This window comes from Papio anubis, chromosome 7 (assembly GCF_008728515.1).
Source record: "Papio anubis isolate 15944 chromosome 7, Panubis1.0, whole genome shotgun sequence".
Lineage (NCBI taxonomy): Eukaryota > Metazoa > Chordata > Mammalia > Primates > Cercopithecidae > Papio > Papio anubis.
Window position 1 is genome coordinate 111,933,413 of NC_044982.1, and position 60,948 is coordinate 111,994,360.

Sequence of the window (60,948 nt, forward strand, 5' to 3'; positions counted from 1 at the left end):
GCTCACACTGAGCCGCTTCCTTAGGCCAGATACCATTACACGTGATGCGTGAACTTTATCTTCAGGACAACCCTGCAAGGGGGCTTCTTTTCCTACTCCATTTCACCAGTGAGGAACCCTGGGCATGGAGATGGTTAATGCCCAAGATCACTACGCTGAGGAAGTAGCAGAGTGGTAGCTCTCCCAGGCTAGCCAGGGTCTCTCTGATCTACCCCAAATTTATGTGTGCTCCACATTCAAATAGGGCTTGCTTGACTCTTTACCCCAAATTATCCATTGTAACAGGTAACGAGAGTCTAGGTTTTCTTTTGAAAAATCAGAAGGCTTTCCAGCACCAAACGTCATTCCCCAGGAGCACAGGGGCCTTGGTCCTTGGTAGCTTATCCCGTCCTCATTCATGCCCAGGTCCCCTGCTGTCTGGTGGGAGGAGGCAAGGAGTCCAGGCTGGGCTGCTTTTTTGCAGACCCCACAGTATAGCAAGAAGGGCCTGGTTCCAACTCACTGACTCCCCGTGTGATCCTGGGCAAGTCCCTTCCCTCTCCAGGCCTCAGGAACTGACCAGGTCTGCATCAGCCCCTGCCAGGGCTGCCATGGAGTCTCCAGGGAGCCACATGTGTAGGACTTCAGGCACATGGTAGTTGATGGCTATTGTGATTAAGGCTGCCTGGGCCTTGATCCTGGTTCTCTCGAGGCCAAGGGGATTTGAGGACACAGGACACAGAAAAGTGTCTTCACAGGGGCAGCCACTAATCCCAGAAATTGACCCCCAGGCCCTGCCACCCAGGAATCAAGCTCACTGCTTGTAGAGCCTCTTTCTTCAGTAGGCCCCCTTTCTCTGCAAACCCCTAGTTTGCTGGGAACCCCAGAGGCACATCCTTTCCCATCCACATGCCTCCACTATCTCTGCCTGGCAGGACTATAGTCACCCTTCAAGGCCTCAGTCTAGCCCACCTCCTCCCCAACCCCATCAGACTTCTCCCCACCCCCTGCCCTTTGGGTGCTTCCTATGGGTATCTGGCCCCACTCTGCCCTTCTCTGCCACTGGGCACTTTTCTGATGCTGGAGAGCTCCCAGAGCAGGCTCATGCCTCTGACTCACCCAGAGCCTGCCAGAGCTCTCCCCTGGGTAGCTCCAGCTGAAGACTGTGGATGGCTAGAGAAGGGAAGAAATTCACCCTCCCCACCGCATGTGCGTGCGCGCGCACACACACACACACATCTTGTCCCTCTCCCATTTTGTGACCACAACTGGCCTTCTCTCTAGCTCTGCCCTGTCTGGCTCTGGGAACTGTCCCCTACTCTGCCCTACCCTTCATCAGGCTGTTCCGGATGCTCCTCCAGCCCCCGGGACATTCTCTCCCCACCCTTCTCACCGGAACATACCCTGACTTTGGGGCAGAGGCTGGCACTAGGCAAGCTGTCACTACACACCACAGTGGCCCTGTCTCTGGGAAAATAAATGGAACATGGTTTGGGAGCTTGTCATGTGCCGGCTCCAGGAGACTCCCACAAAAAAAAAAAAAAAAAAAAAAAAACGTGGAGGAAGCAAACCAAGATCCTTCTCAAGGAGGCCAGGAAAGTAGCCCTGAAAGCAGGATTAAGAAGCTTTTCCCTCTTCTCCCTGCTGCTAGAAGGCAAACAGCAGTGGGGTTAACTGGTTCCCAATTGATAGGCTTCCTGTCACCCTTTCCCCTCCTTCTCCTGCGGGACAGACCAGCTGTTGGGGCCAGATTAATGGCCACAATTAAAAGCAAAATGCGCTTGCTGTGGTCCACTGTCCTCCCACACCTGTGAGCCTGGAGGCTGCGCTCTAAGCCCCGGGAATGGGAGATTTGTAATGAAATCAGACAGGCCTCTTAACCGCTGATGGTATCAGGGCCCAGGGGAGATGCAGACTTATTTCCTAATCTCCCGTGGAGCATCTGTCAGCCCCACTACACAGCAATGTCATTCCTGTGTGCAGCAAGGACCTTTCATGGGGCAGAGTGTCAACTGCCTGCCTGGCTGCCCACCCGCCCCCCGAAGCTCCCCAAAGCCACTTCCCCTTTCCTGGACTCAGGCTGCACAGGCATTCACAAATGCTCACACCCCGCACACTCATATCCTCTCATCCATACACAATCATTCTGATTCATTCATAAATTGCCTGCTGTGCCCCAATTGCATTGACAGACAAAAGAGAAAAATAAGAACATCTCTTTAGCAGTGTTGGAAAACAGAAAAGGGTATCATTGCTAAAGCAGTCATTTTGGGGGATTCCTAGAAGCAGAGAAGCGGATGAGAACAAGCAAAATGAGAGGCCCATTGATGCTGCACAGCTAGACAAGTCGGGGGGCTGCTTTCCCTGCCTGAGCCCAGGGAGCTCCCCAACTCCGGGCAGCAGAGCTAAGCAAAGGGGCTGCAGGAGGCCTCAGGAGCTGTTTCCATCCCGGCCTTTGTCCCAGGCTTTACTGGATTAGAACCGTGTGCTGAGTCTGCGAGGGGTTTGGGCAGTCTGCATGGGACAAAGGGTATAGGACTCCACAATCCCCATAGAGGGAAAGCAGGGGAGGGTCTTGACCCAGTAGTGGCAGCTTTTACCATAGCCTGCTGCTACTGCTGTCACAGCCTGGTCCCTACGAAGACACCCTGAGGTACCATCAGCAGTGGCAGGTGAAGGGAAGCAGGTGGCATGGCCGGGACTCTGCTGAAGCAGTGCGTGGAGACCTGGCACTCCCCCACCCCACCCCTCAGCCCCAGCCTCAGCGCCAACCACACTCCCTGACATCTCAGACTTGAGGCACAAGGGATCCTAAGGCTCCTGTCCTCACCCCGGCCATTCGCCCCCAGTTCATGCACTTAGAAAGCGAACACTTCCTGCCCACATCCCTTCAAGAAGGGTTCAATTACATCAGGAAGCCCTGTGTGCTACAGCCCCCTTCTTGACATTCGTAATATGTCTTAGCTTGTTAAGGGCTCTGAGAAGTCTTGCAGCATCTTTTATTGTGTAATTTACATTCCATGCCATTACAGATCTTAAGCATTCAGTAGAATGAATTTTGACAAAAGATTACACCCGTATAACCCACACCCACATCAATATGTAGAACATTTCATCACTCCAGAAATTCCCCATGTCCACCCCACAGTCAATCATGATATCTATAATGATAGATTCATGTTGCCTGTTCTGAAGCTTCACAGAAATGGATTCTCACAAAACATGTGCCCCTTCGGGTCTGGCTTCTTTCACTCACCATAGTGTCTGTGCAATGCCTCCATGTTGCTATGTGTCAGTAGTTACTTTTCATTGTTGAGCATATTTTCTGGTAAGATTATACTTATTGCAATTTGTGTATCTATTTTCCTGCTGGTAAATATTTAATTTTTTCGAGTTTTTACTGTGAGCAAAGCTGCTGTGAACACTTGTGTGCTAGTCTTGTTGTAAACAGATGTTTCATATTTTTCCTAGACAGGTGTACCTAGAAATGGAATTTGCAAGTGTGTGCACACTGCTGAACTGTTTTCCAAAGCAATGTATGGGAGTTACTGTTGCTCCACATCCTCGCCATTATTTCATATTGCTTCTTTAGGAACTTTAAAAAAAAATTGGTTTAACTTAGCATTTCCCACACTAATTGAGCCACTGAACTTCTAAATCTTTTTATTTAGTATTTCCTTATTTATTTAGAGATGGAGCTTCACTGTGTTGCCCAGGCTGGCCTCAAACTCCTGGGCTGACGACACTGTGCCTCCAGAGTTGCTGGGACTACAGGTGCACACCAGCACGCCCAGCTGTACTTTTAAAACATAATCCCTTTTAACATATAATGGAACAAGTATTTTGTAAAATTTATTTTGGAGAATGAAGATCTAGATCTTCATTTGTAAGTAGGAGAAAAAAAAACATTAGCTATTACAATGAATCACCAGATCAATGAGAAGGGGAAGCTCAAAAGAGAGGGCAAGGCTGAGAAAGCTGAAGAAATGGCCTCCCATGAAAAGGAATGAGTACAATCAATTAGACTAACTGTGAGGTTCGAGAGGATGTCACACAGATAAAACCTGACGGAGCAGGCTGCCATGAAACAGAAAGAGAATTTGGAAATGACCAACATGGCTGTCAAAGTGAAAAACTTGAGATTTAATGAACTACAGAATAAGCTCTGCCCCAAAGTAGTGATACTTGTGATTAAAGACAGTGGAGTGAAGGCGTCTCCACCCCTTTTTTCTCTATGAAACCAAGTAAAACCTTAACAAGAATGAGAAATAGGAGAGAAATTCTCTTTTGCATGAAACTTGGACACTCATAACACCAAAACATAATGTATCGATACTATAACAATTGGTTACTATCCGAGTCTTTCCAGATAGTATAGTATCTGGAGAGGATTCTGAAAGACCATACACCCCTAGAGACCAGGAAGGATAAAACCAAAGACCCCTCTGTTGGAACAGCAAAGGTAGAGTGTTTGGATGGGCTTCTGCACTTTCCTGAATGCTGCTTGGCCGTGTGGCATGGCTGTGGAGGGAGCGCTGAAAACAGGAAGGCGTAAGTTGCCATCCTTGCAGGAAGCTGGATGACCATCTGGTGGGTGACTGGCAGCCCTGCCACTGCTGGTCTTGATGGCTAAAGAGAAGCAAAGGCTGAACCACCACACACAAACCTGGGACATTGTAGGGGCTTGACCTTGGACGCCCTGGTAGTCTGGGGTGAAGTCACACCCTGGGGAAATTGTGGATTAGAAAGTATATTAGTTCCTGTGACTGCTGAAACGAATTACCACAAACACCAGCTATTTATTCTCTCACAGTTCTAAAGAGCAGAAGTCCCAAATCTGTGTTACTGGGTCAAAATCAAGGTGTTGGCAGTGAGGCTCCCTCCAGAGGCTTAGGGGAGAATCTGCTCCTTCCCTCTTGCAACTTCCAAGGGCTGCCAACACTCCTTAGCCTGTGTCCGCACCACTCCAATCTCTGCCTCAGTGGTCATATTGCCCTCCTCTCTCCTGTGTGTGTGTCAAATCTGCTTCCGCCTCTTTCTCATTAGAACACTCAGGATTGCATTTAGGGCTCAACCAGATAATCCAGAATAATTTCTCCATCTCAAGATCCTTAATTTAAGCACATATGCAAAAATCTTTGCCATTTAAGGTAACATTCACAGGTTCCAGGGATTAGGGCTTGATATCTTGGGGCCGTTATTCAGTCTACCACAGAAAGTATCACAAGACAAAGCTCAAATGTAAGTTGCACGCTAGCTCAACTCACTGCTTTGGCCTCTGGCTCCTCCTCCATATAATCTTTCATTATCTTTTTTCCTTCCTTCCTTCCTTCCTTCCTTCCTTCCTTCCTTCCTTCCTTCCTTCCTTCTTTCCTCCCTCCCTCCCTCCCTCCCTCCCTCCTTCCTTCCTTCCCTCCCTCCCTCTCTTCCTCCCTCCCTCTTTTTTCCCTCCCTCCGTCCTTTCTCTTCTTTCTTGCCTTCTTTCTTTCTTTCTTGCCTTCTTTCTTTCTTTCTTCCTTTCCTTTCCTTTCTTTCTTTCTTTCTCTCTTTCTTTCTTTCTGTCTCCCTCTCTCTCTCTCTCTCTCTCTCTCTCTCTCTCTCTTTCTTTCTTTCTTTCTTGCCTTCTTTCTTTCTATCTTAGATGGAGCCTTACTCTGTGGCCCAGGCTGGAGTGCACTGGCACGATCTCGACTCACTGCAGCCTCCACATCCAGGGTTCAAGAAATTCTTTTGCCTCAGCCTCCCAAGTAGCTAGGATTACAGGCGCACACGCCCAGCTAATTTTTGTGTTTTTAGTAGAGATGGGGTTTCCCCATGTTGGCCAGGCTGGTCTGAAACTCCTGGGCTCCAGTGATCCTCCCACCTTGGCCTCTGAAAGTGCTGGGATTACAGGTGTGAGCCATCACACCTCCATACAATCTTCCTATAGAAAACTAGTCCAAAAAGACTAGAAAAAGTCAGTCAAAAATGAATGATAACAAACAACGTATAAAATGGCAGGAAGGCCAAACATGTCCTTGTTGCAGGATAGCTATGACTTAGCTAAGTACCTCTATTTAATGAGAAAGACCCTAATACTGGGCAGGCACCCACATATTATTGTATGCACTCATACGCAGACTTACAAAACTCCAGCTACATACCAATTACAAAATACTCCCTCAAAACAACAAGAGTCACATGGAAGGCCTAGCTAAGATATCTCAGGCAAATGCTGACATAAAGAAAGCAAGATAGGATATGCTTGTATCAGACAAAGTAGAATTCAAGGCAAGATGCATTAAACAAGATAAAGAACTTTTTTTTTTTTCAAATAAAATACAGTGTGCCAAGAAGATGTGAAATGAAGAGGTCTTTTACCCAGCGATTGTCTCAGTGGCAGGATTTATCATAACTTTCTCAGACTCAAATTGAGTAAAGAGAAGGTTTGAATATCAAATGTAATAAGCTTTGTGTGTACTCTCAAAGCAGACTACTTGTTTTCTTTTCAAATTCTCATGGAACAATGACAAAAACTGACTACATACCAGGTCCACAAAAAACTCAGTAACCAAAAAGTAGAAATCATATTAAATGAACCACATTTCCTGATCACAATGTAATCAATCTAGAAATTAACAACAGACAGATAATACCTTCACCCCAGGTCTAACCACTTATAAATTTTCAAACATTTCTCCACAGTTCAAGTTAAATTAAAAGTTAAAAATTGAGGCCAGGCATGGTGGCTCACACTTGTAATCCCAGCACTTCAGGCCAAGGCTGGAGAATCACTTGAGGCTAGGAGTTTGAGACCAGCCTGGGCAACATGGTGACACCCCATCTCTACAAAAAAAAAAAAAAAAAAAAATCACAGATTGTCGGAAATTATTATTAACAATGAGAATATCATTGTTAGTAACTGAAATATTAAAAACTAGACAATAAGACTAAAGATTTTCTCAGAGCAGTGGTCATAGTCTTAAACTCTTATGTGTAAAGTCATTCATTCCACAAATATTTTCTGAGTGCCTATTATAGGCCAGCACTGCTCTAGATGCTGGGGATTGAACAGAAAGAAAGAGAGATTCTTTTTGTAGAGCTTACATTCAAATTGACAATGGTAAGAATTTGGGGGAGCGGTGGGGGAGTGGAATGCCCTGAATATTCAATTCAAGAAGCTGGAAAGGTACGATAAACTACTCTCAGAAAAGAAAAGGAAATTTCAAAAGAAAATATATAAATTAAGCCAGGCGCAGTGGCTCATGCCTGTAATCCCAGCACTTTGGGAGGCCAAGGCAGGTGGATCACGAGATCAGGAGTTCAAGACCAGCCTGGCCAAGATGGTGAAACCCTATCGCTACTAAAAATAAAAAAATTAGCCAGGTGTGGTGGCGGGCGCCTATAATCCTAGCTACTTGGGAGACTGAGGCAGGAGAATCGCTTGAACCTGGAAGGTGGAGGTTGCAGGGAACCCAGGTCGCATCACGGCACTCCAGCCTGGGCAACACAGTGAGGCTCTGTCTCAAAACAAAACAAAACAAAACAAAACAAAACAAAAACACGAAAATACATAAATTAATGATTTAGAAAAATAAAGTAGAACTGATCAAATTAAGCTTTGGTTAGACTCTATTACATCTAAGAAAAAAGAGAAAACACAAATATTTATCATTAGTAAAGGCAAGAGGGATTACACAACCGCAAAGACAGAGGCAATTGTGTAGATTATAAGCAAATAATATGTGTAAATTCCAAAATTTGAAAACGTAGATAAAGCAGATATTATGGATAAAAATGGATATATTTCTAGAAATATGTAAATTACGAAATAGGCTCAATAAGAGATTAAAAACCTGAGTGGTGGACGGGCGCGGTGTCTCATGCCTGTAATTCCAGCACTTTGGGAGGCCAAGATGGGTGGATCACCTGAGGTGAGGAGTTCGCAACCAACCTGGCCAACATGGTGAAACCCTGTCTCTACTAAAAATACAAAAATTTGCCAGGTGTGATGGTGCGCTCCTGTAATCCCTCCTGTAATCCCAGCTACATGGGAGGCTGAGGCAGGAGAATCACTTGAACATGGGAGGCAGACGTTGCAGTGAGCCGAGATTGTGCCGCTGCACTCCAGCCTGGGCGACAGAGCAAGACTCCGTCTCAAAAAACAGCAGCAATAACAACAACAACAAAACCTGAGTGGCGCAGTTACTAGAAAAGAAATTGAAAAGATCATTCAGGGTCTATCGACCAAAACACGTAAATACCTAGATGACTGAAGGCAAAATCTGACAAACTTTCAACACACTGATTATCTTATTAAACTATATGGAACATAAAGATGGAAAAACCCTCTTTCACAAGTCTGGCATACCAAAATCTGATACACAAAACACACACATGGGAATTACAGTTCCAAGCAGGAAGGCTGGGGCACACACTGCCATTGTTGCCGCTGGAAGCACCAAGCAGTGTTCACTTGGGCACATGGGTGGCCTGTCACCCAAACACAGCGGTGGGGTATTTCACCTACTGTTGTCCTGTCCTCCTCTCACTCAAACTATGCTCCACATCTGTGGCTTCAGGGGTGTTCCTTGTGGCCAGTTGACAGAAGAAGATAATTGAGTAGAGTTTACCCCAACTGGTCCGGTAAAAGTGCACAGCTGCAGTGTTACTCTCCCACTCAGAAGTGGTCACAAAAGACAGTGTGGAGAACAAATCCTCTCAGGAGTGGAATTTAGAGTGTTATACCTTGAACACTTTCCCCAAAGGCCAGATGGCCTGAGATATAGATCTACACTGGCTCATGGGCAGTAGGTCGTGGTTTTGCTGGGCAAACAAGGACTCCAGAACAAGATGGAAGATTGGAAACTGGCTGGTTTGGGGAAGAGAATGTGCATGGATCGCTCAGAACTGACCCAGAGGCAATGAGTATTTGTGTGTCACATGGATTGTCTCCAAAATGTCCTCACTGTGGAGCAAGTTCTGAATCATTAGGTGGGCAAGATGACCCACCCAGTGGATGAGTAAATGTCTCTAAGTCTCTTTCCTCAGTCACCCTTGTGTCCACTCAGGAATAAAGTAGTTTTGGAGGCGGCAGCCACCTATCCAAGTAAGGACCTAATGGCCTCTCCAAAACTGAAGCAACCACTGGCACCAATGAGGGTCTAACAGCAGTAGAGACCAGTTCTGCAAATCTGATATTGTACCACAGTGAGGAGGACCAGTTAGCTACTTGATGGCAAGTTAGTTTTACTGGGGCTCCTTCCATCATGGAGGGGCACGAACTTGACATCACTGGATTAACTACTCATATTGGAGTTGAATATGCATCCTCTCTTTATTGTGTTTCCATCAACACCACCATCAGTGGACTGAATAATGTCCTCCACTCCACCATAGCAACCCATACAACACTGTTTCTGCCCAAGGATCAGGTGTACAGTCAAAGAAGTGGAGCTGTTGATAGTCATGGGATTCACTGGTCTTTTCATACATGTAGAAGCAGCTGGCCCTATAGAAGAGTAGAATGGACTGTTAAAGGATCAGTCTCAGCTGGGTGCAGTGGCTCACACCTGTAATGCTAACACTTTGGGAGGCTGAGGTGGGCAGATTGTCTGAGTTCAGGAGTTTGAAACCAACCTGGGCAACATGGCGAAACCCTGTCTCTACTAAAAACACAAACAATTAGCCAGGCATGGTGGTACACGCCTGTACACCCAGCTACTCGGGAGGCTGGGGCAGGAGAATGACTTGAACCCAGGAGGCAGAGGTTGCAGTGAGCTGAGATCGTGCCACTGCACTCCAGCCTAGGCGACAGAGCAAGACTCTGTCGCAAAAAAAAAAAAAAAAAAAAAAGGATCAGTCCCAGCACCCTGGTAGACAACATTTTTGTGAGTTTGGAACACTGTCCTCCAGCATTTGGTATGTGAGCACAACCAGCATCCAATTTATAGTGATCACAGCAATCTTGGCACCAAAGCATGGATGTGGGAATAGTGCCCTTCACTATTAAGCCAAATAACCCCTTTTCAATAAATGCACTTGTTCCCACAGCTCTGCACTTGCTGGTTTAGAGGTTTTGATATCCAAAGGAGTAAAGCTTTAATGTGAGTGAAACATAATGGCTGCCTAAACAGGAAGTTAATACTGGCAGTCCACCACTACGGGCTCTCCACGGTACTGAACGAACAGGCCCAAAGACAGGTCAAGGCTTTGGCTTCAATGACTGATTTAGATCCGTGCTGCCCAATACTGTGGCCACTAGCCACACATGGCTATTATATGTAAATCAGCTTGAATTAAACAAAATTAGAAGTTCAGTTCCTTAGACACACTAGCCACCTTTCAAGTGATCTGTATCTGCATGTGGCTCCTGGCTACCATATTAGCCAGAGCAGCTATGGAACATTTCCGTCCCTGCAGAAGGTTCTACTGGACAGCATTGATTTAGACTCTCAAAGGTAATGGGGAGGTCACTGCAATGGGGGCATGAAGAAGTGAGTTTGACCTCCAGGAACCCTCTGTCCTGTCTGCTCATCCTGCTGTATACAGTGGTCAACATGGAAGAAGGTACAACAAATCTATTTAGGCAAGGGCACCAGGGCTTAGCCCCCTCAGGAATAATGGTCTAGGTCACCCTACCAGTAAAGAATGCCTGTCACCCGAGGTGTGGGCAGAGGGCAAAGGAAACATGGAATAAATGAGGAGGGAGATCACACATCCTAACCACAACCATATAGAGCCTATATGTTCTTCCTTGCAGTGCCATGGGTATATTTATATATTTTAATAAATTTATTTTGTCTTTCCCTTTAATCCACTATTGTATACATTGTTTGCAGAATATTGAGACAGGAGTGGGACAGAATTAGAGAAGGAATGGATCTCACCCAGAAATACTGGACTTGGAGCTGTATGGAGTAACCGTATTAGGCTGTTCTTGCACTGCTACAAAATACCTGTGAGTGGGAAATTTATAAAGAAAAAAGTTTTAATTGACGAATGGTTCTGCAGGCTGTACAGGAAGCATAACACTGACATCTGCTTCTGGGGAGGCCTCAGGGAACTTTTGCTCATGGTGGAAGGCAAAGAGGGAACAAATATCTCACATGGCAAGAACCAACAACCAGATCTCCCTGGAACTCACTGTCTCGAGGACAGCACCAAGCCATGGCGGATCTGCCCCTTGATCCAAACATCTCCCACCAGGCCCCACCTCCAGCACTGGAAATTACATCTTGACATGAGATTTGGAGGCAACATGCAAGCCATATCTGTAACTGAGAAAAGAAGTGAAGATATTTTCAGATGTTAGGCTGCACCTTCAGAGGGAGGAGTGCTAAGTCACAGAAAGAAGGCGGAACTAATAAAACCTTGGTTATTTTGCCTTCCCAGAGTTGGATTCTCCCAATAGCCTTCCCATGTTAGTTTAAGTAGAGTTGATTTCTGCTGTTTACGAACAAAACCTCTGACTGATACAGAAGTCTAAATGTTGGTAAAGAATAGACCATGTGGCTATTTGCAAATAACATGTTTGTCTTCCCAATCAACTGAAAAGAAAATAGAAATCATTAAGAGATTTACTATGGTGCAAAAAATAATAAATGTTGGAGGTAATGGATATGCTAACTACCCTGATTTGGTCATCACACAATGTGTGCGTGTATGGAAACATCACACTGTACTCCACAAATATGTACAATTACTATGTGTCAATATTTTTTTTTTTTTTTTTGCGGAGTCTTGCTCTGTCGCCCAGGCTGGAGTGCAGTGGCCGGATCTCGGCTCACTGCAAGCTCCGCCTCCCGGGTTCACGCCATTCTCCTGCCTCAGCCTCCCGAGTAGCTGGGACTACAGGCGCCCGCCACCTCGCCCGGCTAGTTTTTTGTATTTTTTAGTAGAGACGGGGTTTCACTGTGTTAGCCAGGATGGTCTCGATCTCCTGACCTCGTGATCCGCCCGTCTCGGCCTCCCAAAGTGCTGGGATTACAGGCTTGAGCCACCGCGCCCGGCCATGTGTCAATATTTTTAAAAGTCAAGAATTTACTGTGGTGGCCAGACACCAGATTGCTCTCTTGTTTATCAGCTTTATTCTGAAAGAAAATCTAATTTTTAAAACCTATCTTCAGTCAGTCGCGGTGACTCACACCCGTAATCCCAGCACTTTGGGAGGCTGAGGCAGGTAGCTCACTTGAGGTCAGGAGTTCGAGACCAGACTGGTCAACATGATGAAACCCCATCTCTACTGAAAATACAAAAATTAGCCGGGCATGGTGGCACGCGCCTGTAATCCCAGCTACTGAAAAGGCTGAGGCAGGAGAATCGCTGGAACCAGGGAGGCAGAGGTTGCAGTGAGCTGAAATCACACCATTGCACTCCAGCCTAGGCGACAAGAGCAAAACTGTGTCTCAAAAAATAAAAACAAAAAAACTTATTATCAATGTAAAATAAAACCAGACCCAGAAGGGCCTTAAATGCCCAGCCATTTTTGTCCTGGAGGAGTTGAGCAGCCAGAGAAGGTGTGAGAGCAGCAAGGCCAGTGTTAGGAAGCCTGGTTGCAAGAGTGTGTGGGAGGGCGGGATCTCCCAAGGCCCGGCTCATTCCTCCAGGGAGGTGACTGCTGCTGTCCCCTGCACAGGGGCCTAGGGCTGGGCATGGCTCAGATCCATGGCAGTGCCAGCTGCAGTGCACTCTGTTGAGAGATGGGGGTGTCTCACCCACAGGAGCCAAGGGAGAGAGCAAGAGGGCCTGGGGTATTGGAAGGGTCTTTTGTGGAGTGTGAATCACTGAAGCCCCTCAGGCCACAGCAGATGCAAGTTTTGTGGGCCCTAACTTTGTACAGGTCCTGAAGGTCTTCCTTAAGGAAAATAATAAAAATCATAAAGACAAAATTAACAGCTGGGCGTGGTGGCTCACGCCTCTAATCCCGGCATTTTGGTAGGTCGAGGTAGGTGGATCGCTTGAGGCCAGGAGTTTGAGACCAGCCTGAACAACATGGTGAAACCCTGTCTCTACTAAAAATACAAAAATTAGCTGGATGTGGTGGTGCATGCCTGTAATCCCAGCTACTCGGGAGTCTGAGGCACGAGAATCGCGCTTGAACCTGGGAGACCGATGTTGCAGTGAGCTGAGATCACATCACTGCACTCCAGCCTGGGTGACAAAGCAAGACCCCGTCTAAAAAAATAAAAAATTAATAAAAAATTTTAAAAAGACCATATTAGGTACAAACATGAATAGTTACTTGGAATGAGACAAAAAAAAAAAAAAAAAACCCTACAAATCAGAAAAGTTGACACTACAAATATTATTAAATCCCCCCCATAGCAGTATATTTTTTATTCAGTGCTTAATAAACATTTGTAGTACCTTTTTTCCCCTTCATTTTTGCTACATATCTTTTGGCTGCTTTTTCATATGACAGTACTTTTGTGCTGCCATTTTCTATAGAGAGAATAGAAAGATAATTCACTGCTTGCTGTGGTATGGTTAACTAATTTGTTACTTGATTAGTGATAGTTTACAAAAATCTATTTTGGCTTCATGACTTACTGGTAAAGTCGTGTACATTTTTAGGATTGTTGTCAAGTTGAGGGAAACCTTTATCAAATTTCTTTTATAAATGAGTTGTAAGATTTCAGGGTTTTCAAGTTTTCTTGCGTTGAGGACCAACCTTAAATACTCTGAATTGATGGTGCTCGTTAAGGAGAGCAATTCAGATGCATTCTTAAATTGCTGCTACATTGCTTTGAGCTACATAATTGTGTAATAAAATTACTCTTAAGTTACATACACTGTACTTATTGATGAGCATGTGTAGGAGTTTTGTTGCAGGAACACTTCTTTCTTCAGGCTGTCTTGCTGTGTCGGTGGCAATTTCATGTGCCATTTCATCCGGAACTGCCAGACCTTATCAGGACAAGACGCATCAGTTACACCAAGATGTGATTCCATATATTGGGGTGCATAAAACATCTAACTTCACACACAGAAGTACTTGCTGCTTGTAGAACTGCTGTAACACTCAAGCACTCACTATAAGCAGTGAATTTTCTTTTTCTTCCTTTATTTCTTTTTTTTTATTTTCTTTTTTCTTTTTTTTTTTTTTTTTTTTTTTTTTTTGAGACAGGCTCTCTCTCTGTTGTCCAGGCTGGAGTGCAGTGGTGCTATCATGGCTCACCACAGCCTTGACTTTCAGGCTCAAGCGATCCTCCTACCTCAGCTTCCCAGATAGCTGGGACCACAGGCACACACCACCACACCTGGCTAATTTTTGTATTTTTTGTAGAGAGAGGGTCTCACCATGTTGCCCAAGCTGGTCTCAAACTCCTGGGCTCAAGTGATCCTCCCACCTTGGCCTCCCAAAGTGCTAGGATTACAGGCATGAGCCACTGTGCCTGGCCTAACAATGGAATTCGGATCAATTTTATTTTGCATGAATCTCATTAAAGAGAAACTAATGTGTGGCACACGTGCCATGGTGTATGCTACATTATTGCATATATTCCTGACAAGAGAGAACTTTCATTTTGACTGGCTTGCATGAGAAATGAGTCCCATGTTCTGATAGTATAAGAATTTTCTACAGACTAACTTCTGGATTTGTACATTTCAAACTTTGTTTCTCTTCCACAAACTGGGAAGAAATATGAATGTCACTCCCACAGAAGTGGGAGTGACATTCTGTGGGAGTGACATTCATATTTCAATATGGCGTCTGGCCATGCATCATGTCACAATAACGGGTGAGTCAGCATGGTGAGTATTGGTGGATAAGAGGAGTATTCCTGGAAACCATTCCTAAACCAGAATGGCTAGTAATAACTATACACTGTAAGCCACATAAATAGATCCCACTAAGCCAAATAAATATGTCTTTGACTCAACTTCCCTTTAGCCAGATCCCCAAAATGCCCATGGCCGTTCCAAACCATCCAACATGTGTGGAAATATGACACCAAAGTTGGAGTGGAAGAGACAGTGATCTTCACTGATTGCAGTCGAAACGTTTTACTCCTATACGTTTTACAGAAACATTAGAACCATGTAAATACATTGCTAGTACTCCTCCCAGGGCTTTGGAGGGGGATGTCACTGAACTTAATTAACATCACACTTTATCCTCCTTTGGCTTGGGCTGCCAGAGTGGGAACTGGGGAACCAGGGTACAGTCCCATTCATCATTCCTGTCACCACAAAGCACTCCACAGTTCACACAACAACCCTCACGCTCACCTTCTCATCTTCTCGCTACAACCCTGTCAGGCAGGCCTTGTCATTCTCACTCCACAGAGAAAAAGTGCAGGCCCAGAGAGGAAGAACCCTAGGCCAGGGTCACACAGTTGGCAAATGACAGAGCCCAGCTCTCTGGTGTCCCAGTCCGGTGCTCAATCCCTCTACTAGAGTAATACTGCCTCACCTGAGCCCATAGTCATCCTGCCAGGGGGCAGGGAAGGGGGTCACATCCCCATTTCATAGGGGTGATGGCCTTTATATTCACCATTCTACACCCACAGGACAGTCGACAGGACGCTTGGTGCACGGGAGTTTATTTAACTCTCATAGTAGTGTGCAGGGAGTGTTATCCCCATGCTCTGGTGGAGGAAACTGAGGCTTATGGAGGTCACGTGGTCTAATTAGGAGTCGGGGAAGAGGCACCTGAAGTCAGGTCTCAGGACTCCTAGTTCAATGCTTTTTTGCTGAACTTTGCTTCTCCCACTTTAGAGATGGACGCGACTTCGGAGTATCATCCAGCCCAATCCCCTTTCCACAAATGAGAAACGGAGGCCAAGAGGAGAAGCCAGGTCATACAGCAATTTGGGATGGATGCCTGACTCAGCCGTCTGGTTTGCCTTTCTCCTTCAGGCACCCAAGAACCTTCCATCTGCTCCCTCATGTCTAGGGGTCCCCATTGCAGGCTGGATCTTTACTCCGACCTTTGAGTGAGGCATCCAGCAACAGCCTGGATCAAGCAAGTCTATGATTGTCTTCCTGTCCAAACTCCTCTACTTTGAAACTGTCTCCACCCACAGCCTAGGAAGCTGGAGACGGGTGCCAGAGTCTCCCAGAGCCCAGAGTAACCACGTCCCCATGGCCGCAGCTGATTGGGTCACACCCGATCCAGGAGAGCCAATCCAGTCTGAGCAAAGCCGACTGAGTAGGTGGCAAGCCTGAGTGATCGGAGAGAAGCCGGGACGGATGCAAATGCAGAGCCCGCTGGCAGAGGCGCAGAGGCACCGACCAGAGCAAGGAGGTCCCCAGAGGCAGCCGCCGCCCTGTAAGTTTCCCATTCCCATGAGCCTTAGCAGTCCCTGTGTCTGTGCATTAACACACTTCCCCCACGGAGTCCCATGAGAGGGTTTTTGTGACCTTCAATTTAGATATTATAGAATTAATTTATTTTTATTTTAAAATGATGGGTTATGCTTATATGGTTCACAAATCAAAGCCAAATGAAAAGGAATACCTTAGGAGGTCTCATTCCCACTCCAGTTCCCAGACACCCTATTCTTTAGCCCCCGTGGGTAACCACGTTTATTCATTTCTGGTCTGTCTTTTCCAGCATTTCTTGATGCAGATATAAGCAAATACCAATATATTTTTTCTCTCTCTCTCTCTCTCTTTTTTTGAGACAGAGTCTCGCTCTGTCACCCAGGCTGGAGTGCAGTGGCGCGATCTCAGCTCACTGCAGCCTCCACCTCCCGGGTTCGATTTTGTTGGGGAATTTCAGCGATTCTCCTGCCTCAGCCTCCCGAGTAGCTGTGATTAAAGGCGTATGCAACCACGCCCGGCTAAAACCACGCCCAGCTAATTTTTGTATTTTTAGTAGAGATGGGGTTTCACCATGTTGGCCAGGCTGGTCTTGAATTTCTGACCTCAAGTGATCCTCCTGCCTCGGCCTCCCAAAGTGGTGGGATTATACGTGTGAGCCACCGTGCCCGGCCCCAACGTATTTTCTTACTCTACCCTCCTTGCCCAAAGGGAGCATTTATTTGTGTTCCTTGAAAAAGAAGCATCCATTGTGCCTTGCATCTTTTCACTTAACAATCCTAGAGACCTTTCCATATCATGAAATGATGTATTTTTGTTTTGTTTTGTAGAGATAGGGTACAGTCTTGAACTTCTGCCCTCAAGCAATCCTCTCACCTGCACCTCCCAAAGTGCTGGGAATTGGAGGTGTGAGCCACCATGCCTGGCTCTGAAATGATGCATTTTAAATTCCACTGAAATTATTATGTCCTGGGCTCCTTGCACTAGAGATACCATAGGCTGAAGAGAAATTTTGTTAGGGAATTTCAGTATTTCCAAAATTCCAAAAGTCTTCTTTTCCTCTCCACACCAATGCTTGGAGATGTACAGTCTAGTCTACTGTAAGTCACATGTGGGAGGGAGGGAGTGGGTGCTCTCCGGGAGCTGGGAGATGAAAGAGAGACATACAGGAGTGACAGGAGAATGGGTCTGTGCTCTGACAAGGGTGAAGAGCAGCTGCTAGGGGACTTCCCCCGCCTGGGGGTTGAAATTCTGGAGAAAGAGAAGATCCTACATTGTATAAACCCTACCTAAGCAAAGTGGGAACCCAAAGCAGGAGACTGTCTCTCTGGGAACCCTTGAGGCAAAAGGTCAATTCATTGGAAGCCAGCTGACCCCCCAAAGGGTGAGATGAGCCCCAGAGACTTCATGTAAGACAAAAGTGCAGCAGTGTCCAGAGCTGCTTCTGGTCTGTCTGCTGTTGGGGAGAACTGAGTAGAGGAAGCTTCAACTGGTGTCTGCAGGAGTCAGGAGGCGCCTGGCCTAGGGCTTGGTCATGGCAGGGATAAAAGTCCATCATTATCTTCTACAAGGCCTGCTGGCCTGGGCAACTCCTCAGCTTCCCCCTACTCCTCCCTGTGAGGTTCAGAAACAAGTTTCTTAACCAGCTCAGGTTGCTCAGCTTATTTTTCTCTCACCCAGCAATTGCTCCCCCACCCCGAGTTGGCAGCTGTGAAAACATAAACATTGTCAGAACCTCCCTTGCACCTCCCCCTTCTCTACCTGTCCCCAGTACTGCTGGGCTCACCTCTGTTCCCTGCTCCTGAGGATCCTCCCTCACCCATGGCCTCCATTCGGGCAGCACCCAGGGATGTGGGCCCAGGACAGGCAATTTCCCTTTCCCTAAGCACATCCGGGGCCATGTGGGAGGCACAGTTCAGCTCTCTCCCTGGGCTCTGGTGGACACACAATGTCTCAAATAGCCGTATCTGGATTCCTAGACCCTAGTACAGTCACTGGCAACTGGTGACGTGGGAAAAGGGTCTCTAGCCCCTGCCTCTGTCTCCAACCCAAGCTTCAGGCTTCCCTGGCCCCTGGGCAGTGCCCTTCACTCCCCTGCCTCTACTTGATCCCCAGTGCCCAGTGGATTTGTGCCCCACCTTGGCCATTAGGGCTCCCTGGGCCTCCCTCTTTCCCTGGGCCTTCCTCTTGGAATAACACTTCCCATCTATTCTTTTCTCCTTCTTCCACATTTCTTTTTCTTTTTCAAGATGGAGTCTCACTCTGTTGCCCAGGCTGGAGCACAGTGGCACAATCTCAGCTCACTGGAACCTCTGTGTCCCAGGTTCAAGCGATTCTCCTGCCTCAGCCTCCCAAGCAGCTAGGATTACAGGCACTCATCATCATGCCCAGATATATATATATATTTTTTTGTATTTTTAGTAGAGACTGGGTTTCACCATGTTGGCCAGGCTGGTCTCGAACTCCTGACCTCAAGTGATCAACCCACCTTGGCCTCAAGGTGTTGGGATTACAGGCGTGAGCCAACATGCTTGGCCGGTCACCTCCTCTTTTAAGGGACCCCAAAGTGCCTTTCTTTCCTCTCCCTTCTCCCCTCAGGTTACAGGGCCATTCATTAAAGTCAGGTAGTCTTTCTACAGAAGAATTTTTGCTTTAGTAGGCAGTTCAGCTGAGATGCTGTTGAACGTGTCTATATCCCTGCAAGGAGGGATTTTTGTTTGTTTGTTTTTTTTCTTTTGTGACAGAGTCTCACTCTGCAGAAGAAGTATTTGATAGAATTCAATACTCATTCATGGTTTAAAAATAAAAAAACTTCTTAGCAAACAAAGTAATTTTTAAAAATAATCTTATAAAGGCATTGCAAAAGCCCTATAGCAAACATCACATTGAGTGGTGAAATATTGAATGTTTTCTTCTGATATTAGAAATAAATCAAGAAGACATGCTATTTCTACTTACATTCAACATTGTGCTTGGATTTTACCAGTGCAATAGGGCTGGAAAAAAATAAAAATATTATGTCTTATGTATTGGAAAAAAAGAAATAAAGTTGCTGTTATGCATAGGCAGCATGATTATATACATAGGAATTTTTTTTTTTAATCTACAGATAAAGCCTGGCACAGTGGCATGTGCCTGTAGTCCCAATGCTTGGGAGCTGAGGCAGGAGGATCGTTTGAGCCCAGGAGCTCAAGGTTACAGTGTACTACAATCATGCCTGTGAATAGTGTCCTCCAGCCTGGGCAACATAGTGAGACTCCATCTCTAAAGAATTTTTTTTTTTTAATCTACATACAAACCCTTAGAATCAATAAAATTTAGCAAGGTTTCTGGATATCCTCTCTATATACAAAAAAGCAGTAGTATATCTTTATTTTAATTTTTTTTTTTTTTTTTTTTTGAGACAGTCTTCCTCTGTCACCCAAGCTGGAGTGCAATGGCACGATCTCGGCTCACTGCAACCTCCTCCTCCTGGATTCAAGAGATTCTCCTGCCTCAGCCTCCTGAGTAGTTGGGATTACAGGCGCCTACCACCATACCCAGCTAATTTTTGTATTTTTAGTGAGACAGGGTTTTGCCATGTTGGTCAGGCTCGTCTCGAACTCCTGTCCTCAGGTGATCCGCCCACCTCGGCCTCCCAAAATGCTGGGATTACAGGCGTGAGCCACCGCGCCCAGCCAAAAACAGTAGTATTTCTACTAATAGCTACAAACAATTAGAAAGTGAAATTCTAAAAATGAGGCCATTTACAATAACATCAAAGCAAGACATATCTAGAAATAAATCTAATAAAAGATACATAAAACTACATACTACATTACTGAGAGAAATTAAAGAAGACCTAAATAAAGGGTGAGAGGGTATATCACATTCATGTATTAGAGGACTCAAGAATATTCGTAGCAGCACTACTCTAAATAGCCTTAAAAAACTGCAAACAACTGCCTGGCCATGGTGGCTCACGCCTGTAATCCCAGCACTTTGGGAGGCTGGGGGGCGGGGTAGATCACCTGAGATTGGGAGTTCGAGACCAGCCTGGCCAACATGGTGAAACCCCGTCTCTACTAAAAATACAAAATTAGCTGGGCATAGTGGCACATGCCTATAATCCCAGCTACTCGGGAGGCTGAGGCAGGAGAATCACTAGAACCCGGGAGATGGAGGTTGAGGTGAACCGAGATTGCACCATTGCACTCCAGCCTGGGCAACAAGAGCGAAAGTCTGCCTCAAAAAACAAATAAAAACAAACACACACTGCAAATAATCCAACTGTCCCTCAACTATAGAATAAATAAGTTCATTGTGCTATAATTATACAATTGAATACGAATATTCACAAGAAATGAATACACTTCTACTTCATGCAACAACATACATGAATCCCGTAAATATGATGTGGAGTGAAAGATGCTAAACACAGAAAGAAGATCATGACTCTTCGTGATTCATTCATATGTAAGATTTTATTCATAAAAGTTCAAAAGCAGATAAAACTGATCTGGTGTTAGGAGTCAGGATAGTGGTGGCTCTTGCTGGGAAGTAACTACGGCAAGGGCCCAGGAGAGAAGGTGGTGGTTTCACAATTGCTCTCACTGTGTAACAGTGAATCCATGCATTTATGGTTTGTGTACTTTTCTGAGTGTATGTTTTCATCCAGTAAGAATTTTAATTTAAAAAAGTAGGAGCTGAGTGAGGTGCCTCACGCCTGTAATCCCAGCACTTTGGGAGGCCGAGGTCAGGAGATAGAGACTATCCTGGCTAACACAGTGAAACCCCGTCTCTACTAAAAATACAAAAAATTATCAGGGCATGGTGGCGCATGCCTGTAGTCCCAGCTACTCGGGAGGCTGAGGCAGAAGGATCGCTTGAACCCGGGAGCCGGAGGTTGCAGTGAGCCAAGATCACGCCATTGCACTCCAGCCTGGGTGACAGAGCAAGATTCTGTCTCAAAAAAAAAAAAAGAAAAAAAAACAGTAGGAAGTGGCAAATTGTGACATAAAGGACTTCTAAGGCTTCTCAAACTCAGTGACCTGGCTGCCCTCTGTGTCATGTGCTGCTGAGCAGTAGACCTGACTACTTTGTATTTGTTTTCTCATGTAATCCTCTCGGATTAAATGCACTCTGTGAAATCGGTATTATTCTTTTTTTTTTTTTTTTTTCTTTTGAGATAGAGTCTCGCTCTGTCACCCAGGCTGGAGTGCAGTGGTGCAATCTCGGCTCACTGCAAGCTCTGCCTCCCAGGTTCAGGCCATTCTCCTGCCTCAGTCTCCCGAGTAGCTGGGACTAGAGGCGCCCACCACCATTAGCCCTGCTATTTTCTTTTTTTTTTCCTGTATTCTCAGTAGAGATGGGGTTTCACTATATTAGCCAGGATGGTCTTGATCTCATGACCTTGTCATCCGCCCGCCTCGGTCTCCCAAAGTGCTGGTATTACAGGCGTGGGACGCTGCGCCCGGTGGAAATCGGTAGTATTCTTATCACCACTCCCATTTTGAAGAAAATACAGCAGTCTTCTCTTATCCGCAGTTGTACTTTCCATGGTTTCAGAAACCCACGGTAAACCACGGGTTGAAAATGTTAAAATGGAAAATTCCAAAAGTAAACAATACGTTTTAAATTTTGCACCATTCAGAGCAGCATGATTATATCTCTCACCCTCCTGCCCAGGATGTGAATCCTCCCTTTGTCCAGTGTACCCTCGCTGTATACATCACCCACCCGTTGGTCACTCAGTAGCCCTCTTGGTAATTAGATGAAAAACACAATAGACATAGAGCTCCATACTGTCCTTGGCTTCAGGCACCCACTGGGGGGCTTGCAACTTACCCCTGAGGATAAGAAGGACCGCCATACTAACAAATATATATATGTATGTGTGTGTGTGTGTCTGTATATATATGTGTATATATGTAAATGTGTATTATATACACACGTATACCTATATACACACATTATATATGTGCATATGTGTGTATATATGTATATATGTGTAAATGTGTGTATATAGGTATATGTGTGTATGTGTATATACATACGTGTATATGTATATATGTGTATATATACACATGTTTACATATGTGTATATATGTGTGTGTATATGTATATATACACACATATATATATTTTTTTGAGACAGAGTTTCACTTTTGTCACCCAGGCTGGAGTGCAGTGGCACCCTCTTGGCTCACTGCAACCTCCGCCTCCCAGGATCAAGTGATTCTCCTACCTCAGCCTCCTGAGTAGCTGGGATTATAGGCATGCACCACCATGCCTGGCTAATTTTTTTGTATTTTTAGTAGAGATGGGGTTTCACCATATTAGTCAGGCTGGTCTTGAACTTCTGACTTCAGATGATCCACCCGCCTTGGCCTCCCAAAGTACTAGGATTATACGGGTGAGCCACTGTGCTCATTCTATACCAGCAAATATTATTCCTCATTTTACAGATGAGGAAACTGAGGCCCGGAGAGTCTAAAGGAACTTGGCTAAGATCACCTGAGGAGTAAGAACCAAGAGTGAAATCTCAGCAGTTGGTCCCAGGACCCATGCTCTTTGCCACGCCACTGACTCAGCCTGTCAGCTGTGTGTCTGTTCCACTCCTTTCCCAGTTCCTGGAAAAGTGTTTCCCAAGCTACATAATTCATCCCACAATTCATGCGACATCTTTGCCATGTTTGATGACACGAAAAACAATAATGACTCCTATTGTGTTCCAGCACTTGCCGATAAGAGACAGACTTTTAAAGAGCTTGGGACACGGTGCCAGGAAAATAGCTGAACAAAAGGTCTTCTGTATTTTGTCAGTGGAAGTGGAGTTGTGAGGGGCAGCACGATATACATTTTCACTGCCAAGAAACTTGCATAATGATTTTCTGCCTCTTTAAAGGCCAGAATCTATTAAGGCTTTTTAATTGGTAAAGAGTAATACACGATGCAAATGGAAGGTATTACCCATCCCCATCACCCCTTTGTGTCATCTTTTATCTAGGAACTGTTAAAATGTCTCAGTTAACTACGCATAAAAATTCAGAGTAATCAGTGTGTTCTCTAAAAACGCAGAGAAAAGTTTTAAGGAAATACACCAGATTATTAATAATAGTTATCTCTGGGTTGTTCTCGTTGTAGACTCAAATTTTCTATAATGGATATATGTAAACTCTGAATGCAGACAACACTTTTTCAATCAGGTTAGAGTATATAAAGTTTTATAAAATCATATAACTACAATTATATTGAAATGTGTACATAGTAAAAGACTGGGAGAAATTGTTCATAGTTTTTTTTTTTTTCTGGATGTAGAGAAATGAACATTTTTCTTTCTTCTACTTTTTGGAATTTTCTGATTTTTCTATAACAATCATTGTATTCGTCAGGATTCTTGACGATAAATTACAGAAATAGACTCCAGCTACCTTGAGCAGGAAAGGATTTATTGTAAGAACATTAGGTAGTTCCAGCATCCTTTGGAATGCTGAAAGCTGAGGAAGGTTTAGCAGGAGGGATCTCAGCCAAGGTCAAACCACAGGGATGGTGTGGTTAGGAGGCTGCTGCCGGCACTGCCACCCCGGCACACACAGCCGGCGCTGCTGCCAGACTCAATGCCTGCATTGCTACTGTAAACACTCTCTTTTACTGTCCCTGTGTCTTTGCGTCACTCTCTGAAGGTCCAGATTTCTGGGCAGGATCATCTGACTTGCCAACGTCCATCACATGGCCATGTTCTAGCTGCCTGAGTGCAGGGAGAAAGACTGTCAGGCTCCAGTCTGGGTGCCCCCACAATTCATACAATGGGGATCTTCCCAAACAGGTAGGGCAATCCAACGCAGGATAATGCAAAAAAAGACAAATGGCCACGAGCAGGCATTGTTATTATGATTATTATTTGCAATGGCCCAAATCATACTGCAGAGCTGATCTAAGAAAGGCACAAACCAGGCTGGGCGCGGTGGCTCATGCCTGTAATCCCAGCACTTTGGGAGGCCAAGGTGGGCAGATCACGAGGTCAGGAGATCAAGACCATTTTGGCTAACACGGTGAAACCCCGTCTCTACTAAAAATGCAAAAATTAGCTGGGCGTGGTGGCAGATGCCTGTAGTCCCAGCTAATCGGGAGGTTGAGGCAGGAGAATGGTGTGAACCTGGGAAGTGGAGCTTGCAGTGAGCCGAGATCGTGCCACTGCACTCCAGCCTGGGCGACAGAGCGAGACTCTGTCTCAAAAAAAAAAAAAAAAAAAAAAAAGAAAGGCACAAACCACCACAAGCAGACATTGCTTTTACAATGGAAAGAAAATGAATAAACCTTATCTTTTTTGGTAAAAGATAGACTCTTTGTATCATACAACATGGATCAGAGTGAATTTTACTTCACACAGTACAGGCTGAAGAACAGAGTTTATTAGGGCAAGTTATAGGCCAGGGGTCAGTAAGCGAAGTCACAAGTGCTCCATCCTCCCATCATCCCCAGACAGGTGTGCCACTGTCAGATGCAGTGAGACAGAGTGGGTCTGTGTTTCCTTAGGAGGGACTTCATGCCTTCAGTTGCTCTCTTTCTTAGCAACTTTGTCAGTGGAGGTAAAATCAGACTTTCTGAGCGCTGGTCAGTAGGAATTTGGAGTTCCAAGAGTTACCCAGAAAGGCTAATTTTCCAGTAAGAAGGATCCTCTTGGTGGGTAGAAGGGGTCAGTGAGGTAGACTGTGGGTCATAATATCCAAGTCTTGGCCCAGGTTAAAGGATAGGTGGACTATTCATGAAGCTAAGGAACACAGGTAGAGGAGAGGCAGGTTGAGGGAAAATGAGGAGTTCAGTTTGGGACCTGCCGGGTCTGGCACACATATAAGTTAACCCCATGCGAGGTTATGGTATGGTCCCTGTTATAAACTCGCACAGCAACCTGAGGGTCTCCTTTGTATTGTTTATCCCAGTTGCAATTAGATCAATAATTTCATAATTAGTGTTGAATCTCTGCTCTGGATTGCAAGCTCCCTGGGGCCATCGCACACCCAAGTCTAACCACTATGTTGCTAGAACCACCCCCCAGCACCTGGCATAGGGTCAGGCACAGAGTAGGTAACCAATAAATGTGTTGAATCAATCAATGAATCCACCTGGAGCAACGCAGCAGGCAGTCGGATACACGGGTAGAGAGAAAGTCCTGGGCTGAAGCTGTAGGTTCGGGAAAGTCCTGCACGTGGATAGCAACGGAATCCAGTGCCCTGGGTTAGCTGGCCCAGGTTGGTTAAGAAAATCAAAAGACCTGAGCCAGAACTCTGGGAGACACCAACATCCAACGGGTGCAAGGAACAGGTGCTGCTGCAAAGGCAGACAGTGAACTAAGAGACGATGGTGTTATGGAAGCTAAGGAAAGGGAGAGTTCTGAGTATGAAGAAGTCAATGGAGCCAAATACTGCTAGGTCTTGCAAATAGTAAACTCCAGTGATTACGAAGCACCTGTGTGCCGGGCACTTTTCTGACAGCTCTATGTGTATGAATGCACTTAATTCTCACAGCAACCACATGATAATTACGGAAGTAATGTCATCATCACTTTCTCCCTATGATGGGGACACTGAGGCACAGGGCGAGGACCCAGCTAGGCTACCTGGTCCCCGAACCTGTGCTCTTAACCACGATGTATGCCACCTCAGAGAAGGGGTAGCAGATAAGTCACTGGTAACATTGACAAGAGCAATATCGGTGGCACTGTAGGGGTGTTACATGGCAGTGAGTCAAAAAGTGAGGCCGGGCGCTATGGCTCACGCCTGTAATCCCAGCACTTTGGGAGGCCGAGGCGGGCGGATCACGAGGTCAGGAGTTCAAGACCAGCCTGACCAACAAGGTGAAACCCCGTCTCTCCTAAAAATACAAAAATTAGCCAGGCATGGTGGTGGACACCTGTAATTCCAGCTACTCAGGAGGCTGAGGCAGGAGAATTGCTTGAACCTGGGAGGTGGAGATTGCAGAGAGTGGAGATTGCACCACTGCACTCCAGCCTGGGCAACAGAGTGAGACTCCATCTCAACAACAACAAAACGTGAGTGGGAAGCAAGAGTCAAGGGCAGAAGTCCAGCCCCTGGCTACAAAGAGGGGCCCAGCTGCACCCCCACCACCTGGACTCTGCATCCTCGGGTAATCTGTGTGCAAGGCAAAGTCTGAGAAGCACTGGATGAGATTATTCCTTTAGGAACTTTTTAAGTGAGAGGTTTTTCTTTTTAGGATAAGAGAGGCATGACCATTCTTGTAAACTCAGAACTGTGGTTTGCAGCCCCAACAGCATATTCGAATCACCTGGGTTGTTTTTGAAAAACAACTGATTCCCTGAGGCTCACCCCCAGAGAATCTGATGGAGTTTGTCTGTGTGGCCCAGATGATTCTAATGTGGAGGGGGTGGTCTGAGATCCACTCAAGAAGGCACAAGGACAGGATGAGACCTCCGCAGGGAAATGAGAAGGGACACGATGAAGGGACAGGATGAAGAAATGCAAAGGAGATATTTTGGAAAAGGGGGAAAAGCAGTCAGAGCAAAGCGGAGAGAGAAATTTACAGAGGGTAGGGGTGTCAAGAAAACAGATGTTCAAAGGGAATCATATTTGAGAGCCCATCATTTTTCTTTCTTTTTAACAATTTTAATTAGGACCTACATGGTATTGCAAGAATGGCACTTGAAACACTTAGATGGTGTTACTGGTCTGCTCAAAGCCTTGCGCCTGGCGTAGTAGGCTGTTGGTGGTCTGGCCTTGCTGACCTCCAGCACACTAGGCTCTCTGTGTTCCCCTTCCTACAGCACAGTGATTATGTTCCTGCCTCAGGGCCTCTGTCCTTGCTGTTCTCATCTCTGGGCTGTTCCCCTCACCTCCCTTGGGTCCCCTCCAGTGTTCTCTCCTCAGGGAGGACTCCTCTCATCACTCTATTCCTTTCCTCTGAATTGTTTCCTAACACTACCTCATGTCATATACCCACTTGCTGTTTGTTTATGGTCTGCCTCCTCTGCCCGAACGAACGTAAGCCATGGAAGGAAGGATGTGTCTTGCTCACAGTGGAATATCCACCACCGACAACAGTGAGGCACAGAGGTGACACTTGCAGCAAGTTTGATGAGTGAATAAATGGCTGTTGCTGCTGCTTGGTGTAAATGCACAGGATGCTGAGATGAACAGGTACTTCTGAGAGTGCCTGGGAAAAGTGATGAGTGGGGGGATTGCATGAGAGTGAGCTGATTAAAGACAAGTAAATGGATATCCTTAAGGGCGCAGTCAAGGAGGGAGTGCAGGATTATAATGGCAGGAAAGAAGCAAACAGGCAGTTTATTGTGTGACTGATGATGTGGTTTTTGCACAAGACCACTTACTATGTGTGGCTCTGGGCGAGCTTCTTAACCTTTCTAAGCCTCAATTACCTGATCAGTAAAATGAGGCTGATAACCATAGTGCCTTCCATCCAGGCTTGTGGTGGGAGTTAAATGAACTAATGGAGCCTGGTACCGGGTAAGCACGCAATAATTAACTGCTATGACGGATTCGAGATTGGGGGAAGAGTGTGAAATGTTGCACTGCAAAGAGATGTTTCTGTAATCGTTGCGAATCTTGGTCCAAAACTTACTACCCTGGAATAGACCTTGTTCCCAACCACTCACCCACACAAACATGTCTGCCTTGCCAACGCCATCACCAGCCTTTTCTCCTCTCTGACTCTTCTGAGAAATAGCCCAGCGCCTGGCACAATAAGTTTCTCCATAAGTATTTGTTGTTGTTCTTTGCACTTCTCACCAACAGTGCTGCCAAGATTTTAACCCCATCAGGAGAATCTCTGGTCAGGGAGAGATGTCTCCAACCTTCCTAGGGGAGAATGGGCTAGGTAGAAAGATAGCACTCAGAGGGCTCTGAATCACTCTGAGTCATCTGTAAGGGTGGCATAGTAAACGTAAGTCATAGGAGGAGAGTGGGTTTGGTCCACCAGAACCTCCCCACGGAGCATCTGCATCCAAGGGCGGCCAGAGGCCAATAAAAGGGGCTGAGGCCTTGGCTCCTTTAAGAGGCGTGGCCTCACTGCAGCCTCCGCAGAGGTGATTGGCTGAAGCGGCCGGCTGTGGGGGGCGGGACTCGGTTGCCAGGGAGCGGCGCGGGAGCCGTGAGGGGACTGCGGCGGCTGCGCGGAGGAGCGAGGCGCTAGTTGGGGTCGGCGCTGCGCGACGGCGCAGGGGCTGCGGGGAGCGCCGCGCAGGCCGTGCAGTTCCGAGCGAGGAGGCGCTGCCGCCATTGCCGCTCTCTCGGTGAGCGCAGCCCCGCTCTCCGGGCCGGGCCTTCGCGGGCCACTGGCGCCATGGGCCAGTGCGGCATCACCTCCTCCAAGACCGTGCTGGTCTTTCTCAACCTCATCTTCTGGGTGAGCGGGGCCGGGCAGGGCGAGGGTCCGGCGGCGGGGCCGGGCGAGGCCGCAACGAAGGCGCCCGTGGGGGCCGAGCCGGGCCTGGGCCTGGGCCTGGGCGGGCGCGCGGGGGCCTCACTCGAGCCCTCAGGCGGCTGAGGCGAGGGGAGGGCCGGGTTTGAGGCCGCTTCGCGAGGTCCCTGCCGGACCAAGCCGGGAGCCCGGGCGCGGAGGACGGCGAGGGGAGGCCCTCGGGGACTCCACGGCCTCCAGCCCGCGCCTTCGCGCTCGGCCCACGCGGGCTGGCTCGGTGCCAGGAGCCCCCGTCTCCCCCTAGAGTCGCCGGCTGGACTGAGAGCGTTCATTGCAGACTCTTAACAGGACGTCAGGCTCGAAATAGGATCTTCCCCAGAGGCTCAGGTTCCGCGCTCTTTGTCGGGGCCCCGCAGACGAGTGGCCGTCCGGGGGCGGGCAGATCCGCGGGGACGCCGCGGAGTCGGGGCGAGGGTTCCACTTAACGCCTTTTGTGTGTGGGGAACCGGCTGGCTGTCACCAGCCCAGAAAATGAAGGGTTTCAACTTGAGGAGCTAAATAATCCATTGACCAAGAACATAGGTCTATTTGTTTTGGTCATGGGGGTGACCCAACCGTGAGATTATAAGCCTTGGTTAAATATATGATGGAGATGTCACAAGGTTTTGAAAGTGATTAGTTTACTTTCAATAAAAGGTGGCTTATGAATTTTTAGGGGGTGCGCCCTCGGAGAAAGGAATGTTTATAACGATGTCATCTTAGTTTGGGTCCTTCACCAGGGACTTTTATAGTAACCTATGTTGTTCCTATCCGTCTTTCCACCCTCCAGCCCATCTGGACTTTGCACCCGGATAAATCTTTTAAAACGTTTCTGCTATCACATCACTTGATCTAAAAATAAGGAAAACAAGCTTCAGCGGTAGAATAAGGTTCAGCTCCTTCCCCCGGTCTTGCAGCTGAAGTCCTCAGTCTGATCCCAAATCACCTTGCCCCTCTAAACTCGTCATTTCCTTAAACACTTGAGTGCCCTGGACAGATTGCTCTGTCCAGAGTCGCCAAAGCACTCCTTGAACATTCCGGTTAACCATACTCTGTGCCTCTTCCTCCTCCCCATCATCACTGGTCCCCATTCAGCTCCTCCCTCCCACGCATATGCACACCTGTTCTGGAAAGAATCTTTCCTCCTCCCCCGACCCCCCAACAAGGGATAAAACAGCTGTCTCATAAAAGGATGGTTATATATTTAAAAGCACTTACTACACACTTGTATTGCCAGAGTCCTTCAGGGCATTTGTGTGTGAAGAGAAGAGTCCTAACTGAGAGGTAGTACCTGTTCGCAACCACCCAGGCGACACTGGGATTTTCGTGATTTCTTCTTTTCCAATTAGAGCAGTGTTTCATATACTTTAATTTGAGTTACAGGCTTATTTATTTATTTATTTTGTTTCATTTTTTCAGTTTCTTGAGTTTATTGTGCAGAATGAAATGCACGTGTAGAACCAGTTCCATTAGCAAAAGTCGTATCAGTCTCCTCCTTGAAGATGTGGCATGATTTGTGAATCTGACCATTATAAGGGCATCTTTTGCTAATTTAATACGTATCTATATACCTACTGCTACTTATGCATCCATAACATTTTTTATTCCATAAAGAGAAATATTTTCTACAATGCTTAAGTCATTAACTCTCATAGCATCTCGTTGTAAACCAGGAGTCAGCAGTCTCTGGTCCAAGAGCACAAAACGGTTAGCTACCTGTTTTTCTACAACCTGAGAGCCAAGAATAGTATTTACATTTCTAAATGACTGGAAAACAAATGAAAAGAAGAATACTATTTCTTGGCATGTAGAAATTATATGACGTTCTCCTACCATTTGACCTAGCAGTCCCACTACTGGGTACATACCCAAGGGAATGTAAATCATTCTGTTATAAAGACACATGCACACATATATTCACTGCAGCACCATTCACAACAGCAAAAACATGGAGCCAACCCAAATGGCCATCAGTGGTAGACTGGACAAAGAAAATGTGGCACATATACACCATGGGACACCACGCAGCCACAAAAAAAGAATGAGATCATGTCCTTTGCAGGGACATGGATGGAGCAGGAAGCCATCGTCCTCAGCAAACTAATGCAGGAACAGAAAACCAAGCACCGTGTATTCTTTTTTATTTATTTATTTATTTAGTAGAGTTACAGAGTTTTTTAAAAGGAAAAATAATTTTCAGGGGTCCCCAAATGAGGAACACTTTGTTAGCTAGTAAGCTACCTAAGAGGCAAAGATGTGGCTCTGTACTCTTTACAATTCCTTGTGAATTTATGGCCATAACTATTTGATTTTGAAGAATATTAGGTGAATTTTAGGTTATTCAAGCTCAGGGACTGGAATTGTTCGTGTAACAAAATATTGGAACTATAGTAACCATTTTCTTTAAATTAGATTTTTATTTACTCAAATATCAGTTCTAAGTGATTCCTCTGAATCTCTGGATATTGTGTAAGTGTATGTACTATTATTCCAGTGAAGAAAGTTATTTTGAACTTCTGTGGTGCTTTTTATAGTGGGTTATTGCCAAGACTGAAGTGGTAATGTTTAGTAAAAATACCCTTTGTCTTAGTTAGTAGGGTAGTAAAGTTTTTGTGAGTTGTGTTAAGGAAGTTAAGCAGATACGCTGGGGGCACATGTAGCACAGTGCTACGTAACTAATGAGGAAACAGCATTAGGTATGTCTCCCAAGAAAGTATTAGTTTATGGACTAACTGTGGGAATCTGATGATGATGGGTGATGGCAACTAACATTTGAGTTACTACACCCCAGGCACTGTGCTAAACAGTTTACATGGTGTATCCTCACAGCTTTCCCATCTAGCAGGGAATATTATGTATATTTTAGAGGAGAACATTAAGGTTGACTGAGCTAAGCACACCCAAGGTGTGGTACAGCCTGCGTTCAAACCCAGGTCGTCCCATACTCTAGAGACTGTGGTGTTAGGACAAAGTGTGATTTCAAAAGATTTGTAAAGAGAAGAAACTTGTTAGAATCACTTCTCTAAAGCATGCCAATTTTAACATTGCTAAAATTAGAAACTGTACCAGAATTTACATGACACTTTGTTTTCTTTTGAATTAAGTCATTATGAGGAAGTACATTAAAAAATGTTAAAAGGTTCTTCCTGGGAGTTTGTAATGCATTCTTCAGTTTTAATAAATGTATTCTTATATAGTGGCCCCTCCCTCCTTTTAATGCCTTGAGATATATAAGTGGAAGAATAAACATACTCTCCATAGAGCATATCAAATGTTTACCTGGGTTCCCTTGGGCAACTGTAGGCAATAAAAACTATGTTGCACTGGCTCTTAACTGTCAGATGGTAATGGCTGATTGTTAACAAGGGTCAAAGTTTAATTGCTTTGGCAAGACCTTTAAACTACACTTTCTTATGTCTTGATATCCTGATTCAGCTGTCAGTTTGTTCATTGAGCTGTGACATGGAGATAGATATATACCTGAAATACTCAGGCTGTAAATTATCTGACAGCTAAAATCGTTACTGTTGATTTGGTGTAGATAGTTTGGAACAATGCTGTAATAATGTTACTGTGGAAAGGCACAAACCGAAAGCGGAAACAGTCATTTCTAAAATCCTGGAATTTGTTTTAATGGAAATAGGGAACTCCTGCTATGGTTAGAATGTTTGTCCTTTCTAAAATTCATGTTGGAACTGAATCCCCAACGTGGCCGTATTGAGAGGTGGGGCCTTTAAGGGGTGATTGGGTCATGAGGGCTCTACCCTCATGAATGGATTAATCCATTCATGGATTAATGGATTATTGGGTTTTCATGGGAATGGGACTGGTGGCTTTATAAGAAGAGGCAGAGAGACCTGAGCCAGCTTGCTCAGCCCCCTTACCATGTGTGATGTCCTGGGCCACCTCAGGACTCTGCAGAAGGCTCTGACCAGATACGGCCCCTTGACCTTGAACTTCTCAGCCTCCATTATGTAAAAAATTTCTTAAATTACCCAGTTTCAGGTATTCTGTTCTAAGTAACAGAAAACAGTCCAAGACAGTTTCTCACCAAATTCTAGAATATTAGGATTTGTAGCTTGAAAGATAATATTGGACAAGTGAAAGGATGTACAACTTGTATCAACTTGGATCTCTGTTTTTATGGAGTGATAAGGCTTTAAATGTAAGTGTATTCATGCTGGACCCATGAGGATTTATTGAAGAAGGTTAGAAATGTTTGAGGTAAATGACTAAATTTTAAAGGCTTTTTTTTTTTTTTTTTGAGATGAAGTCTCACTCTGTTGCCCAGGCTGGAGTGCAGTGGCACGATCTCGGCTGACTGCAACCTCCATCTCCCGGGTTCAAGCAGTCTACCTGCTTCAGCCTCCTGAGTAGCTGGGACTACAGGTGTGTGCCACCATGCCCGGCTAATTTTTGTATATTTTTTAATAGAGACAGGATTTCACTATATTGACCAGGCTGGTCTCGAACTCCTGATCTCGTGATCTGCGTGCCTCGGCCTCCCAAAATGCTAGAATTACAGGCGTGAGCCACCACGCCCAGCCAAGGCTATTGTATTAAATAGTCATTAGCCTATTCTGTAAACTGTACCTTTGTACCAAGGTCAGATAGGATTTTTAATTTGGTAAGTCATTTAATTTGACCAAAGAGGGCTCGCCTAAAACAAGTTTAAATCAGTACTTCCTACCATTAAGTTTTTATTCTGGTAAATTAATTGATTATTTAATCGAGTCCTATGTTATACAAATTACTTTTTTTTTTTAAACCCTATTAGAAAAGCTAATTGACTAATACCTATTTTGCTCATATTTATTTTAGGCATTACAGGGACTGGAACAGAAAACTTTGTCCGTGCTTATAGAATTTATAATCTTAAATATCTATTTAGGTTGCTGCTTTTCATCTGAGAGGTGATAGTATAACACTGTGGAGACACCTGTAGAGTGGGGGAAGTACCACAAAAAAGTCACATACCTTTTAAATAAATGCTTTAGAAATAGCTTTGGAACATGGCACCTTCACTAACCATCATTCATTCATATGAAGTACTTTATACATATAAATTGTATTTGAAAGCCATATGGAACCTTTAAAACTTATCCTGCCTTTAAAAATAAAACTTGTCGGCCAGGCACGGTGGCTCACACCTGTGATCCCAGCACTTTGGGAGGCCGAGGCGGGCGGATCACAAGGTCAGGAGATGGAGACCATCCTGGCTAACATGGTGAAACCTCGTCTCTACTAAAAATACAAAAAATTAGCCGGGCATGGTGGCACACACCTGTAGTCCCAGCTACTCGGGAGGCTGAGAGGCAGGAGAATGGCATGAACCCGGGAGGCGGAGCTTGCAGTGAGCCAAGATCGAGCCACTACTCTCCAGCATGAGCAACAGAGCCTCCATCTCAATAAATAAATAAATAAATAAAACTTATCACAACTTATGTCTGTGAATGTATATAATTAAGGAAAATTTGCTTTGCTAAACAAATATAACACTAATGTTTGAGCACCTGCTTTGTGCTTATATTGTTGATAAATGATGAAAAGACAGTGAAAAATCTGTATTCTTATAGAACTTACTTTCCGGTGAAACAAGACACACAAAAATAAAGAAGAAAAATGATCAGAGAGATGTGTTATGCAGAGAATTAAAGGGTGATGTGATAAAGTGATTGGGTGGTGCTTTATGTTGGCAAAAAAATCTGGAGTATAAGAAGTTGCTGACTTGGGTGATTTGGAAGAGGTTGGGAGATTGTGGGGATTCAGAACTGAAGGAACAGGCTATAGACTGTAAGGCAAAAGTATACTTGCTATGTTCAGATTACTAAGAGGTTTATACCATCATGCTTTTGTTTAAAAAATACAACATTATAATGAAGTATTTCAAGTGTGGTTCTCCCTTGTCACAAATCTTGTACATACTTTGTGTTTTCCAGCACATCCTACACTTTCGAGGTGGTAATATGATATTTTCAAACCGGAACCTGCATCTGATATCCTGGAATTTGTTTCTCTACTTCCTGTATTTCTCTTATTATGAATGACTGCTCTGACAAAGAATATGTCATGGGACACACCTTCAGCTAACTTTGCTTTTTCATGGTTGTTTTCAGTTCACTAGAAGAAAATCTAACTTGTCAGGAAGCAAGTACATAATAGGAAGTGTATGTGTCTTAGTTTGTCTTCAACAGTTAAGAAAATGAATGTCTCCACTCTTACTATATTCTTACTCACCTGTCCACTGACCAAAAAGCCTTGTGGTCCTGAGTAATCATTTAGAACTTGGAATCAGCAGGGGCGCTCTCTGTAGTTGCAGTTTAAGGAATGGGTTATTAGCTTTCTAGGATATTTATCATGCTTTGAAATAATTTAATGAATTTTATTCCATAAGATCTAATTCAGGTTAGGCTTGTTTGATTTTTTTTCAGAAAATGTATTCCATAAAGTTTGTACTTAGACCAAACAGGTGTACTAAGAATCATTCATGAGTAAATGCATGTTGAATATCTACCTTTGACCTGTTTTTGAGAAATAGAGTAAACACAGTCCCTGTAGTCTGACAACTAATGGGGAGAGAGGGTAGACTTTTCATCGAATTAAATTTCTATGTGCACCTTTCCCCCAGAAATCTTACTCATGGCTGGTCTCAAGTAAGTCTTTATTGAAAAATGTTAACGTATCTTCTTCCTCTTCCTTCTCCTCACTGTGTTCCTTTTAGTAGTTAGGCAGAGTTAATAGATAAGAAAAATTATCTTTTTTATGTGTTGTTTTTAATCTACTGAAGGGGTTCTAGAATATATGTTGACATTTTATAACTTACATTGTTGTTGCTATTGATTAAACACGTAATCCAAGCATGGATGAACTCTAGCATTACAAAGGTTAAGCTCCTTAGGCTCCTATGATGCTGTAGTGGACTCTTTTTACAGTTAGAGTAGGGTGGGGTAACAGAGGGTCTCAGAGAAAATACATATTTAAATTTCATGCTTCTCAGATAACCTCTGGAGCCCTACCATCTGGAAACAGCCATTTTCCATGCTGTTTGGCAATGGCAATTGGTTAATCTCCAGTTTCTTTGCCACCCGAACTTTTGAGTTGTTCAGCCAGTAGATATTGGATGAAATAGAACAACTTTGTTAAGCTGGATTAATAATGATTATGAAAAACCAAATAGAGAAAAGGTGAAAATAAGGCAGAATTGAGGAGCATGACCTTTGGTATATCATCAGAGTAATAGCAGTAAAAATGATTAAAATATTTCTTATTTAAGAATAATGGCAATAGTAATAGTGATGTTGATGGTAACAGTGGCTTGTCAGAACTTTAAACTTAAACTCTTAGCCAGGCATGGTGGCACATGCCTGTAATCCTAGCTACAAGTAAGACTGAAATGGGAGGATCCCCTGAGCGAAGGAGTCTGAGGCCAGCCTGGGCAACATAGCGAGACCCTGTCTCAAAAAAAATAAATAAATAAAATAATTTTCTCATTACTGTAGTGGTGAGCTAAAAAAACACAAAACTTTACACCCCAATTTAAGTAGGACTTAAAAAAAAAACTTGTCTCCTTGAAAAGTAATACGAGAAAAGGAACATAATGTACATTGAAAATTGTGTTAGATAATCAGAAAACATGTACAGGATGAGTCAAAGCCACACAGACCTGAGAAAAGTGGTAAGTGGGAGAGATTGGCAGAGGTGCCTAAAATATTTAGGATGTAAGAGGTGTCTGTGTTTGGTTGGTTAAGGACACATCCAGGAATTAATTCATTGGTGAGAGAACAGCAAAGCCTCAATTTCAGACATAATTTTAACTATTATTCTAATTATTCAAGTAATATATTTTAAAGAAGACACTAAAAAGTATTTTAAAAAGCAAACTGATATCACCCATAGTTCTACCACCGAGAGACAACCAATATTAGCATTTTGGTTTGTTTCTAATATGTGGTATATGTGTTTTTTCCCGATCACACCACAATTATATTATTAAATGATGCTTTAAGAAAATTTCAGGGCTGAATGCAAACACACCTCTGAATACCTGGGCTTTTTAATTTTCATTTTTGCAGCCACAATTTCATTATAACATCTCGATTAATTACCTTTTATACAAATCTGTGTTTCTGACTAACTTTCTTAAGGATAGATTCCTGGAAGTGGAATAAGTAGGTATATAGGCATCAATGCTGAGGCAGATATGTATTGACAGATTGCTTTAAAAAGATGATTCTCTATTAGTTTGTGTTCCTGCCTGTCTGAGGGCCCTTCTCTCTGCACCCTCACACATCTTTGAATACTCCTTAACTTTACTGTTGATCAGTTTGTTAGGTAGAAAATGATATTATTTAATAGCTTCAGAAATTCTTGGTAAGAGTAGCTTTAATTTCTGAAAGAGGATTTGGAGTCTTTGGAATGGCCTTTCTTTTTCCTTGAGAATTGGTAGGAGAGTAAATGATACATACTGGTAGTGGACTTACATAAGAAGTAGTTGTGTTTAGTGCCATAAACTATTCTGTCAGATTAAGTTGGAGGTGAAAGAAAGCCTGGTTGAATTAGAGAATATACATTACGGCAAGTAGAATGCTAAAGGATTTAAGATGATTTTAAGATACTTGTAATAGCATAAGGGTGGAGTCTGGGGAAGCTTTCAGAAATCCACTCTATGGAATTACCAATGATTCTTCCCAGGAGAGAAAAGAGGTATATGAAAAATAATAGGACAGTATAGGAAACTCTGGATTAAATGTTAAAAAGACATATGCATAAGATGGATTCCTGCCTGTTTTTCCCCTTTGCTTTTAAGACCTGCTTTGTTACGAAGTCTAGAGTACAACAATTTTTGCTCAGTCTTTTGCTTCTTGATTTTTTTCCTTTCTCTCAACACTCCAGTCACTTCTACTTTACTAATTGATTCTTTGGCAAAAATCGCTCCAAAGGAGCAGTTCACACAGGCAAGCAAGAATTTGTCAGGCACTATGCTTTTAGATGAATAAAGTCCAGATGGTGCCTTGTCTTTACATTGTCTTGATTCTTGCCAGTTCTAGACATGAACCATCATCAAAGTCTACTACATACCACTGCAAGAAACTCACTTCTATTCTTTGCTTCAGCTTCGTCCAAAATGTGCTGTGGGATGCTTTCACCTTCACATTTCTAAATCTCCATATAGGTATACTTGTGGCAACAGAGCTACCTTATCTCCCCACTTGTAGCAAATCTGTTTCATTTTTATTATTGCCACATTCCAATGGCAAGTTACACTGTGGTTGATGAAAATGAAGGAATTTAATAGTTTTACAGATTGTAACTTTTTTTTTTTTTTTTTTTTTTTTTTGAGATCAAGTTTTGCTCTTGTTGCCCAGGCTGGAGTGCAGTGGTACGATCTCAGCTCACTGCAACCTCCACCTCCCGGGTTCAAGTGATTCTCCTGCCTCAGCCTTCCTGAGTAGCTGGGATTACAGGCATGTGCCACCATGCCCAGCTAATTTCATATTTTTAGTAGAGACAGGGTTTTTCCTTGTTGGTCAGGCTGGTCTCGAACTCCCGACCTCAGATGATCTGCCAGCTTGGCCTCCCAAAGTGCTGGGATTACAGGTGTGAGCCACTGCGCCCGGCCCAGATTTTAACATTTTACCTACTTTTCTCTTTCATAGAATATTTGAAAATTACCCCCCCCCCAAAAAAAAATAGTTTCTTAGCTATGGAAAAAGCAATCTCATATAACAAATCTCTTTAAGAGATTTCACATTTGCGCATATGTAGAGGAAGGGTAAAAGCATAAAATGAAGTATCATACTTTTGGAACTCATACACTTGCAAAATTTTATAACAAGATGGCTTTATTTTTTAGAGAAACAGCTCAATGGAAAAGCATTGGCTCTCCTAAAGTTTTAAAATTTTGTGACTTAATTTAGAGGATAGGCTTATTAAAAGATAAAGAATGGTTTTTAAAAAATTATTCTTTCTGTAATTTCAGACCTCAGCCTTTTGCCTAAATTTCCTTTCACTTCTTTGTAAAAAGGATGAATATTTTTAGTATACTGTCCTGGCACAAATCCTCCTTATAGGCTCAGATTTTCTCAGTGGTGACTAAAGCAGTTCAGCTGCTTCCAAGTTCTACATTTCATCTCCTCTTCTGTTGCACCTCCCTCCTCCCCATACCCCTCCTTTGCAGCTGCTTTATTGGCAAAGCTCAGATCCTTTGATAGATCTCAATCCCGTCGTGGCCCTTCAAAAGAAGAATTTAAGCTCACGTTTTATATAGCTTTTCTGATAGCCACAATTTCTGCATTAAAAATCTGAGGGACTACAAAGTCCCTATGCAAACTAGTTAGGAATTTCTTAGAACCTCTCTTCCATTTACCATACTGTTTCCCATGTTCTTTTGAGTATTTTTCATATTGACGGTTGGATATCATTACAGCAGTTACTTTTGGCTGTTTTTAGGTCTTCAGCCACTACTGGGATACCTCTTCTATATTTTCAGAGTAACCAGTGTCATTTCATAATTGTTCATTATACAGCTTAAGATATAAGCACCATATACATATTTCAGTAAAAGCAAAATTTGAAGCTGTTTTCAATTTAGGAAACACATCCTCTATTTATAAGCAGTTTGATGTATATAGTTTCATATCAGCAATCAGTGCAGTTTCCTCTTTGGTGTGTGCAACTAGTAAGTTCGTTTCACTATATGTTGCCAAATTGAGCTTTGTTATGTTCTCATCTCGTTGTGTGACTTGGATGTTGACTGGTTGCAGCCTGGGAGCAAAAAAAAAACTGTTCTAGAGTCTATCAGAAAAGAAGAGGCAGCTTTACAAATGGCATCTCCTCACAGCCCTCCATTGCATTTGTTGTACATCTGGTTGTCTCTCTTGGTTTTTCTGCTTTCTTGTAGTCTCAGTTTCAGATGAGTGCCTCTTTTAGTGAGGAATGGCGGTGGCAGCAGAGGAAACGTTTCCCTTGGCCCATCTCCAAGCAGCACTAAGTGTGCGTCTCATAGGAACCTCTTTAGATTGAAAACTCATCATTTTATGTCTAAAATGCAAGTAGTTCATCAGTGAACTATGCTTCAGGTTAATTGTTAAGTATATATGTCCTCCAGTTTTCTCTTATTTTCATTCAAATTTACATAGGCTAAAACTAGCGAAGTTTTGGTAAGTGTACCGAAGGCTCAGGAATGGAATTCATTTTGACTCAAGCCTTGTAAGAAATAAATACTGCCTTTTAGAGTAAAAAAAAGCTATAACATTAAAGGATAGAGAAATGCCTAGTGAAAATAAATAACAAAATTTGATTAATTTACACTTTGGATTGCTTCTAATTTAGCTTGAGGACTGATACTATTTAGCAAAATGTGTGTGTGTACATGTATGTGAATATATATCACACAAGTAGTCAATAAAAAGGGGTATTTGGTAAGAGTGTTAAGTAGTTGACATACTTCTGTAATAAATGCACCCAAATTAAAATAAGCTATTTCTCTTCTTCCCCCTGCCAACTTTTGCGCTCACGTACATTCTTTAGTACTATGCCCCAAAAGCAAATAATGTCAGTGAACTCTGAGAACCTTTGAACAGTTTGCTGTAAGTACAGCATTTATATTTATGACAGATATTTATGATATATTAATATATTCCAGATGTAATGGCCATCAGAATTCAGCAAGCTGGATTAAGTTGCCAAATGTTTGAATAGTGAAGTAAAAGCTATAAGCATTGAACTGAAGAGAAACCAGATACAAACAAATACAAATATAAACCAAAGCAAATACAAACCAAAGCTTATGATAGAGTTGGGAGGGTGATTTCAAGGGAAAGGGGTAAGATGAGTTGTACTCAATACATTTTAACTGATACCTGCTGTCTGCCAAGCACCGTTCTAGATGATACAAGGGTGAAGGACAGATGGGTATAATTTGTGCTCTCAAGGTGTGTTGAGACAGGTATAGCTATAATTGCAACCGTTTTGATAAATATTCTGTTAGAACCATGTACTGGGAGATGTGTGTGTCCACCAAGGGCAGCTGATCCAGCCTGAAATGGTCAAGAATGGCTTCCAAAAGGAAGAGGTAGCATTTAAGCTTCACCTTAATGAGCGACAAGGAGTTCCCAGGCATTTGAAGAGAGCATTCTAGAGAGAACAGCAGAGGCAAAGAAATGAAAGAATATATGGTCCATTTCAGTATAACAGTTCTATATTGTTCATGGTTCACAAGGGGTAATGAGATCTGAGGCTGAAAAGAGGAACAGCTTGGTTCATCGGGGACTCACTTGCCTCATCCTGATTTTAAGTAAGGCTATGCCTTGGTCTGTTCTTTGTTTTGTTTTGTTTTGTTTTGTTTTGTTTTTTTGAGACAGAGTCTCGCTCTGTTGCCCAGGCTGGAGTGCAGTGGCATGATCTCGGCTCACTGCAAGCTCCGCCTCCTGGGTTCACGCCATTCTCCTGCCTCAGCCTCCCGAGTAGCTGGGACTACAGGCGCCTGCCACCACGCCTGGCTAATTTTTTGTATTTTTAGTAGAAATGGGGTTTCACCGTGTTAGCCAGGATGTTCTTGATCTCCTGACCTTGTGATGCGCCCGCCTTGGCCTCTCAAAGTGCTGGGATTACAGGCGTGAGCCACCGCGCCTGGTCGATCTGGTTTGTATTTTTAATAAAAATAACCCTGGTAGTATAAAGAATGTATTAAGATGCAGGGAGAGTCAATAAATAAGATTTAGGGGGATAGGCCCAAATTAAGACAGAAGCACTGCAGTGGGGTTGAAGAGGAGTTGAAGTATTCAAATAATGTTTTGGAAGTAAACTTGAAGTTTTGTGATTGATGGGCTATAGAGGTGGGGCAAGGAAAGTTAATCCTCAGATGTTTGACCAGAAAAATTAGATGTCTGGTACCTTTTGCTATGATAGGAATGTAAGGGAAGATTAGATGGGCTGGGCAGGAAGGCAGAAAGGGTTTGAGACAGGTTGAGGATGGCGTGTCTCTGGAACTTGCAGATGGAAATGTGTAGGTCTGAGATGATAGCTCAGGTAGTGAGCTACAATGACTAATGAAGCCATAGCTGCTATAGCCCACAGAGAGCCCAGAGAATGACTCAAGAATAAGGCTGAAGACAGAACCCTGGAGATCACTAACATCTCAGAGTCCGTGAAGAGAATGAAAAAGTGATCAGCTGGGGAAGTAGGAAGAAAACCAGCAGTGGGGCCTCTTGGAAGCCAGAGGAAGAGAGTTTTAAAATGATGTTTTTTAAAATTGCCTTCATTATTCTAGTTGTCTTCTAACTTTAAAAAGTTCATGTTACATTTTAAAAAACCAAGTTACTTTCCCAAATTTACATAAATGGAGTCTTTTTCTTCCTCATCTGACAGTGATCCTAATGGCCTAGTGTAAGAAAATATACTGATGATCCCCAAGCTTACTGAATTTCATAAACTTAAATGAGCTGGGTTTTCAGGTTCAGAGAAGTTAATGATATTTCCAATATCATTGTGGCAGCTGTTTCTAGTTTGAAGATGATTTATATGTTAAATTTAAAAGGATGATGAAATACTTCTTGTGAAAGTTTCACAGTACTCTATAAATGATAACTCATTTTTATACAAATGGTAACCAAATGTTTTAACACTTACTCTGACACTGCATTTGCTTGTTTGCATATAAGCCAGTGGCATTGGGCTGTCAGCACAGAGCTGGTACCCAAAGATAGCAAAATTGACAATAGCGGAGAAAGTAAGACTCTGCAGCTGGAGAATGAAGCCTGGAGAAGCAGCTGAAATAAGGCACACCTATCGCATGCCTTTGTGTGTTCACTCTCCCTTTAGGTCTTTAATACCTTGTTACTCAAAGTGTGCTCCAAGAAGAAGCTGCACCAGCATCACCTGGGAACTTGTTAGAAATGCAGACTCTCAGGGTCCTCCCCAGATCTCCTGAATCAATCTGCATGTTATTCAGATCCTCAGGCAATTCCTATATACTTGAAAGTTTGAGAACCACCATTCTAAATAATTAATAGAGGGCTTATAATGTTCTTTAATGACTGAGCCCTCTAGCTTTGCCATTTCACTGTCTCTAGGACAGCAAGATGTTTGGAAGTGGGATGGGTATCATGCTCACTAGTTGGTTTATTTTCTTTTCCCTGAGGTGGGGTAGATAGAGATTAGAAGTGCAGATTCTGGAGTCAGATTGCCTGAGTTCAAATCCAAGCTCTGTCATATCTACCACATTTCCCCACTTATTGAGGGTAACTGCAGTGAGCAAGGATCCCCCTGCCACCATACTGACCCGTATTGGATGTGGAATTGAGCTACAGTAAGCCTTTAGGGATGTGTAGGTGTGTGTCATCATCATTATTTTTTGGTTATGGTTTCTTGGTCCTAGCTGAACCATCAATTATTGAAAAGTAGGTGAAGTGTGGATAACTTTTTAACTTTAGTATAGAAATGCTCTGAATAAGGAATCATAGAAGACTTTTCAGCTTCACTGAAAAAAGTCTATAACAGTTACGGTAACTCTCATTAAATTATACCATACTAAGCAATAATAGGAAATTTTTACCAGCAGTGCTTAGAGACCAGTACTGACTTTGTTTTCTACAGGGAGCAGCTGGCATTTTATGCTATGTGGGAGCCTATGTCTTCATCACTTATGATGACTATGACCACTTCTTTGAAGATGTGTACACGCTCATCCCTGCTGTAGTGATCATAGCTGTAGGAGCCCTGCTTTTCATCATTGGGCTAATTGGCTGCTGTGCCACAATCCGGGAAAGTCGCTGTGGACTTGCCACGGTAAGATGTGTTGTCAGAACACGCGGGAGTGTTTAGTCTACTCTACTCTATTCTTGAACCTGAGACTCTTTGGCTCTTACAGTTGGAACAAAGTTAGCATTTAAACTTCTAGCAATTATCTCTGATAAGTTTTTTTAATCAAGAGTGTATTTAAAGTTATTTTTTCATTTGTATATAATTTTAAACAATGTTTTCTTACAGTTTGTCATCATCCTGCTCTTGGTTTTTGTCACAGAAGTTGTTGTAGTGGTTTTGGGATATGTTTACAGAGCAAAGGTATGTTGTCTATTGTAATTCACATAATGCCTTAAAAGGTGGTTTAAGTGTTTCAATTAAAATAGAACACATTCATTTTATCAGAGTAAACATTTTCTTTTGCCTCACTTGTTTAATCTATATTTTAAATATCTAAAGTTAATTGCCATATATTTACATATCAAGACTCCTCACCACATTTAATATAGCAGAGTATTGTATATGTATTGTTCTTGATTATAGGTATTTATAGCTGCAAATGAATAATTAGCTGAGAAGTTTGTTCAGATTTCCTCAGCACATAGATTGCCTATATGAGGGGAGGCATAATTTTCTGATTTCTGCTTTAGAGAACCAAACTCAGGATTTCGTTTTCCATTGTCTCTTTAAAAAATGCCTTGGTCCTGAACATAGAAAAAGATGCTGTGAGTTGTGATCCCACCTTCCACCCCTGTCCTGAGGAACAAGGGGTCCTGCCAACTTAGAACACCAAGGCAGCTGGGGCCAGCACTCCTTTCTTGCCCTTCATTTTTTTTAGTCATTTCACCATTCCTTCCTTTCTATTTTGCCTGATTTTGCTGTCTACCTCTAGTACCACTTCAGGCTAAATAGGCTGCTTTAAATTAATTAATATGGGCATAATTTTAGAGGCATGGTAAAGACATAATAGACTCATTCTCATTATAACTTAATGGTTTTAAGTCAAGGACATAATATGCCAAGTTAATTTTCACATCATTGATACGTAAGGTACTGTAAAGCTGTGCTAAAAAAAAAAAAAAAAATGCAATGGATTATGTCCCTACCTATGATCTGGTTATCAATTTTATGGACTTATTTTATTACTGTTGTAATTACCAGATAAGTCCAGTCCTCAGAGGGGCAAGGAGGATCTGGTACAAGCAAACTTTACTAAATGATACTTGCTTGCCATTTTAGTAATTGGCAGCAATAAGCTATGCAGCTTGTTTCCTGTCTCCTTTTTGCAATACATTGAACAGCAGCTTTTTCATTAAGTGCCACTTCTAAGGACTGATGTTTTTAACCCTGATTACTTTTGCACATTTAACCAACTCTAAACAGAATAAATAAAATGGAAATAATGTTGGCATTTGTCCTAAAAGTATCTTACAGGAGCTTCAGAGTTGTTTTGTTTTACCTCCTTTAGGACAGGAAAATGAGTAGTCTTCTGAGAAACTTATTTGTAAAAGGAAGGCATCCATTTATAATTTAGGACATCTATCCCAAGCCTCAACTGTTCTCCCTTTTGGATACATTGTTAGCCTGCCATTTTGCACACAGTCTTCTCTTTGAATGCTTTAATCTGTGTGGTATATGTCTGAATTTTTACCTGTCAGTTTTCTCCCTCCTGCCTTCATCTATATCTATATGAAGATGAAGGCAGGAAGGGAGAAAACGTTACAAGAAATTCATAGAGATCTGGCAACTTGCAAACATTTCATGTAAGTATTTTAGTAGGAGCCTTGACTAATGTTACTTTTGCTAGTATTTTTGAGGGACTGAATTCTTTGTTCTGATTCAGGTGGAAAATGAGGTTGATCGCAGCATTCAGAAAGTGTATAAGACCTACAATGGAACCAACCCTGATGCTGCTAGCCGGGCTATTGATTATGTACAGAGACAGGTGAGCTTTCTTGAGGCAGATTTGTTTTTGAGGACCAGTCACTGTTGGGTCAACATTAAACTAACTGTGATTTCTGTGTAAATTAGCCATGTTCCTTCACATCCATGGCTATCCTGATGTGACCAATATTTTTCCCCAACCTTCACCCTTGAAAAGTTTATTTCATCACCTAGCCAGATAAGAAACATCTTCAACTTTTTTTTATTATCTGACTTCCCCTTCCCTGACCCCAGTCTGTACTCTCCCAAAGTACTTAGCCAAAGGGGTGATGATGCAGGAGAGAGGTATGTGTCACAGGAAAGGTGGGAGTCCAGATAGACTCCAGGGGAGGTGGGAGGTCTATATATACTTTTAGAAAACAGGATCAGAAAAGACAACAGACAAACTGTCAAAAAAAAGTTGTTATGGACAGTTTCATATACACGAAGGTAGAAAGAATAGTATAATAGATGTTTGCACCCCGACCCTGTCTCAATAATATCAACTTTTTGTCAGTCTTAATTGCCCCCACTTATTTTTTGCTTCATTATCTTAAAGCAAATCTCAAAATTTTTAAGACAAAATATTTTAAACACTTGTCATTGGAAATAATATTTAACTTGGAACCAGATATTTAACATGTAAGACATGAAGTTTTTCCTTAGTTAGAAACTACGCCTTACAGGCAATGAACTTTTCTTTTTTTTTTCTTTTTTTTTTTTTTTTTTTTTTGAGACGGCAGAATTTTACCCTTGTTGCCTAGGCTAGAGTGCAATGGTATGATCTTGGCTCACTGCAACCTCCACCTCCTGGGTTCAAATGATTCTCCTGCCTCAGCCTCCTGAGTAACGGGGATTATAGGCATGCGCCACCACACCCAGCTAATTTTGTATTTTTAGTAGAGATAGGATTTCTCCATGTTGGTCAGGCTGGTCTTGAACTCCTGACCTCAGGTGATCTGCCTATCTCGGCCTCCCAAAGTGCTGGGATTACTTGCGTGAGCCACTGTGCCTGGCCTGGCAATGTACTTTTCGTATGGGGGTTCTGGAGCCACTAGCCATGTCTGGCTGTTTACATTGAAATTTAAAAGGCAGTTTTCTAGTCACACTAGCCACAATTTAAGTGCTCAGTAGAGCTTCATGTGGCTAGTGGCTACTATGTTGGATCATGCAGACTTTCCATTATTATAGAAAGTTATATCGGACATCACTGGTCTAGAGTGGCTTATTTTAAAGCTCTGTAGTACATGGAACTTCAGGTGTTTGGGTTTTGTGAGGAATAATACCTGTTCTCTTCTAGCTGCATTGTTGTGGAATTCACAACTACTCAGACTGGGAAAATACAGATTGGTTCAAAGAAACGAAAAACCAGAGTGTCCCTCTTAGCTGCTGCAGAGAGACTGCCAGCAATTGTAATGGCAGCCTGGCCCACCCTTCTGACCTCTATGCTGAGGTGAGTCTCTTGGCCAAGACTTGAGTCTAGCCTGATTAACCTGTTTTTCACCATGTCTTATCACCATCTGGGACTTCTTTTCTGCCACCTTTTGCTTGTCTTTAATGTCATATTGTTTTATTGTAAATTATAAAATGCATTGTCTTTTGCTTTAATTACATGTCTGTAAATTATACCAATCATGGAATCTTTTTTCCCCTCTTTCAGTTTCTGTCATTTTCCTTTCTGTCAGTGGGTAGTAACCTGTGAATCTGCAGCTTTAACTTTTAAAGAAGACTTCTAATGAGGATGACTGTGTTTGTTACAGGGGTGTGAGGCTCTAGTTGTGAAGAAGCTACAAGAAATCATGATGCATGTGATCTGGGCTGCACTGGCATTTGCAGCTATTCAGGTAAGCACAGCTTGCCAAGGAGTTCTATCAGAGTGAGTTGGTTCTCTGATGTCAGCCCTGCATGGTTTTAATCCCCATCACAGTGAATCTTTGTGTATGTAGGTAATGTGGAAGTGACTGAGGTACTGGCCTCCAGTGTCCCATTTCTTGTCTATACACCTAGACCCGGAATGGTCTAAAGAAACCAGAAATCTGGATGGGGAGGGACTATGTGTTGAGGGAACTCCTTGTCTTACTGTCTTTCTTGATTAGTGAGTGACTTGTTCAAAACGTAAATGAACTGTTGTCATAGTGTATTATTGGAAGATATTTTAATAGAATGTCACAAAATTTTTAAAACTTATACTTCTTTCTTTCAGTTTGGGAATACAAAGCTTTATTCAGTTTTTTTGTATGCTAGTTCTCCCTCTAGTTCTTGTTTTTCTGTCCTCATGGGTTTTATGTATTCATATATCTAAATCAAGAACTGGTACTACAGCACTGGTCTCTTGCACTAAATGCAACAACTTTTAAAGATAGAGACAGGGTCTCACTCTGTCACCCAGGCTTGAGTGCAGTGACATGATAATAGCTCAATGTAACTTTGAACTCCTGAGATCAGGTGATCCTCCTACTTCAACCTTTCGAGTAGCTGGGACTACAAGCACAGCCCACCACACCCGACTAATTTTTATTTTTATTTTTATTTATTTATTTATTTATTTTTGCAGAAATGTGGTCTCATTATGTTGCCCAGGCTGGTCTCAAACTCCTGGCCTCAATCAGTCCTCCTGTCTTGGCCTCCTAAAGTGCTGGGATTTACAGGTGTGATCCACTGCACCCAGCTTATGCTTTCTCTGCTTTTCTTTATTTATTTATTTTTTTTTTTTGAGACAGAGTTTTGCTCTTGTCGCCTAGGCTATAGTGCAGTGGTGTGATCTCGGCTCACTGCAACCTCTGCCTCCTGGGTTCCAGTGATTTTCCTGCCTCAGCTTCCCAAGTAGCTGGGATTACAGGTGCCCGCCTACCATGCCCAGCTAATTTTTGTATTTTTAGTGGAGATAGATTTTTACCGTGTTGGCCAGGTTGGTCTTGAACTCCTGACCTCCGGTGATCCACCTGCCTCGGCCTCCCAAAGTGCTGGGATTACAGGCGTGAGCCAACGCGCCTAGCCTCAGCTTATGCTTTCTTAAGCCTGAAACTTATTTCAAGAGCTAAAAGAGCCGGGTGTGATGGGTTACATCTGTAATCCCAGCACTTTGGGAGACAGAGGCAGTAGGATCCCATGAGGTCAAAAGTTTGAGACCAGCCTGGGCAGTGAGACTCCATTTCTACCAAAAAAAATTTTTGTTTTAAAAAAGAAAAATGTAGATATCTTTTAATTGCTAGATAAAACCAATGTAATTGCTAGTTTAAATGTAAGTTGCTTGAATTGCTTGCTCTTTGTATATTTGAACAGAAGCTAGTGTATTTAATGGGAAAGGTGAAAGGATGATTGTTTACTTTGCTGATATTCAGACAGCCCTGAAATGATTCATTAAAAAGTCTACCTCTTTATTTGCCATGGTCTTTGCCCTTCTAAGTATTTACTTTGCAGCTCTACATAGCAGTAATCTGATGATCAGCAGGGATTTATTTCATATTTTGATTATTTATGCAAACACATTCATTTAGCTAAAAATAATGAAATATGAGGAAGGTCTCTTTTCCCAAATAGAATTCTGATCTGTGTATTAATGATTTTATGTTCAGTAATAAAACCACATGTATTAGCATGCAGCGAAAAGGTTTTGGAACTGTATGGTACTTGTGGTCATGAAATATGCAACATGTATGTAGAAGACTGATAAAAATAATCACTTTAGCTATGTCCCTCATCTAGTTAAGCGGCTTAGCCTGCCAGATATTTCTTTATTAATTTTTCAATAGGGGCTAATAAATATAACTAGTCTCTTAATTTAAATATAACTGCCATACGTGTTTTATACTTAAGTCACCCTGACTTAAGTAAAAGCTGATAAAGCTTGATTTTTTTCAGTTCAGCAAGGCTGCTTAAGTTTAGGGATTCAGAACTTTCACAGACTTCAAAACCTAGTGGTTTTGAACATTTTAAAAACTTGGGTTTTAAGGGGAGAAAATTTATCTGAAATAATAAAAGAATTTTCCCTAATTGTTTTTAAGAGTACCTGTAAACATTCTAAGCTTTTGGTATTCAAAATCTGATAGATTGGTGCCCTGGGTGTGGAAAACCTGAACAAAGGCAGAAATAACTGAAAGATCAGTGACTTTTGTTCTTGTACACGAATCCTAATATAGAAATTTAGAACTGGAGAGGATGGTTGGAGATTCTCCAGTCTTGGCCCTCTTTGTTTAGGCACAAAATTTAGGGCGAGCAAGGATAGCGTGACATGACCATCACACACACACTGGCAACACTAAAGACCCCTGCCTCTGTTGTACTCTGCCTCCAATTACAAGATTAAATTCCTAAATTTTGTCAGGAAACCTGACAGTTAATTGACACTTTAGCTGGATAAAATAGAGAGGTAAGATGGCAGAGTTGAGTAGTTACAATAGAGATTGATTTTTATCTTGATTTGGAAAGCCTAAAATATTTATGATATGGCCCTTTAAGAAAATGTTTGGTGACTCTTGCTCTAGTCCATTAAATAATCAAGATTTGGGTAGGACCAAAGTGACCAAGAAAGAAAAACCTGAAAAATACCAATTAATTATTATAACAGGACTTTTGGATATAAAAGAATGAGATTTAAAAATTTTTGATTTTTGATATCCTGCTTATTAATTAGCAGGATATTTCACTTCTTTGAGAGTAGCCACTCTCTTAACTCATGATCAGTTATGAATTTTATATTTAAAGAGTCTAGTTGTAATAATTGACAAAAATCTGGGTTTTGATTTGTCAAGCTCCTGAGTATCTGCTGTGAGTAAGGCTCTCTCTCTACAAAGGCAATATGGGGAAAATGTTCTAAGTCTTTACTTTGGAGTCTCATGAAGTTGGCATGTCCTCAAGATAGAACAATCAAGAGCAGACTTCGTAGAGAACTGTTTCCCAAGGCCATGTTGCTTTTTTCCTGGTCTCTATGCCGCATGTGAAGCCAGTGGAGAGAGCTCTTTCCTCCTCCTCCTCCTTAATTACCAGTTATTCATTAAAATGAGTAACTTCCTCCTCCTTCCCCTCACACCCTGGCCAACATTGCAAAATATTATATAAATGAACTCATATAGTTTGCAACCTTTTGTACCTTCTTAAAAACAAATTAGTGTATTTTGGATATAGATCTGTCTTTTTAATTTCATGTCTGCATAGTATTCCATTTTATAGGCATACTTTAATCAACATTAATGGGCTGTTTATAGCAAAAATTTATAACCATGAAATTACAGTATCAGAATGTATGAATGAATTTTGATAGGTATTTCCAGTTTTTTCTCAGAAAAGAGTGTTTCTAATGTGCAAAAGTTCTTACTTTTGTATAAGAATGCCTATTTCCGCCTACCACCACCTGCACGGTATATCATAGAACATTTTACTTTGCCAGTCAGTTTTTTAAATCACCGCTTGTCATTTTCTTGCAATTTTTGCAGTTGCTAGGTGTTATATTTGGGCTAAGTGAAGTTTAGTTCTCATGCCTTGAATATTGCAAGAGAGTATTTCATTGCAAGAGATAATGTTGGAGATAAAATATTTGTGTAATGTTTCTAAGTCTGTTGGAATATTTCAAAAATCAATGGAATTTCAGTATAACAGGCCTTTGGAAATGAGCCTGTAATACTTAATGGTGAGGATAAGAAATTATTGTGTAGAGCTTAATGTTCTTAAGCAGACTGATTCCCAAGCATGAGTAGAATTTTATCAAGTTTATTTAATTGTTTCAAAATCAATACAAGTTGATTTCATTGAAATAAACAAATTGGGAAAGAAATACTTATTTCAGACCTCATTTTGAAAATGCTGACTCCTATAATAAAATTTAACCAATTGAAAGGAATGTGGGGAGGTGGGGGTGGGAAGAGAGATTTTTTTTTCCCTAGCAAATTAGTCATTTCTGAGCTTAGCATTTTTATTGCTCAATTTAATATTGCCTGGGAACATAATTGCGTTTGAGTTTATAGCTGTTCTAACAATGTTTTGATGTACAGAGAACAGAAATGTGTTTCTCTAGGAATTAGCTACTTCATCGGTCTAGAATTGACTTAAATTGTTTAGTAAACTTTAAATAATATTCACCTCTTAAGTGTGTTTAAGGTGCTTTGCACTAGTAAGCACTCAGCAAATTGTGAAGTAGTGAAACTGATGGATTTGAGCAGGAAATGTATATCCCAAATGGGCAGAATATAGGTTAATGTGAGGGTAGAAATTGGAGTGGATGACTTTATACCGTGGAGAATTCAGATTGGGGACATCCTTATGTGTATGTTTGTCTTAGTAGTAATCTTCCTCTTCAAACTTGGAGAGTCTGTTTATGGATTGGGTACATTTTGCAGAAATTAGATTGAGCCACGTTATGTACAGAGGACCCTGTCTTTTAAAATCAGATAACTGAGGCTTGTCCCCCCCATCAATGATAAGTTAAACAGCAAATTATCTCACAAAAAAATTTATTTTGTGAGAAGGTAGGTCAAAAATTCTAGAATCACTTTCTCTTTAATCCAGCTTAATCGTTTTGCTTATCCAAAATAACATGGCTTGACTTTATTACTACTCCAATATGCTACCACAGAAGGATTAGGACTTATTAAAATAAAATGATGAAGGAAGAGTGACCTTTCAAAAATAATATGTATACAATACCACAGAACCGTGGATTTCAAAAATGGTAAATGTGAAGGAAACAAAAATCTTCCAACTACATTTTTTTGGCATCAGAATTGGTTTTCCACCATAGGGCTATTCACATAGTGAATTTTGTGGATTGTTGTAAAGCCCATTGCTCCAAAAACCGAAGGGCCTGAAAAGACCACCATTAAGCACACACATTCTTGCTCATTCTACTCCCCAGGCCTTTGCTGTCGAGAATGGTAGCCACTAGTCACATGTGTCTACATTTAAATTAATTTAAATAAGATAAAAAGTACAACTCCTTAGTTGCAGCAACTATATTTCAGGTGCTCAGTAGCTACATGAGGCCACATGACAGTGCGTATGTGGTATGTCTCCATCACTGCAGAAAGTTCTTTTGGAGAGCACTGGCTAGACTAGTAGTGGGGATGCCAAATAAGAGAGACTTGATTCCCTGCTGGCTTTACAAAGAGTTCCTGGGAGGGAAGCTGAAGCTTAGGACTTAGTTCTTTAAAAAATAATGTACTCATAAGAAATTCCTTCTGTCACTGTTGTTATTGCCTTTTTGATGATTTGAAGTCATTGAACTTCGAAACAGCTCTATTACCAACAAAGAAATACACACCTGCCGTGAGAGGGTTTTCAGCCTTTCTTCCCCATTGTTTTTTTTCAACAGCTGCTGGGCATGCTGTGTGCCTGCATCGTGTTGTGCAGAAGGAGTAGAGATCCTGCTTATGAGCTCCTCATCACTGGTGGAACCTATGCATAGTTGACAACTCAAGCCTGAGCTTTTTGGTCTTGTTCTGATTTGGAAGGTGAATTGAGCAGGTCTGCTGCTGTTGGCCTCCTGAGTTCATTTAGTTAAAGCACATGTACACTGGTGTTGGACAGAGCAGCTTGGCTTTTCATGTGCCCACCTACTTACCTACCTACCTGCGACTTCCTTTTTCCTTATTCTAGCTGACTCTTCATGCCCCTAAAATTTTAAGTACGATGGTGAACGTTCTAATTTCAGAACCAATCACAAGTCATGTAGTGTGGTAGAATTAAAGGCGGACACGAGCCTGCTTCTGTTACCTCCAAGTGGTAACAGGACTGATGCCGAAATGTCACCAGGTCCTTTCAGTCTTCACAGTGGAGAACTTTTGGCCAAAGGTTTTTCGGGGAAGGAGGAGGAAACCAGCTATCTGGTTAAGGTTAACACCACATGGTGCCCCTCATCAGTGTCCTTTTAAAAAATATTTACTGTAGTCCAATAAGATAGCAGCTGTACAAAATGACTAAAAAAGATTTTAGGATCATACGATGTATATCTTGGTTCATCTTCAAAATCGGAGACTGATCTTTGAAACTAGTGGTTTTTAATCAAAGCTGGCTTTATAGGAGGAGTAGAGTGTATGCACTACTGTTTTAAAAGAATTAGTGTGAGTGTGTTTTTGTATGAATGAGCCCATTCATGGTAAGTCTTAAGCTTGTTGGAAATAATGTACCCATGTAGACTAGCAAAATAGTATGTAGATGTGATCTCAGTTGTAAATAGAAAAATCTAATTCAATAAACTCTGTATCAGCCCCCAACATGTCATTTTTCATTATTTTGGGGATATTTCAGTTCCAGAGCAGCAGTGTCGTGTTTTCTTTGTTGGTGCTATCTATAGTTCATCATGATTTGCATGTGTTTTCATTATAGCTGTTGCCAGATTCTAAAGGCCTTGATATTCAAAAAACCACAAATGCTTTCAGTCCAGTATATCCTAGAAATATAGAACTCTACTTTGTGCAAGGCACTGGGGATACAGTGGCGATACTGTCCTTGTCTTCAAGGAGTTTGGAGTCCTAGTATAGGAGACATACATAGGAGCAGATAATTTTCAAACGGTGCAGTGGTGGTAGTAATAGAATGGGAGTCCAAAGGGGAGTCCCGGAGAGGTCAGGGGTGACTTCCTAGAGATGCGCAAGCTTGGAGGCTGGATAGGCTTTGTTGAAAGATGGTACACAAGAGTGTGAAACAAAATTGTGTGTGCAGGGAGCTTAAAATACAAGGCTGGGGAAAGAAGTTGGAGAAGCAGGGAAACCCAGGTCCTCTAGTGTCTTACGGAACATCCTGTGGAGGTGAGACCTGACTTGTAGGTGGAAGCAGTTCTTCAGAGGTTTGATTTGGAAGGTGAACTGAGAAGAAGGTGGTGATGCAAGCCGGCCGTGCTGGAGCCAGGATGAATTGGCGTGACTGGGCTTCAGTTAGGCTGGCGTAGCAGTTGAGAGAGCTTAGCAGTGGGCAGCAGGGCACTGTTGGGGGTGGTGGTGAGCGGTGGATTCTGACTGTTTGGAGGCAGGACGGTAGCGGAATTCGATCACTGATTGGACGTGGGACAGAGAAGGGAGAAGAGAAGACTCATCTAGGATGAGTCCCAGGTTTCTGGCTCAGTCAACTGGGGAAACAAAGTCACAGAGATAGGGAGTAGTTAGAGAACACATCTGGGGGTGTGAGCTCATGGTCAGTTTTGAGATGCCCAAATATGCAAATCTGTCCCACCTGAAAATGGAGAAGACACGGGAAAGGAGAGGAGTAAAAATTAACTCCTCTTCACAAAGTGGAAGTTACCAGAACGTTTGTGATTTCAGAGGCCCCAAGGGATTAATCATGTGGCTACTGACCCATCCCACCTCTTGCCCCTGCCTGTTGCACAGTGGGCAAGAATGTTTGTGACCTTTCGCTACTACCACCTCCCCCCAGCATGGTCCCCCCAGTTTTCAATATGAACCGTCCTGTGGCAACCTGTCACAGACTGGCCCTGAGGTGAGCAGTATTTGGACTGTGATGTTGGTTGCCCTCCACTCTTTCTACAGGACAGAACGGGGCCTCTAGAGTGGGAAATGGCTTTGAGAAATATGCCGAGCAGTAGCCTTGTCCTTGAACTTGCCCAAGAGGATAATTTTCCACACCCTTCCGGTACTCAGTCCTCAGTTTGCCTGGTGAGAGAGCAGCCTCCTTCCGTGTGCTCTGCCAGCTGGACCCAGACTGGCCATAATAGCAGTGAGACCAAAAAGATGGGGGTAGGGAGGTAGCTCTGAGGTCTGGGAAACCATTCTGGCTCCTGCCAGCTTTAAATTATGTTTAATTCCTGGCACAGTTGTCCTGGAAATGCCTTTTTCTCTTGCCTGGGAACCACTAGAAGAGGAATGTTGTCTGTGTTGGCCAGGGCCATGCAAATTCAACATCTTGTCTCTGCCTTTCCCCGTGCAACTGAGGCTCGGAGATTGCATTACCCAGTGCTTATTCTTCAGAGGGCAAAAGCACTGCTCGTCATGTCTGAAATTTAGTGAGCAAGCTCACCCACTAGGCTGGTGTTTCCCGCCCGTGGCTGCACATTGGAAGCACCGGGGCACTTTGAGAACTACAGATTCCCAGAGCTTCTAAGTGGTCTAGGGTGTGTCCAGGACACAGCCCCAGTTGAGAACCACTGCTATATCGTATGGCCTCTTTTAAAAAAGTTAATTTTACTTGGAAATGATTTCAAACCTACAAAAAAGTTTCAAGAATAAGAACTGTACACGTGAGGCTCAAATATCCTTTGCCCAGATATACCTATTAACATTTCATCTCATTCTGTCTGTCATGTGTGTTCTCAAATGTGTGTGCATTCTCTCTCCCTCACCCCAAACCCGTCTCTTCCTCTCCCTCCCTCCTGCTGCCTCCACACCCGTCATGGCCTTTTACAAAACCCTAATACCTCAGTGAGTACTTACCAACAAGAAGATACTCTCTGACGACTGCAGTACAGTTGTCAAATTCCATCCATCTAACACTGATAGAATACCTCACCACTCATATTCCCATTGGCCGCATCGTGTCCTCGATAGCACCTTTTCCCTCTGTGGTGCTGGATCCGGTCTGGATCAGGTAATCAACTGAGTTGTCATGTCTCCTTGGTCTTCTTTAATCTGGATCATTTCCATAGCTTTGTCTCTGATGATAGGAACAGTTTGTAAGGATACAGTTCGTTTTAGGTGGTGCTGCTTATCTGCGTTGGTCTGCGATTTCCTTGTCATTAGATTTGGTTTTGCATTCCAGGTGGCTGAACCACTACCTGCATCACGTGGGATGCCTCTCAGGGCATCCCATCTTAAGGCACACAGTGCCCATCTGCCCCTCAGTGGGGATGTTCGTTTTGATCATCTAGTCCAAGAAGGAGGAAATGTGAACAGGAAGATTTTAATATGAATAATTAACTGTGTAGAAGGTAGTTAACTACTAAAAGGGATTAAAAAAGCTCTAAAGCAGCTTAGCAGAGAACAGCTGTCACCCCTAGGGCTAAGGGAAGAGAACACAGAGAAGGAACTTGGAAACTCAGAGGAGATTCGCCAAGGGGGAGAGACCTCCGAGGGGTGCTGCCTGTCCCGTGCTGGAGAATCAGCTCACTGGAGGTACCCCCCGCCGAGCCACGGGAGCAGAGAGCTGCCACGGTGGGGAATGCTGCTGGGACCCATGCCAGACCAAAGGAGACAGAAGAAAAAGGCCATCTTCCTCCTCTAGCCTTGTGGGCCCCTTGAGAGCCCACTGTGGGTCAGGCTGGCAAAGGATAAAGGAGTTTGCAGCGTCCCCTCTTCAGTGTGACAAGGAAGGGCAAGGTCAAGGGAGTTCGGAGCTAAGAGGCAATAAATGAATACCTGGCACACCTGGCCGAGGTGTGTCCACTTTCTCCATAGCATAGTTACTGTTTTTTTCTTTTCAACTAATAAGAAATCTCTGGAGACACACTGTCTCCATGTACATACCCTGTTCCTCGTCAGAATCCGCGCCTCCCCACTCAGGTTCAGGAAATGTTGCTGATTCTGGCCTGATTCAGTCTTTATGATGATTGCCAAGCGACATTTCTGCAGTCCAGCACTCCTTCCTCATTTGCCGGTCATCCCTCCCTCTTCCTTCACTTGTTTTCATACATCCACTATGGATTCCCATTTTTTCAACAGTCTACTTCATCATTGACCTTTAGGGGTGGGAGAAGAGTTCCTCAGATAGTTGCAGACTTGGCCAGTGAGAGCCCCTTTGAGTTCCTCCGATATCCCAGCATTTTTGGAAGCACTCCCCTAATTTCTGATCTAACAAGATGTTCCGGGCCCCTGGGCGCCAGCCCTGGATCAGTGTTTCTCCCGGGAGCCCTGGTCCTTGGCACTAGGTGCGCTTATTGCAACTGGGGTGTCTTTGCTTCTTGTCCTATAGATTGACAGAGCTTGTCTTACTGCCTTTTTTAATTATATTTTTTTTAAACAAAAGTAATTGGTGCTTTAAAAATGTAAACAATGCAGACATCTATAAAGAACAAAGTACCCACAGGGAAGCAAGTTCAGCAATGGCATGTGTGTTTGCAGACTCTACGTACACAGAAACAGACTTGGTGGTCAGTTTTGGTTTTTGCTTTTTGCTAATAGGAATTTTATCCTACAAGGTCCTCTTTCTGTCTTCCCAACATAGTCTGGTGCTTTTTCCACGTCGGACTGTAGAATTTGTCATTCCGTTGTGTTAGCTGTGTGAGTACATTAGTACCATGATTAACCAAGGTGTATAAAGGGCAGGCCTGCAGGCTGCCTCCAGTGCCTCCACTACTCGCCATAGTGACCATCTCTATACACACACTGCAGTCATTTACAGTTTTTAAAATTAAAAGTTTTTATTGAGATGCAATTCACATGGCATAAAATTAATGATTTTAAAGTAAACAAGTGGCCTTGAGTACATTCACCATGCTGTGGAACCACTGCCTGTATCTAGTTGCAAAGCACATTCATCACCCTGTGTCATGTATTTTTACATGAACTCCAAGGGTAGATTCTTGATAGTTGGATTTACTCTGGATCGAAAGTCACGTTTGGCTGGGCGCGGTGGCTCACGCCTGTAATCCTAGCACTTTGGGAGGTCGAGGCAGGTGAATCACTTGAGGTCAGGAGTTCAAAACCAGCCTGGCCAACATGGTGAAACCCATCTCTATTAGCAGGGCATGGTGGTGTGCACCTGTAGTCCCAGCTACTTGGGAGACTGAGGCAGGAGAATGGCGTGAACCCAGGAGGCAGAGGTTGCAGTGAGCTGAGATCATGCCACTATACTCCAGACTGGGCAACAGAGCAAGACTCTGTCTCAAAAAAAAAAAAAAAAAAAGTCATGTCGAAACATTTTCATGGATACATCTGGTTGCTCTCCAGAAAGATTATATCAGTTTCTGCTGCCACCAGCAGTGTGTGAAATGTGCATTGCTTTACACCCTTATCAACACTTTTTGTATGACATCTTTTCTTCCAGTCTGAGAAATGAAAATATGTATTTATTTGACTGTTAGCTAGGGCCAGGATGCTTTTAAAAGTGTTTTAGCTATTTGTATCTTCTGAATTTTGTTACTGTCCTCTGCCCGGTTTGATTGGTTAATGGGTTTTTTTCTTTCGGATCTTAACAGAGTTTACTTGGGAAACTTTTCTCTGAAGCTTAATGTCTGTAGCTATTGTGAATGCAGTGGTTTTCCTGAGTTATTTCCTAGTTGGTTGGTGTTGGTGTGTAACAGCACCTGCTTTTTGGGTGCATCCTTGCGGTTCTTGAAAATAACTTGTGTGTTGCACTTGGCTTTCTATTGCAGTGCCTGTGAGGTCTGTGAGGTCTCCTGAGGGTGTTACACAGTGACCTGGCAGAAATCTCCTATCTACTGAATACCTTTTTGGATGGTGCTGCTGCATTGCTGGTTGTCAGGGAGTCATACATAAATCCTGCTCTCCTGAGTTTATCCAATGAAGAAAGTAAGACAGATGTAGAAATTACAGGGTAGAAAAGAGACTTGCTGATCTTTTTTATTTTTTTCCTGAGACAGTCTTGCCCTGTCATCCAGGCTGGAATGCAGTGGCACGATCTTGGCTCACTGCAACCTCCGCCTCCTGGGTTCAAGCAGTTCTCCTGTCTCAGCCTCCCACGTAGCTGGGATTACAGGTATGCACCACCATGCCTGGCTAATTTTTGTATTTTTAGTAGAGATGGGGTTTCACCCTGTTGGCCAGGCTGGTCTCGAACTCCTGACCTCGTGATCCACCCACCTTGGCCTCCCCAAGTGCTGGGATTACAGGCGTGAGCCACCGCGCCCAGCCTGCTTGCTGATGTTTGTCATCCCCACCATCATCTGAGATAAATCACTATGGTGCCATAAATGTTTTTCAAACTTTTTAAAATGTTTAGCTGAATATCCTGTTAGCCAAGGGTTTCTCAGCTCCGGCTGCATATCAGAATCACCAGGAGAATGTTTCAAATATTTATGTGTAAGCTCAGTTTGCAGGGATTTGGTTTCAGTTTGTCTGAGGTGGGACTGAAACATCAGCATTTGAAAAGCTGCTCAGGTGACTCCATTGAGCAGCTAGCTGGGTTGAGAACCACTGCGCGTGCAATATGTAAACTCTCCAAGTAGAGCTCAAAGTGGAGTGGGTGCCCCCTTTCTCCTCCCGTTGGCCCCTAAGAGGGCTCTACTGAGCACAGTTTGATAACCCCATGAGGGTGCTGAGGGCAGCGAGCCCACTTGCTGGTGTTACCTTGTCCTGGGCTTGTGATGGCTCAAATGCCAGGATGGAGAAATAGGCAGACACCCGGGTACAGCCAGACCAAGGCAAGCAGGTGACCCTTATGCTGATGTTCCTTGGCCTAGGAAAGGCTATGAGAGAGCAGTTGGAATTAGGTGTTGCACACCAGTGGCACGTGCCTCCAGTTTGGCCAAATGTGAGTTGCTTTTCGTCACAACGGTGAAGGACTCACTGACATAACCGCAGCTGTCCCAGAGGGCGTGCTGAGCGAGGGTGTCTATGCCAAGCTCAAAGCTGCTATTGAGTGTAGCCGAGATTCAGAGGTTGTGGGCCTTTTCCTTCAAAGTGGTATCCCGTGCTGGTAAGTCACACCTAACCATTGTCTAATTTGAACCTTAGGGGATAGCAATTTGCATAGGGGCATATTGCACCCATCTTACTGATGCTGAAACAGGCCCAGAGAAATTGTGACTTGCCTAAGACCACCCAGGGAAGTGTGAGCCTGGATTCAGGCCCTGATGTTCAGATTCAGAGACGATGTTTGTCCTCCTGCTTCGTGCTGTCTTTGAGTGGCCCTCTGTCAGGAAGAGGCTGCAGTTATTTATACACCCAATTACACGCTAACTCGCTCTTTATCTGGCACCATCTCTGCTGGGAAGGCCATCCATCCATGCAGTTGGTTCCCAGCAGCTGAACCAACTGGGATGAAGGGAGAATGGAGAAAGCTGCAGAGGCAGTGAATCTGACTTGGATTCGTTTGTGGGCATTCTCCCCCTGGCATAAATTGTGACCCAAGAGTTGCCTTCAGTTCTATTCTTTAGCCACCTGAATGACTGGAGAACAGGCTCTGTTATCTAACACTTGTTACCCATCATCCTCCAGGGCCCACAGACACTGCGGCACCTGTCAGAGATGATGATAAATATCTAGGCCAAAGGTTTGTAAAAAAGTCTTTGCAGTGGAATGGAATGTTCAATCAAGATGACAAGGCATCTTCAAGGAATAAAGTATTGATACCTGACTTTCTATTCTTTCCTTTCCCTTCCCTGCCCGACCCAGTGGTAAGCCTACGCGGCTGTCCTGCCTCTCCCAGCCCTTGCCCAGGCTTTGTTCCCGCACCACTCCCCTCCAGCTCCTCCACCTAGGGAGAAGCCCATCTTCAAGTCTCAGCTCCGAAGTCACTCCTGACCTCCTCGCTTTCCTCTCTTCCTACCTGTCTCTCATCGCATAAGTTACCAAGTCCAGTCCAGTTCATCTGCTCCCTGTGTTCTTCCAGAATTGTTCCCCAGCCCGGTCACCGCTTCCCAGACAAGCCACCCTCCCCTCTGCTGGATGGCCTGCACCAGCCCCCGGGGCCCACTCACCCCGCTCACTGCCTCACATCTCAGGACCTAGTGGGTGCCTGTCTGTCCTCCTGGGCTCAGTGACCTCTTTGAGGGCCCCCTTTATCTTA

At 43.4% G+C, this 60,948-nt stretch overlaps 1 protein-coding gene across 3 annotated transcripts; it reads left to right on the forward strand.

Annotated features, from left to right (window-relative positions):
• The first annotated feature begins 28,273 nt into the window (after positions 1–28,273).
• On the forward strand, positions 28,274–60,516 carry TSPAN3 (tetraspanin 3). 3 transcript variants are annotated; one of them, XM_021940780.2, is made up of 7 exons: positions 28,274–28,605; positions 43,255–43,446; positions 43,648–43,722; positions 45,245–45,346; positions 46,625–46,777; positions 47,085–47,168; positions 60,378–60,516. In XM_021940780.2, the coding sequence occupies exons 1-7, from the start codon at positions 28,543–28,545 to the stop codon at positions 60,423–60,425; spliced, it is 717 nt and encodes a 238-aa protein (XP_021796472.1). In that variant the 5' UTR covers positions 28,274–28,542; the 3' UTR covers positions 60,426–60,516. The 3 variants fall into 3 exon arrangements, with proteins under 3 accessions (XP_021796472.1, XP_003901299.1, XP_009208962.1); XM_003901250.4 differs by lacking the exon at positions 60,378–60,516 and adding an exon at positions 52,628–53,528; XM_009210698.2 differs by lacking the exons at positions 28,274–28,605; positions 60,378–60,516 and adding an exon at positions 52,628–53,528 and having other exon boundaries at positions 43,277–43,340; positions 43,373–43,446.
• The last annotated feature ends 432 nt before the right edge of the window (positions 60,517–60,948 follow it).

Bases quoted from the DNA above. Each gene is read 5' to 3' on its own strand.
- TSPAN3 (XM_003901250.4), top strand. From the start codon at position 28,543: ATGGGCCAGTGCGGCATCACCTCCTCCAAGACCGTGCTGGTCTTTCTC. The intron at 43,447-43,647 runs GTAAGATGTGTT...GTTTTCTTACAG, and splicing joins GTCGCTGTGGACTTGCCACG to TTTGTCATCATCCTGCTCTT. The intron at 45,347-46,624 runs GTGAGCTTTCTT...GTTCTCTTCTAG, and splicing joins TTGATTATGTACAGAGACAG to CTGCATTGTTGTGGAATTCA.